Source organism: Rattus norvegicus, chromosome 5 (genome assembly GCF_036323735.1).
Source record: "Rattus norvegicus strain BN/NHsdMcwi chromosome 5, GRCr8, whole genome shotgun sequence".
NCBI lineage: Eukaryota > Metazoa > Chordata > Mammalia > Rodentia > Muridae > Rattus > Rattus norvegicus.
Window position 1 is genome coordinate 168,631,152 of NC_086023.1, and position 71,441 is coordinate 168,702,592.

At 49.6% G+C, this 71,441-nt stretch overlaps 4 long non-coding RNA genes across 8 annotated transcripts; 2 read left to right on the plus strand and 2 right to left on the minus strand.

The window, feature by feature from the left end:
- Positions 1-20,131: 20,131 nt before the first annotated feature.
- On the minus strand, positions 20,132-22,530 carry LOC134479052 (uncharacterized). The gene is made up of 2 exons (XR_010052026.1): positions 20,854-22,530; positions 20,132-20,438 (listed from the first exon to the last, which is right to left on the minus strand). It is a non-coding gene; the product is annotated as an uncharacterized LOC134479052 (long non-coding RNA).
- Positions 20,895-36,867, plus strand: LOC134479051 (uncharacterized). The gene is made up of 2 exons (XR_010052025.1): positions 20,895-21,226; positions 36,625-36,867. It is a non-coding gene; the product is annotated as an uncharacterized LOC134479051 (long non-coding RNA).
- LOC102549463 (uncharacterized) lies at positions 25,051-36,758 on the minus strand. Of its 4 annotated transcripts, XR_010052022.1 has the most exons (8): positions 36,472-36,758; positions 28,396-28,617; positions 28,037-28,210; positions 27,162-27,486; positions 26,934-27,025; positions 25,882-26,689; positions 25,535-25,666; positions 25,051-25,270 (listed from the first exon to the last, which is right to left on the minus strand). It is a non-coding gene; the product is annotated as an uncharacterized LOC102549463 (long non-coding RNA). The 4 variants fall into 4 exon arrangements; XR_010052023.1 differs by having other exon boundaries at positions 27,162-28,210; positions 36,462-36,757; XR_010052024.1 differs by having other exon boundaries at positions 25,051-25,182; positions 27,162-28,210; positions 36,472-36,756.
- Positions 36,868-64,349: 27,482 nt separating the features above from the next.
- LOC120102800 (uncharacterized) lies at positions 64,350-68,287 on the plus strand. Of its 2 annotated transcripts, none has more exons than XR_005504547.2 (3): positions 64,350-64,695; positions 65,323-65,455; positions 67,436-68,287. It is a non-coding gene; the product is annotated as an uncharacterized LOC120102800 (long non-coding RNA). The 2 variants fall into 2 exon arrangements; XR_010066803.1 differs by having other exon boundaries at positions 68,171-68,287.
- Positions 68,288-71,441: the final 3,154 nt, after the last annotated feature.

A 71,441-nucleotide genomic window follows, 5' to 3' on the forward strand; every position in this document is an offset into this window, starting at 1 on the left:
ATACAATGTACAGTCCCTGTGCACAATGTGACGTAGGCAATGTGGTGCTGCCAGGGCAAAAGAAGGGGCCATCTGGCTGCAGGGTGGGGGCAGAATAGGAGGGAATGATGGGAGGGTAAGGGGTGTAAGAGTGTGTCTCAGTCAGAGTTCCTATTCCTGCACAAACCCCATGACCAAGAAGCAAGTCGGGGAGGAAAGGGTTTACTCAGCTTACACTTCCACATTGCTGTTCATCACCAAAGGAAGTCAGGGATGGAACTCAAGCAAGGCAGGAAGCAGGAGCTGATGCAGAGGCCATGAAGGGATGTTACTTACTGGCTTGCTCAGCTTGCTCTCTTATAGAACCCAGGACCACCAACCCAGGGATGGCACCACCCACCATGGGCTGGGTCCTCCCCCCTTGGTCACTAATTGAGAAAATGCCTTACAGCTGGGTCTCATGGAGGCATTTCCTCAAGGGAGGTTCCTTTCTCTGTGATAACTCCAGCTTGTGTCAAGTTGACATACAAAACCAGCCAGTACAGAGAGTGCCAGAAACATTGTTTCCAGAATAATTTACTTTCTTCCCTGAGTAGAACTCGGAAGTCTCTGGTCTGGATTCTGTCACCTCCAGAACCTTGCTATCTGGATTGAGATCTAAGGGTCTGTGAAGCCTCTGCTGGTTCTGGTACCTAAGCCCTTGGTCCTGGGCTGCAGTGTGACCTTAGGAATCAATTGCAAAGAACAAAGAAAGAAGATGATGCCACTGTTGTGGTGACACAGTGGAGGACCTGATGTCAGTTGAGACAAGCAGGCTGGTGGACAGCTACTTATGCAGACAGCACCTGAGATAGACCCACAGAAGCCGAGAACAGAATGGCAGCTGTGGGGCTAGGGGAGTTACTTTCCAGGGGACGGAGTTTCTGTTCATATAAAGTGAGCTCCAGAAGTCTACTCCAATTCAGGGCTTGATACCAGTGAAACCTTATTGGCCATTTTAATATGTGTTGAGAGATTAGGTGCTGTGAGTGCCCCCCCCCACAAAAACATGAACCCAGACACACAACACATGCAACACACAGGCACACACATGTATACACATGCATAACTGCATACACATATGCACAAGACACATACATATGCACACAGACATGCACATACACACACACAGAACCCCCCTTTATTGATGTGCAGACAAATACAGAGAGGCACAGACAGCAGACACATGTGCACATGTCTATGTACCCCATGTAAGTTTGGGGGTGATGGCTGCCTTCCTCACCCTGGACATGATGTCAGTAAAAGTTGTGAGACACAAAGCAGCATCACTTGTGTCAACCTCAACAAATAAAGAAAAACCCAGGGTGTATGGAACAAAGATTTTTGTTCTGAAACACCAGACCCAGCCCTCCTGTTGTGACACTAAACTTCACCCCATGGTGCCTTCACTCACCCAGTTTCCGTCACTAGACCTTGGTGATCTTTGGCACACAAACATTATCTGGAGAACTTCTCTGAAAGACGGGTTGATGGCGTCATGCAGCGCACATCGGTCTCTGGACCCCTCAAGATGTATATACGATATGCAACCCCCACCCCACACTTTTCAGTGCTTAGGGATCAAATCTAGGTCCCTTTGCCTGGGGAGTTAGCCCTCCGTGCCCCCAAGCTACAGCCTTGCACTGTTTGCTGAGTCAGGTCTCTCTGGGCAGGACTGAGCTCATGTCTGCCATCTTTGTGCTGAGTCACAGGCCAGGGCCATACCTGATGTGGCTGCAATAGCAGCTGTTATAGCACTGCATCTCAGGAACACAGAGGAGGTTTTCCCACAGCACCCTTGGCTAATGCCGGAGCCCTGTGCCGACTCACTCTCCCTGCTGAGAGTCAGGGTCCACACCAGGCCATCCGCCGTCTGGTGAAGTATGGTGGGCTCTCCAACTGAGGGATAGTTGACTTCACTCATGCTGCTCACAGCTGAGTCCGTGCTGGGAGATCTGGGGATCACGGAACAGCCTCCCTGCCCCTACCTCCTCTGTCCCGATTCCCCCCATGGTGTGACTGCAGCCAGCTCATGGGATCTCTCCAGCCGGGTGTAGATTCAAGTGTGTCTTAGGGTTTTACTACTGTGAACGACACCAGGACCAAGGCAAGTCTTATAAAGGACAACATTGAATTGGGGCTGGCTTACAGGTTCAGAGGTTCAGTCCATTATCATCAAAGCAGGGGCATGACAGCATCCGGGCAGGCATGGTGCAGGAGGAGCTGAGAGTTCTACATCTTCATCTGAAGGCTGCTAGGAGAAGACTGGCTTCCAGGCAGCTAGAATGAGGGTCTTATTAATAGCCCATACTTACAATGACCCACCTATTCCAACAGGGCCATACCTTCTAATCCTGCCACTCCCTGGGTAGAGCATATACAAACCATCACAGGGTGGGAGGGTGCTGTCACCTAGCCTGGCTACCTGGCCCAAACCACATGTACAAACTAAGGAGCAGGGACAGATTTCACAGAAGACCTCTGTGGTGTGATGGACTGCTACAGAGCGGGCATGAGCTCCCTGCAGTTGTAGCCTGTGGCCGATTACAACTGTGGAGAGCCATTCTCCTGAGACTCTGGAGGCCGGAGTCCATTAAAGTGTCGCAGGATGGGCTCCCTCTGGAGGCTCTGGGGGAGGCTCATCCTACTTCCACCAGATCCTGGTGGCTGTGGCTCCTAGATCCATCATTCCAGTATCTGCCTCTGTCTTCACCTGGCCTCTTCAACTGCCTTCGCCTGTGAGTCTCAAGCAGTCCCTGTTTACTGGGGCTGGGCTCTGAGGCCCACCAGGACAATCTAGATGACCAACAAGATCTTTGACTCAGTTAAAACCGAAATGGTTCTGAGTATTGGGAGCCACCATTGAGCGTACCTCAGAATGTGTGGAACCTTACAGCTGAGCCTGAGGCGGCTGCCTGTAGCAGATGGATTGTTCCTAGACATTGCATGCAGCCCTGAAAGTCATGACCTTCTTCCTGAAGGTCATGATTTTCCTCTTCTGTGGATCATACCCTTCACACTGAACCAATAGCTGCTGAGTGAGAAGGAACTCTTGGGAAGCAGGGTCTAAGCCTACAGAGAGGCTGGTGCACTCACAGAACATGCTTGGTCTACAGCCTTGTGGTGGAGCAAACTGAGTGGCTCAGAGGCTGGACAGCCGCTGCTGGCCCTGGGGCTGGTTTTCTGACCTAGAGAGGTTCACCTTACTGTGTGGGTCTGAAGGTGCAGGACAGAGAGTTGGCTTGGGGACCAGTCTGGGCTAACAGATGGAGTCTGCCGCTGTACAGTGTAGTACAGGGTCTCACTAGCAGGATGGTAAGCCAGTGAATCTTGCGGGAACTCTCTCTGTCTCTGCAAACAGCTTGTGTGTCCACCGTGCCCCTTCAGTTTCCTCTTCCCGAATAGGGACAAACCTGTGTGGTGTCTCGACTACCAACCGAGGGGTTTAGGAAGGCAAGTAGCCTCTCTGTGGGTTCCGGATGGAGTGAAAGTTTTTACCAGGATGTGCGGTGGGGAGGGCAGGGTGGCTTCCAGCTGGACATGTCTGTGCCCGCTTTGGTTCCATTTTCCATCTCATTTTCGGGATTTAATGCTGGTTATCAGAGAGGTATGGCAGAAGGAAGAGAATCACTTTCTGTGCAGCAGGAGGCTAGAGCCTCCAGCGGCTGCCCCTTGGTATCTCCACTGCTGGGGAAAAAGGAACCAGGGACCTCTGGCTGGCAGGAGCTTTGTCCACAGTTGGATGGGCATGTGTTTCTAGCTCTTCCTCAGAGGGATTTTGTTGGCTTTTTCCCTCAGAGCAAAGAGGGAGAGACAGCTTCAGAGCTGGAGTTTCCAGGCCGCTTCCCTGTGTGTGGCACTCAGGCCTGTCTGTCCGTCTGTCTGTCCTTCCTTCCCTCCATCTTCCTCCTCTTTCCCCTCTTCTGAGGATTCTCATCTTCTCTTCCCTCATTTCTCCTTTTTCTTCCCCAGCTGGCTACTTTCTACCACAAGATACTCTGTATCCTGTGTTTTGTTTCTAAGTCCAGTCCGCAAAGCTCTCTAGCACGGGGGCCCACCAGAGCTATTTATCAGTGTGTGGTCCATGACTGCTGGCTCTCTCAGGGCAACGTGAATCCAGCCATTCCAGGAAGGAAGGAAGGACTTGGGGCTAAGTTAGATCAGGTCTGGGTCTGAACTTGCTACAGGCCTACGCCAAGCTGGGGCCAATTTTCAGCCCCCCCGAGAGGCTTCTTTTCTCCTGCCTGCCCAGCACCAGCTCATGATCTCTGTGCTCCTTCACACAGGAGCTCCTTCAAGGTTCAGCACAATGCCCACCCTGCCGAGCACAGAACACACAGCTTTCCTCCGTTATGTAATAAGCCCGATTTGGGATCTCCACGGGAGTCTCTTTTCTTGAGAGCCATTATGTCTTTAGGGGTCAAAATGCCCTCTACCCGGGATGTCCTGTCACCTGCCCTGTGCTCAAATTTAGCTTCAGTGCTCTGTGAAGCCGCTGCCGGTTACCAGCCTGCAAACGCCATTGCTGAAAAGCCTCCCTCAAGGGCAGAGTTCAGGGGACAGTGGGCACTCCATGAGCCCGGGGAGATGAAGAAAAGGACATGTTCAGAGTGAATTCAGCTTTTGAGAACCTGGTCACCTGAGCTCCCTCATGACTGCACACCTCCGTGGGGAGGCAAGACCCTGTAGAACCGAACAGCACTCAGTAGGCCGTGCCCTCTAGAATCTCCTGTGCGAGGCAGGGTGCGAGGCGTGGGTGCGGGGCGGGGAGAAGGGGGAGTCAGGTCAGGGGCGGGGCCAGTGGCTGTTTAATGAGCAGCACGGTGATGCAGCTGGGTGAAGGATGGATCCTCAGAGTCTAGAGGAAAATCAAGCAGGCCGCGGGAGCTCTTGATAGAGTGCTCACTTCCTGCCTTCATGATTGATGTTTGAGCGACTGTAGAGTTAAGAGGCTTCCTGCTCCCAGGGAGCAGGTGGTGGTAAGTGGTTGTTATGGGGGAAAGGGGATGGTTAGAACTTTCTAGAAAGATGGCTGCGAGAGGGAGCTTTGAGACAGCAGTGGAGGAAAAGGAAGTTACATACTCAACTTTGAAGTTGCTGGGTGCTTACTTGACTGGCTGTCACCGGGTCCAAAGGACTGGAAACACCTCTTACTCCTCGCCAGCTCCGTCCTCCTCCAGCATACCTTGGACTCCCCCTTATGACAGATCTCAGCCGTAGATGTAAGACTGCACACGGCCTGGCGTGACCTAGGCGAGGGAACGCCGAGTCTTCCAGAAGTTTGTTCTCAGATGCTGTCTCTAAATTTTTCCAGAGAACTTTCCTTCCCTTTTTGCTTCTGGTCCGGTGTTCTCATAGGGCAGTCGCTTTTTTAAAAACCCCTCTTTTATGAAGATGTTTGTTTGTTTGTTTATAGAGAGTATTTAGAAACCAGCAGATGGTATTGGATCCATTGGAATTGGAGTTACAGATGTTTGTGAGCTGCAGCGTGGGTGCTGAGAACCAAACTTGGGTCTTCTGCAAAAGCGGCAGGCAAGTGCGCTTAACCCTAGAGCCACCTCTCCCACCCCGGAAACCCTCTTCTGAACCACCTCTGCCCCAGGCAGTCAGGAACCCTGGAATGCTCTGTTGACTCCTGTGATCCTTTGATGGATTGGAGGCTGAGCAGCTCTCTGCTGGAGGAGCAGCAGGCCTGCAGGTGGCAGAGGCTGGGGATTTAGCAGGAAGAAATATAACTGTTCTAATTTCATTCCAACAGCTGGGGAAACGGAAGTCATTTTTTTCTTCTTTTTATCACTTGCTGCAGCTATTAAACAGCTCCATTTTCCAGTGTGGAGGTACTCAATAAACTTTGTATAAAAGTGAGCAGATGAGCAATAAATAGAGTTTGTGGGGACGTGAGTGGGTGGGAGTGGGGCCTGGGAGTGAGTGGGGCTGGGGCCTAAGAGTGGTGGGTGGGGCTAGGAGTGGGTGGGGCGGGGCTCCGGAGTGAGGGTGGGTTCCGGAAGTGGGCGGGGATGGGGCCTAGAAGTGGGTGGGACCTAGAAGTTAGTGGGTGGAGTCTGGAAGTGGGGGGAACCCGGGATTTGGGGAGTGGGGCCAGGGAGGCATGTGAGTCAGCAGGGGTAGCTGGGGCCTCCTTAATTCACCTCACCTGAGTCGAGATGCCTGGGGTCTGGGTGTCTCACCAGCCACCCTGTTGTCCTCAGGGCATTTTTCATCTGGGAAGAGACACTCTTATAGCTGTTTTCACAAAGCACCCTGACGCGTAGCCAAAGAAACTCCAGTCTAGCTTAGTGACCCAGTGGATTTATTGGGAGTCGTTGTTACTGGAGTGTTGGTGAAGGGCTTTGGAAATCCATCCCATCATGGGAGGTGGTTATACCCGCTGATTGTTTCTGGAGCTCTGGGGAGGATCCAGCAAGATGTCTCAGTGGGTAAAGGTTTTGCTGACAAGCCTGACTGTCTGAGTTCGGTTCTCAGGACCTAAATGCTGGAAGGAGAGGACGAACTCCTACAAATTGTCTCTGGCATCCGCACGCACAATTTAGTACACACATGTCCTTGTCCATGCACAGGAAGTTAAACAGAAAAAAAGAAAGAACACCCCCGCCCCCCAAACAGGAACCCTGTCACATGTGAGGGCAGAGTGGATCAGCCTGGGAAGCCAGACACATGCATGTTTTCATGTGGTGCTGTGGTCATGCGTGGGCTGCCTCGGAATGCCTGTGTTTTTCCCTGGGGCCACTTCTTGCTGTTTCTCCCAAACATCCTGTCTTGGCTCCTTGCTAACGATCCCTGAGGATGTGGGACGCAGCACTGTCAATAACAGGCGGCTGGGCTAGACTGGACTGGCATTTAACATGATTCTAATTGATTGTCAGGATGCACAATCAGCAAGTCCCTCCCTGGTGGCTCCAGGAATTCCATGACCGACCCAGAGGGCTGGTTTCAGGGTCTGCTGGCTGAAAAACAGTCTCCGACTTTTGTTTTTGAGTTGTAAAAAAAAAATCTGAATAAAAATATCTCTCCATTATTGTCTGATGGGAGGCCCGTCGTGTTGTTACACTGTTTCCTTTGGGGCTGTATCAAGTGTGAAGAACGAACCGTTAAGCAGGCAGCTTGTGATGAGGCTGCAGCAGGCAGGGGAGGAGTGGCGCGTTTGCAGAGGAGAGGGCTGGGCTCTTGGAGACCAGGGTGGCGTTGATCTCCCCTGGCAGCTTTGTAGAAGGGTTCATGTCGGAGACATGATATTTGTGTGGCTCTCTCCATGTTGGTTAATTAAGGCTCAAAGGATAGGACGATACATGACCTTAAGCTGTAAACAGTTTCTCTAAGCTGCTGTCTGCTTCGACATGACACTTGACAGGTGAGTGTGCTGGGAGCCACAGTGGGGACAGGCAGAGGAAGGGACAGGAATTATCCCAGACACCCATTCGTGGTGCCTGGGAGCTTCTCCTTCAGCCCTTAGGGACACTTCCTCCTGCAGAATCCTAACTCCAAGTGTGGTGCTTTCGTTTGTTTGCTTGGTTGGTTGCACAAAGACACCAAAGGCTCCTGCCTTAAAGGATTGGCACTCAGTGTGGGCCATGAAAAGCTTCAGACATTTTGAGAGATGGGACCTCTTGTGAAGTCCTCAACCTCAAAGACAATTGCAGAACACTCTTCTGTTTCCCTTCCTGGCCATGAAATGAGCAGTTTTACCACATACTCCCTCCACGATGTAACACCACAGGCCCAAAGCAAGAATGACAGTGGATCATCACCACCTGAGACCTCTGAAACGGTGAGACAAGAGAAAGCACGATTTTCTTTTCACAGGTTGATCCCTTCGAACCTGCCAGTGGCTTTTAAGGAAATCTGGCTGACACATGCAATGTGTTCACTTACAGGACACCTACGGGGTGCTGATCTTGAGCTAGGTACCTCGGAGGGTACCAGAGGAGAAGGCCGCAGTCCCGGTTCACAACCAGGCTTCAGCAGGACAAAGGCCAAGTTCAATCTTGCTCTGTAAAGCGGTTGCCATACTCCACTCTTCTGCAGAGGCCTTATAGGAAACGGAGTCCCTAGAGGTTGGGAGGACATCTGGAAGGGAGTGGTGGCCACACATAGCCCTCCCCTAGGTCTGCCAGTGGTCTCAGAGGCAGGAGTGAAGTTTGGAGTCTTGTTACTCAGCATGAGGTAACTGGTCGGGTCCGGTGCTCAGAGTTAAAAGCCAAGTGGATGCTAAATTCTTAGGCAGTAAGGGGCAAGATGGAAGCCCCTGGGGCCAGCCTCGGAGCTAGAGGAAGAAGAGGAGACAGGGAAAAGAAGCAGGAACGTCCACATTGTTGACCAGAAGGGACTAGGGGTAGGAAACAGACCACAGGGAGACACAGGTTTGGAGGGAGAAGGGACTGATCCAAAGATCTGCCGAGAGGCCTGAGTAGAGCTGAGAGGCAGGTCATGTGACTTGTTTGTGTCACTTCCTGGTTCCATCCCTAGCATTAGAGACAGTGACTCCTGGTTTTGAAGGACCCTCCTTGGGGCAAGGCTAGGCCAGGTTCCAGCTTCCTGTCTCAGGTTGAGGCTAGGCTGAGTTCCATTCTCCACCCACAGGAACATTCTTGAGTAGAAAATTCTCAGAATGTACCGACTGATGCTTGATAGCCAATAGATTTACAGGTTAATATGTTTAGCCAATACGTTTAAACCGTAACCTTGCTGAGGTAACCTGTGCCCCTAAAAATTATAAAAACTGCTTGTAATAGCCAATCGGGGTCACCTTCTAGTCACTTGTCTTGAGGGGCTGATTGAGGGGTGACCCCAACGCACTGGAAAATCAACCTCTTGCTTTTGCATCGATCTGCGTCTTGGTGTCTCCTTTGGGGGCATCTCGAAGTAAGTATTACTGACCGAGGGTCAGGGTCTTACAGTTTGTCCCTTTAGGGTCAGCATGGGAGAAGGTCACCCGTGTTCTTCCTGGCTCTGGTTTCTGCTCTGACCTCCGCAGCCCCAGGAAAAATGGCTGCGCCCAGACAGAGATGGTCTCCACCACTGTGGTATCTCAGCCTCTGGAACTAGGCTTTCTTCCTCCATTCAGAAACCGGGTGGGAGGAAACAGACTCTGTCCCCCATGTGTCAAACACTCAGCCTGTCTTCCTGGACGCTCCTCCTCCGGGTCTTCCTTCTCACCACTGTTAGAATGGTCTCTTCACTTTCCTTTCTCTCCAGCTTTTCTCTTCGCTCTTCCTCTTTCTTCAGTTCAGCCTCCCAACAGAAAGGCCAGGTCTCGTCTTTGCTTTCTTCCGTGGTTGCACACGGTCACATTGATCTCCCGTATCTTCCCACACCCCTGCGCCGTGACAGCTGCCCTTTATGGTTGTTATGGTCCCTGCTTGCTCCCCCTTGGGGTGACCCTATAGCAGCACTCACACCTCCAGTTGGATTCACCTGTGTGTCCGTCCACAAAGCACACAGGCCTGATACCCCAGCTCTGCAATTCCTGCCCCTTTGACCTCCAATCTCATTGGTACGGGGACCCCTTACCGGGATCCCACTGGAGAGGACCACTAAGACATACTCTACAGCCAATTCAGAGTCTTTATCCTGTAGTATCTTGTATCCAGATGAGACCACACATGGGTATTCAGGACCTACCCATACTGCTGAGTCTTTAGAGCAAGGGGATTTCAAAGCCACATCCTGGTGTCTCATCCACAGCTACCGGGGGAGGTTTTCACAAGCTGACAGTGTAATGGAAGCTAAGGTCAGTTAGCTGGGGCATCTCGACCTTCGGCTCCTAAGAGTACAGCTGGGTAATGTTCAACGGGATCCTCCATCAAGGAGATCAAATTCTAGTTAAACCTGAAATGGCCTCAGCAAGAAAACAAGATGAAGGACCCTCTGCATGGTCTCGCCCCGCCACCACACCATCTCTGTTCCTTCTTCACACCGTTGTGAGGACGCTTGGGGATGCAGGCTTCTTAGGCTCTTACTGCTTTGTTGGTATTTCTCGGGGTTGGGGAGGGGGGTGTGGGTTCTGCCCTCAAGCTACCACCCAGGGAGAGCTATGGTTCGGCTTTCTTCCTTTGGGTCCTGTTCCTTCCTCTCAGTGACAATTTGAATTTCTCTTCCACTCTCCCTCCTCCTCTGCTTCTCTGCGCCTCCCCCAACCTCTCCTCTCATCCTTCCCAGCGTCTTCTTCTGTCCTTCTGTCCTGGCTCGCTTCAGCTGTTGGTTTGACTCGGCCTAGAGTCATCTCTCTGAAGGAGTCTGGATTGAGAGATTGCTAAGATAAGATTGGCCTGAGGCGGCAATGTTTGTGAGAGACTCTCTTGACCAACGATTGATGTGGGAGAGCCCAGCAAATTGTGGGGGGGCACCATCCATTAGCTAAGAAAGCTAGTGAGCAGGTTGGGGATTTAGCTCAGTGGTAGAGCACTTGCCTAGCAAGCACAAGGCCCTGGGTTTGGTCCCCAGCTCCGGAAAAAAGAAAGAAAGAAAGAAAGAAAGAAAGAAAGAAAGAAAGAAAGAAAGAAAGCAAGCTACTGAGCACAAGTCCAGCGAACCTGTAGGCAGCCTTCGTCCGTGGTTTCTGCTTAAAGTTCCTGCTTGAGGTTTCTCCTGGACTTCCCTCAGTGGTGGGATGAGATCTGGAAGTGTAAGCCAAATAAGCCTTTTCCTCCCCAGGGTGTTTTGTTCATGGTGTTCATTGCAAGAACAGAACAAACCAAGAGCATCGTCCCTTTCTTCCCTCTTCCTTCCTTGCCCTTTGTCCTGTCCATCCCCCTTCCCCTCCCCCTCTCCACCCCCACCTTGCTCTCCTTCCTTCTCTTGCTCACCCCCACCCCAGTGCTGAGAACAGGAGGCACACAGATGGACCCACAGCTCTTCAGGGTTGAGGGAGGGAGGCCAGGAGCTGCCCACCCTCTACTATGGCCTGGCTGGCGCTGCCCCTGTGCAGAACTCCATTGTGACATGTGGAGGAACAGGTTCCTCACGAAGCCTTGAGATTAGGATGGTTATTATCTTGCAAATGACTATAACTGTCTTTCATAACGGCAGCAGCGGCAGCTGCGGCGTTGGGAGATGTGACTAGCTGTAGTCTGCAGGGTAATGGTCTTAATAAATGATGCCTCTGGCATATGGTTGGAGACACCAGAGCCTATTAGTTTGGGACAGGACAATGCTGTAATTTCAGTGAGATACAGCCCATTCTTCTCCTGGATGCACCCCGCCCCAAGAGTGTATGCTTGTCATATTTTTCTTAATAGGACATTTTCCCTTACGATCATTTACACATTTGTTAATCTGTTTTTTTTAAAATTGTACCTCCCCTTTTCCTCTTTGAAAGCTTTCTTTTTCTGCTTGTCACAAGGCAGAGCTGGAAATCCAGCAGGCAGAGACAGAAGCTCGCCTTTCTGACAGGTATGCATGGCTGGTGCTAACACACCCACGGGCACAGGTGGGTGCTGGGCTGCCACAGAGCCAGTGTCCTCGCTCAGCGTGTCCAGTAGACAAAGGGGGCCCCTCCCTCCTCCAGCAGACAAAGTGGCTGTCCTCAACTATCTGTTTTCTGTCAGGGTTGAAGAGACTTCTAAATAAAGAGGCTGGAGCCCACCCTGCCCAGGAGTCAGGTAGACGTGGTCTTCTGAGAAAGCAGAGAGACAGGAAGCTCAGGAGGCAGAGGCTGAGAGAGCTGAAGTAAGGCAGGGCACCCAGCCCTGAGGTGAGGGCAGAGGTGGGAGGGTGGGCTTGAAGTGTTGGCTATTGTGGTCACATGTAGCTCACAGACAGAGGGGTTGCCACTCTCTCTGCCAATGGTTTCTTTTCTATGTGAACCTGGGTGTCTCTCCATGTCCCACTCGCCCCTGTTAGGAAAAACCTTCATTGTGTGCTAGACCCAAGGTGGCAGAAGAGGGAGGAGATGTTGTCAGCCAACACATGGAGAGGGCCAGGATCCCAAACCTGCACAGGATCTTCCAGAAGTTAGATTTGCATATAACTCTGTAATCCCACTTCTGGGCATTTACCAAAGCAGGAGACGAGCATTTGCGGGACGCACATATTCAAAGCAGGGTTATTCACAGCGGCCAAAGGGTGGAAGCAATCCAGGGCCCATAAATGGATGGATGAATAAACAAAATGCACTCGATCCACACAATTGGATGTTTCTCAACCGTAAAAAGGAAATGTAGGCTGGTTTGCGCCACGATGTGGATGGAGCTTGACCACATTGTGCTGACTGAAAGAAGTCAGAGAGGAGAAAGCACAAACTGATTTTCCATCTGTACTGAGCCAGAAAAGGGGAAACCGTGGGACCCAGTCCTGCCAGCACTTGCTGGCTGAATGGGCGCGCTCCTTCCTGAGATAATGCAAGTGTGCCGGAATATTACTGGGTGATGTGTCCACAGCACCGTGAAACCACTAAATGCTGCTCAATTGTACATTTAAAGATGGTTCCATGTTAACTCGAAGGCTCAGCGTAAAGACCGAATGGAATGAATCCTGCAGCTGAAGATAAAGTGTCCGTAAGGAAGACTGGCTTTGGGCCCAGCTGCCTGGCGAGCATAGACGCCTTGAGAGCTGTGAATGAGAAAACTCTGACCAGAGTCTAATCCTGAACTCGACTGCAAAGGGCATGGCCCCTGCCCGTGCTCTGACCTGGAGAAGGTTGAGCCTGGGAGGAGAGACCTGCTGTGAGAGGGGAAAGCGATTCTCCAGGTAGGCGAGGGCCGAGCTGCAAAGCCATATCCCATTAGAGTTCCAGTGGGGAGGTTTCCGGTGTGACTCATTTCACAGGACAGAAGCCACATTTAGGTCCCACACCCCCAGGGGTGGACGAAGGAGAAGCTGGAGCGCAGGAGGGGTGGGGAGGACTCTATGGCAGTCCTAGCTCATCCCCATCTGTCACCTCCTCGCCCCCTGCGGTGTGAGGGTTCCTGCTGGCTCGCTTTGTGTGCTGAAATCCGGAGTGGAAGGTCTTCTTTTGGAGAGAGCTATTCAGCCCGGAGATGCTTTGATGTTCTTTGTAATCCTTTGTGCCCCCGAATCAAATGGAGCTCTTTGCTTGAAACGCCCTCCCTCGCTCCTGTTTCCTCTCACTAAAGGGCTTCTCCCCTGTGTGATTAGCACAAATCACTTCTGAATGGCACTTTACCCATCCAAGGCCTGGGCACTCATTATGAAGACGCACACGTGCAGACCCATTTACAGGCGGCCGGTCTTTAACCGCCCCGACGCGCGTCTGAGGACGTTTATACGCATGCGTACGGTATTCGCCGGCCCCCACGTCGTCCCCACTCTTTCCATTAATGAAATTATCCTCACAGAATTATTATTGTCACTAAACACTTGCCCGTCCAGCACCCCGTGACTCATTGCGGTTTCTGTTGTTTTCCGTCGCCGTAGTGACTTTGGGCAGTCACTCAAGCTCGATGATTCAGTGCTGGGCTCCTGCCTAAGGAGAGTGCTAGAATAAGTTGCATTTTTTTTTTATAGCTGGGAGAATGTTAATGGGTGTCAATAGGTTGCAGGAAGAAGCAGCCATGCGGATCTCTATCTGTCCCCGCAGCCCTTGCAAGAAAAGCTTTCTCAACGGCTCTGCTGCTTGAGCGGCAATTACTGAGACACTCTGCTGGGGAAGAATGCATTAATTAAATGCTTTCTAGAGATTTTTCAGGTTTATCAACCAAAAATGTCTGTATAGGCTCTCGGGGGAGGGGATGGATAAAAAACCGCTTACGGAGAGCAAATCTCAGGTTTTTAGCCAGACGCAGGCTCCCTCTGCATCTTGGGCTGGCCTCAGCCTCAGTCCTGACCCTGGGAAGGGAAGAGACCTCTCTGTGCCGCCGACCCCAGCAAGGAAGAAGTGACCACTCCCTCACTGCAGTAGAACGCCCAGCACAGACCTTTGGAGGCCTGGATCTGGAGGGCCCTCTCTGGCACGTTCTCCCATCGAGATGCATCAAGCTGCCACAGGCCTTAAGCACTGGAGCTGGAGCAACCACGACCCTGAGCTAGAATGAACCGTCCCTCCCTGTGAGCTGCCATAGCAACTGCCTGTCTCACACACCAGTACAGGCTCCAAAGAGTACAGGTGTGAGAAGGCCTGGCTGACTCCATGACAGGCTTCAAATGGGCAGTTCAAGAGATGAGGCCTAAATTTCTGTTTCCAAGAACTGGGCAAGTCCAGGCGAGGCCTGTCCCCAGAAGCTGCCCCACCCCCACTTCACCCTGCCACCTGGGCCTGAGGCAAGGACAAAGGGTCAGCAGCAGTTTCCAGACTTCCTCAGCAACCTCCATGCCCCAGTAATGAAATGTCCCTAGAGATGGAGTACATAAAGGTTGCCTACCCAGGAATCCTCTAATGTGCTTTAAATCAGGCCTGCAAGCCCATCTGGTTGTCTCTCGGTCTTGGTAATGGGAGACCCCAGCATGCTAGACTTCTGCAGAATAAAACACCCTTTGCGTTTATACACTAATCGAGTCTGAGGTATCTTTCTTCTGCGAACCATGAACCCTTACAGATGGTGCTGGGTGGTAGTGACAGAAACCTAATTAAGGCTCCGCACTGTCCCTTCCAGCAGCTCTGACTCCCATACCTGTCAGTTGGTGACAGACTTGAAGCAGTCACACAAGATCATGCGACCCAACACACAATAGGTGCTCTACTCAGAGAATGAGTAAGATGATTTCTGCTGGCAGATTCCTTGGCTTTGAGAGATCAGGAAGTGTGCAAGCCTCACCCATCCCTGCCTGGTGTCTCGGGGACTATTGCATTAGAACCTTGGGCAGTGTTGTTGATGGGGTGCACATCGCTATTACCGTCTTGATATCTATTGCTCGTGGCCTAAATGGTGGGTTTGAGGAGGGTCATAGGTCAGAGATAGCCAGGGTGAGGAGCACTGTCCTGGGTGGGTGTGGCTGGCAGAAATAAAGGATGGGTTCACATGGGATGTGCCCCAGCTGACTTGAGGGTAAGGTTTGATGCTGTACAAGGTCATGTTTACAAGTGCTTGTTACACGGTTGGTGTGGTTTTAATGTTTCCATGGTAAATGTGTTTCTGCCTCCTCACCTTCCCCCACTCAATAGGTAGCTGACTGCCTATAAAATCAGGAGGATTAACAGCTGGGATCTCTGTTCCTGCTGGTGTCCTTTAATCCTTTGTCCTGACTTAACCCTAGCCCTGCCTCAATAGAGGACTTTATGGCCACGGTTGATCCCTACCCGAGCTGGGCAAAGCCTTCTTGAAGAGCAACGAGTTTCCAATACTAACTCTCGACTTCTTTTCGCCGCTTGTTGAACCATCAGATCACTTCAGAGATGGGCAACCACATTCGTGGTACTGTGGTTTGTGACCCGCAGCAAAACCCCACTCAAGCCAGGCAGCCTCTTATAGCAAGATGAAAGCCACCCTGGAGAGGCCGCTGGCCTACACACACACACACACACACACACACACACACACACACACACACACACACACGTCAGAGATAATTACCATGAAGTGCGGTCTAAGCAGTTTGCAAGGGAAGTGGGTGAGCTTACAGGAGTCAGCAGCTTCCTCCCAGGGCTGGGAGGCAGCCTGTCTCTCTCCATGCCAGATACAGAGTGGATGGATGGGCTGGGCTGAGGCCTTAGCATGAATTCTGAGCTCTGCCCTTTGGTATGCAGTCCTTCCCCGAGCCCTGTGGCTAAACTTGCCTTTGTCCTAGACACTCCACTCTACGTGGCTGGGGAACTGCACAGAGGGCCCAGGTTTGGGAGGGGCAGGGGCAGGTGGTGAAGGGGCTGCAGCTCCTACGTCACAGAGAACCTGGCTGCTCTTCAGGCTGTGAAATGAATCACAAGACCTCAAATCAGGATTGGGCTCCAGTCCTGACCGTGGACCTCAGTGGACAGAGGCTACCATCTCTGAGGGTGGTTGACATGGCCCTGGGCTTAGAGGACAATGGTTTGCCTCCGGTGTGTTGGGGTCATCTAGCAAAGTGGCCGGACTGATAGTTGATTGCTCACGGCTCAGGAGGCCGTAAGTCCAAGGTAGAGCTCTGGAGGAGTTCGTTCCTTCAGACACTGAAGCAGGCATCTGCCTCCTGCCTCGCTCTAGCTGTGGGTAGCTGTTGCTGTCTTTGGAGTTCCTTGGGTTGTGTGGTACACAGCCCACTCTCCCTTGTCATGGCTACACAAGAAGTTGAGGGCCCTTTCCACACAATCGGCTGATGAAGGTGACAGCAGTTAAGTTTGTAAGACTCTTACAGTCCAATGGGATGTTGGTCTCACTGACCCGTGCCCCTCAGTTCCTCCAACAGCTGTTTACCCCCAAATCTCCATAACCAAACCTGCCTCCCAGAGCACCTGGAATAGCTTCTGTCTTCCTGACAAAATCTGGTGCTAACTGTCTCAGTCACTACGTGGGACATCATGACATATTTGTAAAGACAGCACGCCGCATCCTCACAGCGCAGGCTTATGGGAAGTGTGACAGGATTCCTAACATCGTGATTTCTACTGTGTCAAAAGGAGTTACACGGAGTGGAAGATGAAAGTGTAGTCTACAGCGCTGATGTCATGTATGACAACAAAGTAAGGATGGAGCTGTGGTGAGTACGGGTTTCCACTTTCCCACCGTCTTGTCTGCCTTTTAAAAATATTATTCAATAGGTAAGTGTTGCTTAAATCATGGAAACATAACTTGTTAGAAAAAGAGAAGAATTTGTGTGGCAAGTCCCCAGCCAATAGACTCATGTTAGTCACGGGTCTCTCACTTTTGACCCAGCCAGCGATTTCTGTCATAAAGATTTGGGGGGCGAGAAGAACTGGAGATGGGAGCTACGAACACACGGAGCTTCTCCTGCTGATAAAACAATGAAGTGGGGATCTGCTTGGCAGGAGAGCCTTTCTATGATGGTTGACACGCTCAACATTTGAGGAAATGTAAGGGAAGGGCTGGAGAGGCAGGGCTAGAAGGATGGCTGGGTGGGTAAGAGAGCTCGTTGCACAGTCACAAGTTTGGATCCTGGCGTCCACGCGACAAGCTGGGCATCCAGCACATGCCTGTTAACCATAGTTCAGGGTGGGGCAGAGACAGGAGGATGAGTGGGGCTTGCTGGTCTCCAGCCTTGTCAAGAAAATATGAGGCTCATGTTCAGGGAGAGACCTACATCAAAGGAATAGACAATAGAGAGTGATACCCAACACCCTCGTCTGCGTACTGCAGGTGACATATGCCACTGCTAGATACAGACATAACCACAAAGATAGATAGATGATAGATGAATAGATAGCTAGATATATGGATGGATTGATAGATAGATATGGATAGATTTTTGATGGATGGATGGGTAGATAGAATAGGATAGATTATTGATGAACAGATAGATAATAGATAGATAGATGATAGGTGATAGATGGATAGATAGATTGATAGATGATAGATGAACAGATGATAGATGGATAGATAGGTAGATGATAGGTAGATAGATAATAGATGATAGATAGATGATAGATGAACAGATGATAGATGGATAGATAGGTAGATGATAGGTAGATAGATAATAGATGATAGATAGATGATAGATGAACAGATGATAGATGGATAGATAGGTAGATGATAGGTAGATAGATAATAGATAGATGATAGATGATAGATGAACAGATGATAGATGGATAGATAGGTAGATGATAGGTAGATAGATAATAGATGATAGATAGATAGATGATAGATAGATAGATAGATAGATGATAGATAGACAGACAGATGGATAGAGAGATGATAGATGGACAGACGGACAGACAGATGGATGGACAGACAGGTAGGCAGGCAGACAGACAGATAGATGATAGATAGAGACAAGAAAGATAAGGAAGCCATGCCGGTTAGTTTTCCTGTCAACTTGACACAAGCTAGGGCCACCTGGGAAGAAGTAACCTCAGTTATGAAAGTGCTTCCTTCAGACTGATCTGCTCACAAGCCCGTGGTGTATTGTCTTGATCGACAATTGATACAGGAGAGTGCGGCCCTCTGTGGGCCATGCACTCCCTGTGGGAGTGGCTCTGGGTTGTATAAAAAAGCAAGCTCAGTGAACCAGGAGCCCAATCCACTGAGCGGCTTCCTCCTAGACCTCTGCTCTAGTTCCTGCCTCCAGGTTCCTGCCTTGAGTTCTATCCCTGACCTCCCCTTAGGATGAGTGCGCTCCTTCCTCCCCATGGTGCTTTGGGTCATGGTGCTTACGACAGAAGTAGACATCAAACTAGGACAGAGGTTGATAAGGAATAAGGAAGTGGGGGTGGGGAGTTAGGGGGTGGGGTGGAGAAGCCAGCCTAGACCATTGCATGATTGTTGGACCTTTATGATGTCATGAACTTTCTTCTACTCAGGAATTTTGAGCTGGGACTCGGAGGCTCTCTCTGGTCCAGACCTCTCTCTGTCTGGTTACAGACCTTGAGTGGGTGGGTCCAGCATGTTGGCTTTGGCTATGGTCTAGCCCAGTGCCAGGTAAACAAGAGTGGCAGACAGATTATCAACACAGGGCCCAGTGAACCAACTACAAAGTACATATCAGTCATTCAGACAGGAGATCTGCTCCAGACAACTCTCTAGCCAGTGGGCTATATGGGGCTCCTGTGTATGGGCAAGTCAAAAGCACCAGGAAATCCTGGTCGCAGCCTTACTTAGGACTGTAAGCAAGATTCGTGGGAAATTCTCTGTGGAGATGACCCTAGAAAATGTGTGCCTATTTAAATTGTCTCTAAGACATCGTCCATGGTCTGAAGACATGGGACCCCAAGTCCTTCTCCTTGCTGAAGCAATGGACTAGATTTTACCAGCTCACCCAGAATGGGAGTGTCTGTCTTTTCCTGTGCAGGCCTTTGCTGGCTGCCAGTGGCCCTTCCCTTCTTTTCTCTGCCTCAGAGAAGGGGTTCAAGGTCCATGGGGTAATGGAGCCACAGGAAGAAAGGGTCTTGGGCTGCCCACCACCAGCAGGGAGAGCTGGACAGGACAGTGGGTTTTCAAATGCACAAGAAAGACAAACCTCCACTCTGGGGCCCCACTGGTTTGGACAAGGACTTCTCTCGTGAGTTTTAGTTCAAACCATTCTCCAGAACTACAGTTCTAAGGCTCATGTGTTTTAAATCCAGAAGTTAAACTTGGAGAATGTGATGTACCGGCAGACACGCAAGTGGCAGCACCATCTTGGTTACATGTGCGGTTCCTTGGTAGGGTGCATATGTGGGGGGTGGAGTATGAGGGAAAAGGAGCTGTGAAGGAAAGACCACAGGGGGGCCCTTTCCCGCTGGGGATCACCACCGTGCAACAATGCGTGTGACAGTTGGGAATGGAAGGGAGCTAGGTACCTGTATAAGGCTCAAAGTGAGTCTTAACTACTAGGAAACCCTCCAAGTTGAGACAAAAGAATGGAGTTCAATGCAAACGAATGAGGTTTACCTTTCCAACATGTCAAGGTTGACCCTCAATCAGCCCCTCATGGTGAGTGGCTAGAAGGTGACCCCAAATGACTATAACAAGCAGTTGTAATACTTTTTAGGGATGCAGGTTATATCAGTAAGGTTATAGTTAAAACTTATTGGCTAAGCATGTTGACCTTTGAATCTATTGGCTAGCAACCACATGACATGCATTCAAACTCTGTCTGGGACCAGAGGGTCAAGTGACTATCAGTCAGTACATTCTGTGGGTTTTCAAGAATGTCCCTGCTCCTCCGGAGAACTGTGGGTGGAGAATGGAACTTGGTCTGGCCTTGATCCAAGGTGGGAAGCTGGTACTCACTTAGTCTTGACCTGGGGCAGTGGGTGTAAGGCTGGCGTGGGTCCTTCACCTCCCAGGGAGTGGTCACCACAGAGAAGACTAGATGACAGCAGGAGAGACAGCAGCCATGTTGTGGAAAGTGGTGCACATATCATGTAGCATGGACTCCTGGAACTCTGACCGGGATGGCCTGCTGTAACATAGGCTGACAGGTCATGGGGCAGAGGGAATAGAAGCTTGGAGATCCCCTGCTCACCCTGAGTTGTCTGACAGAGGGAATGGAGTCACAGAAAACTGGGGAGAAGGGTGAAGGCATAAAGATGGGACCCATGTAACAAACCGAACACCCAAGAATTCCTCTCTTTCTTTCTTTCTTTCTTTCTTTCTTTCTTTCTTTCTTTCTTTTTTTTTTTAGATTTATTTATTTTATGTATGTGAGTACACTGTCGCTGTCTTCAGACACACCAGAAGAGGGCATCGGATCCCATTACAGATGGTTGTGAGCCGCCATGTGGTTGCTGGGATTTGAACTCAGGAACTCTGGAAGAGCAGTCTGTGCTCTTAACCACTGAGCCACCTCTCTAGCCCGCAGCACATTCCTGTAACAATGATGGCTGGAGGATTCTCAGGGAGAAGTACTACATCTGCCTCCCATGAAGATGCCAGTGCCTATGAGTGTTGGGGTAGAAATCTCAGCTTGCATCTGGACAAACCACACCAGGCCAATGAAAGAATGAGACAAGGGAGAGGGGAGAGGGGGGGAGGGGGAGAGAGGGAGGGGGAGAGAAGGAGGGAGGGAGGACAGGACAGGGGAGGGGAGGGGAGGAGAGGGGAGAGGTGAGGAGAGGAGAGGAGAGAGAAGAGAAAGAGAAGAGGAGAAGAGAAGAGAAGAGAAGAGAAGAGAAGAGAAGAGAAGAGAAGAGAAGAGAAGAGAAGAGAAGAGAAGAGAAGAGAAGAGTAGAGGCCGGCCATGAGCATGTGGAGTGAAGCGGGTAGGGGAATGGGGAAGAAGGGGAGAGCAAGAGAGCATGAGCAAGAGAGGGAGGAAGGGGGCAAGCAGCCCCTTTTATAATGTCAGGCATACCTGTGGGGTGGAGCATGCCTGGCTGTTGCCAGGTAACTGTGGGGCGGAGCATACCTGGCTGTTGCCAGGTAACTGTGGGGGTGGAGCTTAGACAGAATGCTAACAATGAGTCTTTGTATCCCAGGTGCTTTATCCGAATCTGCCCTGGTCCTGGCTCTGTTCCACCTCTTCCTCTTTTTTCCTTGGTGATCTATGCAGTCTGGGGTGTCTCAACCCCATGCCGAGGTACTCAGTCTACCTGAATAGAACCTGGATCTCCCTATAGTCTGGGAAGGCAGTGGTCCGTCGTCGCAAAAGCAACCAGGGCGAGCTGTTGCCTACCGAGGATGCCAGCACCAGAGGCAGGGCCGTGGACCCAGCGATGCCATTTCAGGTACAGATTCGGTTACAGACTCAAGATCTTCCATCCCTCTGGGCCACAGTGCCCTTGAGCGGAAGGGAGGGGGTTGGATCAGTCTCTCGAGCTCTACTATGGAGAATTCAGAACAGGAAGGGTTAAGAGAGGGGCCTAGCCTGTGTGACCATTAGGCCATTGTCAGTCATGGGACCCTGAAAATTCCAGACCAAGTTGAGGAGCATGAGCTATGAAGACATGATTTGATCTTAACATCTGAGCCTCGTATTCCTCAGTGAAATGAAGGATCAACAGTACCTGCCCAGGAGCATTGTGGGTATGAAACATTTCGGGGCATGATGGATGCGCACAGGGGACTCATAGAGGGTGCCCTGGCCTCTGCTGTCTCTACAGAAAGCAAAGCTCTGGTCACCCCTGTGAGCCATTTCCCAAGTACCCTGTCAGGTTCTGAGTCAACCTGCAGAAGCGTGGCGCTGTCCCGAACGTGGTGGAAAGAGAAATGTGGCTCCAGACAAGGTCCCCATTCCTCAGCCCTGATTCTTTCCTGGGGCAGAAATGGAAGGGATCCATGACTGGTGACTGTGGGGCGGAACATATATGGCTGTTGCCAGGTAACTGTGAGGGTGGAGCTTAGACAGAAGGCTAACAATGAAACTCTGTACCCGAGTCCAACATGCTTTATCTGCATCTGCCCCGGCTCCTGGCTCTGTTCCACCTCTTCCTCTTTTTTCCTTGGTGATCTATGCAGTCTGGGGTCTCTCAACCCCATGCCGAGGTACTCAGTCTACTTGAGCAGAACCTGGCTCTCCCTGTAGCCTGGGAAGGAGCAATAACACTGGATCGGAAGCAAGCAGGGTAGCGCCTGTGTTGTCCTCTGGATGCTGTGGCTCCGAGGAGACTCAGAGCCACGTTTCCCACACCCAGGTATAAGAGGCTGGATCCATCAATTTCCTAGTCTCTGTGACCACGATACTGAGGGGACAGTTTAAGGAAGGAAATAGATCTTTGCTCATGGTTTTAGGGGCATCAGTTCATTGTGGCCGAGGGGGATCCGCAGCATGGAACAGCTTACGTCATTGTGGCAAAGAAGAGGAGGAGGAGGCAGGGAAGCCATACTCTCACCAGGGACCTACTTCCTGGGCCCAGCTATCTCTTCCCTTCTAAACTTTCTAAAACCTCCCAAAATAGCACAAGCAACTGGTGACCAAAAATTGAAAACACAAGCCAGTAGGGGACATTTAGCTTCCAAAGGACAGTAAAATCTGTCCCTTGAACATTCTGGTTTCATTGCATTGCCTGCCAACAACCTTTCTCCTGAAATGTATGCACACACACTGTGCAGGATTGTCTGAACCTGTAGGAATGGCCAGCACCAGAGCGTCTGTGGAAAGGGCTCTCACGCCGATGCCCAGGTTGTCAGAAGTGAATGGCGCTTCAAAGCGGCCCCAGGGTGCTCTTCTCTTTGACCCGTGGCATTCTGATGTCCTCCATGGATGCTTTCTGCTCCGTTCAATATCAATCCATCTGCGGAGGTTGGATCATTACAGGGTGGCTGTGCTGGACGCTGGGAAGGAACCGGGGGTAGACGTTGGTATTGGAAGCTGGACTGGCCTGCAGAGTGGGGAGGGCGTAGGATGCAGGCTCCGTCCCTTCCCGCTGAGGATGGAGAAAGGATACCCTTTCCTGCTAGGAAAACAAACTTCAGTCTGACACTTTCCAGCCAGCCAGTCACCAAGGAGAGGGTAGTCAGGTGGCACGAGAAGGGGAGGAGACTCTGGGACAAACAGGAAGACCAAATGCTGGGCAGTGACACAGACAGTGTCCGTCGGGTCAAGAACATACTGCTTTTATCTTGTGCTGTGGACCCTCAGCTGAGTGCAGTTGGGAGCGGCTCCCCTTTGTGGTTGCTGTGAGTCAGAGGCAACTGGGTCTGTGCTGGGTGCTGGGCTCATGGCTGAAGTACTCATGCACATCTGAGTCTGAGCACACATAGGCATGCCTTGTACACGGTATGTTCCTACAATTGTGTGAATCTCAGATAGCTGGGATGAACTTAGGGACCGTAGGCAGGTCCCAGTGGGCACTGCCCCATCTTACTCTCTCACTAACCCAGGACACTGTCCCAAGCCTTGGCTTTATTTCACAGAGGGAACAGTGAAGTGGGAGAAAGGTCACATGATTCACCCAGAGTCCTTTGGGTTTCTATTGCTGTAGTAAAACACCATGGCCAAAAGCACGTTGGGAAAGGAAGGGTTTATTCAGCTTACACTTGCATATTGTGGTCCATTATTAAAGGAAGTCAGGGCAGGAACTCAAATAGCGCAGGAACCTGGAGGCAGGAGCTGATGCAGAGGCCATGGAGGGACGCTGCTTATTGGCTTGCTCTTCATGGCTTGCTCAGACTGCTTTCTTATAGAACCCAGGGTCACCAGCCTACAATGACACCATCCGCAATGGGTTGGGCCCTCCTTCATCAACAATCAGTTGTTTATATTAATTGTTCATTAATTAATCACAATATAATTATTACATTAATTAACAATTGATTAATTATTAAGAAAGTGTCCTACCACCAGATATTATGACTGCATTTTCTCTCAGTTGAGGTCCCCTCCTCTCCAATGTCACTGGCTCGTGTTGAATCGACATAAAGCTATCCAGCACAAGGGTAGGTGGCAGAAGGTAGACTTGAACTCAGGGTAGCTTGAGTCCAAAATCCTAAACCCTCAGCTGCTGTGTGTCCCAACTCCAAGTGGTCAAGTCTCCATCAAAGAAAGATTGTCCTGCTTTGCAGGTGTGTTTCTAATTTACCTCTGCAAAAATCAGGACAGACTTTTAGGAGTGACAAAGGGAGTGAGGGCGAGGCCTTGAGAGTGCCTGGTGCTGTGTGTTAGTTGACATCTGTGGGATGATGTCATACAGGTGAGGCGGGTACAAGACAGAATGAGACCTGTCATTGGACGAGAAGGAAGGATGGGCAGGAGAAAAGTTTGAGGGAAGAGGAGGAGACTGGAATGGAAAGGAGGAAGAGACAGGAGGAGACTGCAAAGTAACTGCAGGGAGAACATGGAGGCAGATGTTAAGATTCCACACTGTGCCTTTACAGGTTGTTATGAATGTTCTTAAGGGATGGATGTGTACAGGGCTTTGTATGTTTAGGTGGGCAATTATATCTTATCAATTCGATTAGAGGTTATTGGGTTGTGCATTCTTTCTTGTGGCAATTTGACTTTGGGAGAATGTGTGTCAGCAGAGACACTGGGCTGCCATGGAGTTGGGATGTGTGTTTCTGGCAAGATATCTACCAGGTATCTCGGGGCACTGCGGTGCCAGATCTAGAGGGGGGGTAAAAGAAAACCACTTTTTATAATTTTACAACAACAGACATCAATATCTCCAGAAGATGAGACATTCTGGGACCTTTCATGAAAATTGTTATTTTTTTTTAAGCTGTCCATTTAGTTTAGATGTGGAAAAGTCTTGAGGCTCCACTCTAAATGCGCCCCCAAACTTTCAAGCAACAATAGGAACATCTTGGCACAGATGTTGAGACTGAGGGTGCGCGTTCCACAATTATCTAACCAATTTGAATTGGTCAAGCATTGGGCCTCCCCGTGTGCACCTTCACCTGCTGTGAACGGGCAGGGTCCTAGGCATTGGTGATACAGAGGTAAACACTTATGGTTTCTCTTGTTATTGAGTTCACAGTCCAGGGACACAAATCCAGGGTTAAAAAGAAGTGATACGGATTCCCTAGATGTTTAGGGTATTCCCACACCGTAATGGTACTGAGAACCGGGCGTGGGCCTGTGGGATTTAAGGAAAAACACATACTCGGGTCATTCGTGTTACGAGAATGCCAAAGCTTTACTGAGGTTCACAGAATATATAATACCCCACGTTCGGGGTTGGGGATTTAGCTCAGCGGTAGAGAGCTTTCCTAGCAAGCACAAGGCCCTGGGTTCGGTCCCCAGCTCCGGAAAAAAAGAAAAGAAAAAAAAATACCCCAAGTTCACCAGGTGGAGATTTCCAGGAAGCACAGCGGAAAAACAAGTTCATGCCCTCAGGAGAAAAACAGGAATGGAAAAACAGGAACTGACTTAATGGTGTTACCACCCAGGTGTTAGCTCCCAGGTGCCACCTCCCAGGTGCCACTGCCCAGGTGCCAAACAGAAAGGTCCTAGATGTTCCTTTGTTAAGAACAAAAGCTTCCACATGCATCAGCAAGGCTCAGCAGGGGGCAAACACTGAGGGGGGGGGGTCCCACAGGGTATGTGTCACCATAGATGCTGGAGATGCTAGGGCACCACACATCATCACAGATACCTGAGATTCTTCAGCATCACTGAATGCATAGATGCTCAGGTGCTGGGTCAGCACTAAGCATTAGAGACATCTGAGATTCTGGGGTACCACTCTTCACTGCTGACGCCTGGAGTGCTGGAGTTTTGCTCAACACTAAAAATAACATGAGATGCTGGGGTTGCACACAGCCCTCCCCTTACCTGAGACACTGTGTACAGTGTTCAGCATCCTGGATGCCTCATGCTGGGATGGTGCACAGCATCTTGGATGTCAGGAAGCTGGGACTTTTGGATGGAGAACCGCAGGACCCTCTTGAACCATGAACCTTTCTCATGGAGCCTAGCTTGAATAACTGGGCTGGAACTAACCTCGTCTGATATCTTGCTACTCAGAGACAGAGGTGGTGGGATCACGGCCTACCACCTGGCGGCTGGATGATTGACTATGTGGGCTGTGACCCAGACAGGCTGACTTGCCCGTGGCTCACGTCCAGCCTGCCAGTCAGAGCAGGACCCAGCCTGTGATCTTGAACGGCTCACATCCACGGCCATGACAGGGTTCTGTGCAGGAATGAAGGGTGAGCAGCTTGCAGACAGCTCTGCTGAACTGCATGCTGGGGGCACTGAGCCGCGGGCCGGCTGCAGAGTTCATGGTCAAGATTTCAGACAAATAGCTGGTTAGCTCTCCCGTGGCCCTGTGGGGATGAGGGAGGCACCAAGCTTGACAGTATAAAAGATCCAGGTGCGGGCAAGCACAGGGCTGTGAGAAGGTGTCACTTTCTATATATGTAAAGAAGAGTAATTGGGGACAGGGGTGTCTTGGGATAACTCTGCCTTTTAAGGTCAGCCTTGCAACAGTGACCTCAGCTTTACAAGACAAGGAGGGGATGGCTAGTTACCTTTTCCCAGAGACCATTTGTAGGAAGAAGCCTCTACAGGTCAGAGTCTAGGAGAAAGGAGTGATGGGGTGGGGGAGGGGCTGCAGAAAGCCCCGAGGGAGAACAATGCAGGTAGAGTTAAATGAATTGGTGGTACATGGACACCCCCATCTTAGACGTGGCTTAGGGATCTGGCCTTGATTTTTCCTGTATTATCCGTCAGTGACAGCTGTGCTGTGGCCGAGAAGCTCCGTTCCGTCCCGCAGAGGGATGCTTTAGCCAGTGCTGGTGAATCCTCACTATGGGGTTGCCTGGATTTAGGCACACCACAGAAACACAGGGAAGCACACCCCACCCCGTGTGTCTGTGAGGGAGTTTCCAGAGAGGTTTAACTGAGAAGGAAAGACTGCCCCCGAGTTTGGGTGACACCATTTTTATGGTGTCTAGAATCAATTCAGTCAAGGACAACATTCATTGCCCTCTGCTTCCTGACAATGGGCACCATGGGATCAGTTGCAGCGTGTTCTCGCCTCCATGACTTACCATGACGAACGTGCTCTTGGGCCGTGAACCTGTTTAAATCTTAGGAAAACAGCCAACACAGCAGTCTTCCTCTACCGGCTTCCTGGTCTCGGCTGTCAAGGAAATGGCGTATTGGCAGACACACACACACTTCGTGAGGCCTTTCTGCTCCCGTGGACTTCCCTGGAGAAGTGGCCTCTTTCTCCGTGCGTTTTATTCGACAAATATTTACATTTCTGGTTCCTGTACCTGGGCCATGTTCCAGAAGCCGGGGAAGCCGAGAAGCTGCCAGCGACATCCCTGGTTTATGTTGCTTCTTTCTTTCGGGGGGTGGTGCAGTCTCCTCACAGACAGGGAGACAGATGTTTATGTGAAAATGAAACAGGGTGCCTCGGTGGTGAGTAGAAGCCAGGGGCTGCTCCTCGAGGTGGGGAGAATTGAGTTGTTCCGTGGATAGCAAGGGGAAGAAAAACCCCTTAATAACTGGATGAGGACGATCAGGTTGGGAGTATGCCAGGTAGAGAGGAGTCCTTGGAAGTACTGACTCAGAGCTGACCATGGTGTAGATCTTTCCCTACGAGGACAGAGAAGCAGAATACAGAGCCCAGGAAAGAGGCAGGGCCAGTCCTGTGGGCACTTGAGTCAGCTGAGGAACTTAAAACTCAGGACAGAGAAAGCTCTGGAGGGCAGAATCCACCCCCACGGGAAAGGGGAGCTGGCTTCCTGGGATCGAGGTGGACTCTGGAATGATATGGAACCAGGATCCACCCTCTGCGCATACCCTACCATCTGATGGTTTCATCCCGAACTCCACCTTTGACCTTACTTTGACTGTGTCTGACTAGAAAACAATTTGAGAAAGGATTTGTCTTGTTTTATGATATTGGTCTTGGGTTGAGCCAGGAAGGCAGAGAGGCTCTGCCTGTAGTAGCTGGGAGTTGGAGTGGGGGTGGGGGTATTGACGTGACAGGGTGCGGAAGTGTTTGGCTTCTCAAGACGACAGGCCAGAAAGCAAAGTACAGAGCCATGCCAAACAGGGCAGGTACCAATCACCTTTGAAGGCCCTCCCCTACCTATGAAAGTTTCTATGACCTCCAAAAACCCAGGAGGAAAAGGATCCAAACCATAGTCTGTGGGACATTTTGGATCCAAACCATACTGCTGTCTTCTGTTTCTCGTCTCTCCCTGGCCACACTGTTGGCTTTTCACGTCTTGGATACTAGTTGCAACAGTGTAGCCAGACAATATCCATCTTGTCTCAGAACCTTCCCGTAGCTTCCATCAAGTCTTTCAGTAGCCTGCAGGGATAGTGTTGCGGGTCCCCTATACAGTCCCTCTACCCTTCAATCCCCATGGCCATCCAGGGGGTGGGTAGAACACTGGTTCAGTCTACTTTCCTCATACTCCCACCCTTGACCCCCGCCCCCAGGATTTCCCCGTAGCTGCTATTCTTCATAGCTATTTTCTTCATAGCTGTTACCACCTTTTTAATGGCCTGTGCTGAAGTACAGTAGGGTAGCCTCTATTCAGGGCCTTCAGTGGGCGAGCCATGATGGGGTCTTGTAGGGAGAATCAAGACTGAGCTGGACTCTAGTCATAGCTCATGCAGTGAGAATTCCCACCAGAGCTGTAGGATTGGTGTATAGGGTCGCCAAGAGGAGGTGCCAGGGCCACTAAGCCCACAGGGTTCCTGCTGAAGGCAGATCTAGGGGTGAAGAGAAAGAGGCACTCCATTAGATAGAATAATATGCTCCAGTTTACGCCCACCTCATAAGTCACTCTTTGGGGGGGCCCATGATGAAGTGGCTATGAAAAGGGGTGAAGGTCCCCTCTGCTGGGCCCAGGGCAGGTAGGAATTGCTGCTCAGATGGCATCAGGCCAGGGAGCCCAGAGACAGGCAGAGTGGGTGATAATTAATTGTCTTGCTATGGTTGGCTGGAAAGGCCTGGTCCTCATAGAGATGTGTCTGGGGGCAAAGTATCTGACCAGCCATCTGAAGACTGTTAGCCACAAATCCTATGCTTCAGGGAGTCTCCATGTTGTGAGCCATGTTGAAGGCGTCCTCTGTGCATGAATGAGGCCCAGAGTTGAGCTGGGGGAGTTTCATCGTGTTTCCTGCGGAACGGACTATGGCTCCCTTCCACACTCAATTCGCAGCTATCTTTCGATTTTCTTCTATAGACTGCATTTTCACTGTGATTTCTCCCTGGTCCTCCTGACCTAATTTCAATTTACTTTGCGGGATTTTCTTATTTTCTCCAGTCTCTGACTCTGATACATGAGGCTGTTTTATCACAGGGCGATTTTAATCTTCATGCAGAGACTTTCCGTGAATTCCCATTTTCTGGGTTTCCTTTGAGTTTCAGCCAGGGCCTGTGTGAGGCGCCTGGACTCCACTGGCTCTTTGTTGAATTATTCAAGCTTCTTCTTTGGTATTCTCTTTGTGTTGGTTCATGAGCTTTCTTGCCAGAGGGAAAACTTGTGTGGTGAGATGACGGCCTACTGAGTGTCAGGTACAGATGGCATTGTGGGAAGAAGCTGAGTGTGTACAGGTTTGCCCAAGGGGAGCCACTGTCAGCAGGGCTGCAGAACACTCAGAGGATCTAAGACACAGATACAAACACCGTAGGCAATAGTTGCCTGGATGTATTGAAGGGAGAGTCCTAAACAGACAGGCAGCAGTGAGCCCATGGATTTCTCAGTGTAGTGGAGACTCCAACAGTATTGACACTCCATTCACCAAGCCAACAAGATTTTGCTAGATACTGTTCTCTGTACTGGGAAAATGGCGAGGGAGCCAAACAGTGATCCATATACCTTCTATCCATTAATCCACTCTTCCATATGTCTACCCATGGTTCCTCTATCCTACTATGTAAATATGTATGTATGTATGTATGTATGTATCTGTATCTATGTATGTATCTATATATCTATGCACCCATGTATGTATGTATCTATATATCTATGTATGAATCTATATGTATCTATGTACTAGGTATGCATGTATGTATCTGTATCTATGTATGTATCTATATGTGTCTATGTATCTAGCTGTGCATGTATGTATCTGTATCTATGTATGTATCTATATGTATCTATCTATGTATCTATGCACCTATGTATGTATCTGTGTGTATCTATGTATATATGTACCTATATGTGTCTATGTATCTAGCTGTGCATGTATGTATTTGTATCTATGTATGTATCTATGTATCTATGCACCTATGTATGTATCTATATGTATGTATCTATGTATGTATCTATGTATGTATCTATGCACCTATGTATGTATGTATCTGTATCTATGTATGTATCTATATGTATCGATGCACCTATGTATGTATGTATCTGAGTATCTATGTATATATGTATGTATCTATATGTATCTATCTATGTATCTATCTATGCTATGCATATATGTATGTATCTGTATCTATGTATGTATCTATATGTACCTGTGCACCTATGTATGTATGTATCTGTGTATCTATGTATATATGTATGTATGTATCTATATGTATCTATCTATGTATCTATCTATGCACTTATGTATGTATGTATGTATGTATGTATGTATCCATCTATCTACCCATTCATCTATCCACCTATCTACCACAGTCTTAGTTACATTTATGTTAACACAACAAAATACCATGTCTAAGGCAATTTATAGAGAAAGTATTTAATTTGGGGGCTAACAGTTCCAGAGGGTTAGTTCACGACTGTCATGCCAAAGAACATAGCATCAGGCGAGTAGGCATGGTGCTAAGGCAGGAGCTAAGTGCATATGTTCCTACTCACAAGTTGGATGCAGAAAAGGAGAGAGAGGGAAGGAGGAAAATAGAGAGAAGGAGGGAGAGACTGAGGTACTGAAATGGCATGGGCTTTTGAAACCTCTGAGCCCATCCCCATCGACACATCAACTACAACAAGGCCACATCCCCTGATTCTTTCCAAATAATTCCACTAGGTAGGAGCCAAGCATCCCCATCTATGAGCCTCTGAAGGTCATTTTCATTCGGACCTTGACAGCCACTCATCATTCACCTACCTACTTACTCATCCACACAGCTTCCACATACCAACTTTTCATCCATCTATCCAATAGACCATTCCATCCATCCATCCATCCATCCATCCATCCATCCATCCATCCACCTGTTAATCCATCAATTCACCCATCTATCCAACTGACCCATCTGTCCATCCATCCTTCCTTCATCCATCCATCCATCCATTAGTCCACCCACCTTTCAGTTCATCCACCCATCATCCACCCACCTTTCAGTTCATCCACCCATCATCCACCCACCTTTCAGTTCATCCACCCATCATCCACCCACCTTTCAGTTCATCCACCCATCATACACTCATCTACTCATCCACACTGTACCTTCACACCACATACCTATCTACCAATCTATCATTCACCATCAATACTCTCCTTCATTCATCCACTTAACTACCAAGTAGGCCATCCGACCTCCCCATCTGTCCATTTACCATGTACTTATCACCTACTCATCCCCCATCCATTTACCCACCCCCATCCATTTACCCACCCACATAACCCATCCACCCATGCACCGTTTAGTATACATTTATCCATCAACCCATCCATCCACCTTTCCATCTAGTCACCCATCCATCCATCTCTCCATTTATCTACTATCCCATCCACACACTACCCATCCATCTATACACCCTATTCATGCATGCATTTATCTATCCATGTCTATCTACTTCTCTTCTCTCCATCCTTCTACACGTCATTATCCATCCATCTGTCCAGTCATCCATCTACTACCTTAATGCTATACATTCTTCCAAGAGACCTGGTTGCAGTTGGAAAATAAAAGAGCCTGAATTTTTATGAGTGATATAGGCGAGATTAGCTTGAAACAAACAAATGAACAGTCAAACAAACAAAACCCAGTATGATGTCCAAAGGACTGGGGGTCTCCCCCAAAAAACGAAAGTGGTTATAAATGGCGATGACAGCTATAGGAAGTAAAATAGAATTATGGAATGTAGAGGTATAGGATGTAGAGTAGGATGGCAGATGGTTTCCCCAATAAAATCCCTACCTTCACCCGGAGTATGTAGGGTCTTTAAGTGCATGCAGGGGACAGAACTCATCCCATGGGGATGTGTGCTATGCATGGGTTTGGGCGCTTAAGGACGAGCACTGATGTCTGTCACTCAAAAGCAGGGGACTCACCAGCTGGTGTTTTCCGTCCTCTAGGACAAAGACTGCATGACTCAGAGTGCTGGCCAGCAGTCAGCTAGCCTGAAGGACAATCTAAGCCAGCCTCCATTTTCCTTTTCTTGGCTGTGCAAATCGATAAAGGATTAGACTCAGCTCTTGTCGTTGACATTGATTGATTTTAGAATTTCAAAGGATGTTAATTTTAAGATGGCAGCATTTGGGGACATTTCATTATCTCCCATTAGAACATGGAGAGCATCAAGTATTTTAATCTGGGGGACTGAATTATTTAGGGTCTGGCGTTGACGTGCCTAATAAAATACGCTTCCTCTTTCTTTGGGGGTTCCATATCTGGCTATGGAAATTATTCATTAACACAGAGCGAGAGAGAGTGCCCTTCTATTAGGGCCATTAAAGTGTTCTATTACTGATGATCTATAAAGGGAAAAAACACCGATCAGATTCTACCAGGCACATAGGAACACTGGGAATATCATTAATTTTAATGATCTGGTTCAAAATCGCAAAGCCATTAAAATAAAACTTCAAGTTTGGGGGAGGGGTGCAAAGGAAATTATACTCTAAATGATTGGTAACGAGTGGGAAATATTTAAATCATGCTAAATTGACCTTAAAGTCTTGCCTAATACTCTCATCAGGCACACATTATTTTGGTTCATTTCATGTTGTCCCAGCCTGGCCAGGCCTCTTTCCTCTGTGAGAATCAAACTCCTTAGAACAGGACATGGTTGATTTGTTTTCATTTTGGCTCATGCTCTGTGGTCTGCTGGCTCACAGAGACCTGGGAATGTGCAAGGTGGAGGGACTGTCTTAGGGTTTCTATTGCTATAAAGAGACACCCTGACCAAGGCAACTCTTACAAAGGACAGCATTAATTGGGCTGGCTCACTGGTTCTGAGATCCAGTCCATTATCATCAGGGCAGCAAGCATGACAGCATCTATGCAGACATGAACTGAGAGCCCTATGTCTTACTCCAAAGTCAAACAGGAGAAAACTGGCTCCCACATGGCTAGGAGGGTCTCAAAGCCCACCCACACAGTAGCACACCTACTCCAACAAGGCCACACCTCCTAATAGTGCCACTCCTTGAGCCAAGCATATTGAAACCACCACACTCCACTCCTTGGTCCCCATAGGCTTGTTCAAACACACAAGTCTATGGGGGGGCATACCTAAACATAGCATAATGCAAAATACATTTAGTTCAATTTCCAAAGTCCCCCATAATCTATAACAGTCTCAACAATGTTAAAAGTCCAACCTTCAAAGTCTTTTCTGAGATTGATTCATTCACATATCTGTACTCTCCTATAAAGTCAAAATCAAAAAGCAGATCACATACCTTAAACATCATAGGATATACATCACCATTCCAAAACATCATACTGAGGAAATTCTAAACCAAATAAGACCAAAACCCAGCTGGGCAGACTCCAAACTCTGTATCTCCACGTCTGATGTCAAAGCGGCCTTCAGATCTCCAACTCCTTTCGTCTTTGTTGACTACAACAAACTTCTTTCTCCTGGGCTGGTTCCACTCCCTGTTAGCAGCCTTCCTTAGCTGCTATGGCTCTGGCATATCTAACATCTTGGGGTCTGCAAGGCAACTTCAGCATTACAACTTCTTGTTCCAATGTCTGTGATCCACACACAATCTTCTGGGCTTGGGTCACTTCTCCAGCTCTGCCCATTGTAGGACTGCAGGCTCTGGTTGACTCCATTCCACTGTTACTGCTGCTCTTGGTGATCATCTCCAATATGCTGGGGTCTTCTGCTGCAACTAGGCTCCACCAAGAGCCTCTCATAGGCTCTCTTCTTGGTGTCAGGCCTCAACTTCTTTGTATGACCCCTTCAGTCCTGGGTCATCAACTGTAACTAAGGCTGCACCTTCCCCAATGGTCTTCCATGGCCTCTCACAGTGCCAAGCCTCAGCTGTTCTCTGTGATCCTTTCATACCTTCAAAGTCACCTGGGTGACTCTTACACATTACTAAGGACAGCTGCAGTATGAGGTACGACCTTGGCCGTCTCTGGAACACAGCTTCTTTGTGCTCTCAGAAAACACTTCCCAGAAGATTTCACCTCAGTGATGCTGGTCTCTTCTTAATCGCCGCTAATTTCTTAGCTCCACCTAACCAGCATCAATTGTCCCAGTCGTCCCTTCTATTCTTGACTCTCAAGCCAGAGTTACATGGTGAGGCTGCCGAGTTTTGCTGCTTGCAGGGGCTGGAAATGGCCACCTTGTTCTCCAGCTTTCTGTTTTCCAACTCCTTCACTGCCTAAGCTTGGCTGTCCTGGAATTCGCTTTGTAGATTGACCTCAAACTCAGATCTGCATGGCTCTGTCTCCTGAATGCTGGGATTAAAGGTGTGAATCACCATGCCTAGATTTGAGCTTTTCCTTTACCTGGAACTTGCTCTGTATCAGGCTGGCCTTGAACTCAGAGGTCTGCTTGTCTCTGTCTCCCGGGACTAAAGGCATGTGCCACCATGCCTGGTCCTAAGCTTTTCATGGCCACTGTGCCTCAAGAGACTGTGTCCTCCATTTCCAAAATGTAAGTCATTCCAGATTAAAAGTCCAAGTGAAAAAAAATAACCAGATAACAATGCCTAGATAAAACTATTGCTTGGTCAACTGGAAACCCAAACAATAATCTTAGCTGGGTGGGATCTTGCACCGAGGTCACTGTTCTCTTAGTCTGTTTATCTCTTTGAACCAAGGTTTCAGCTCCATTCTACTTCTTGGTGACCCTTTATTCTTAGAAACATACATTTTGTACTTTTCCTTTCTAAGCTCGCTACGCTTGATCAAAGTCCCCTTCATGAGACTGAACCAGAAAACAACGTCTCTGCTGGGCTTTTATGAGACCTCCTTTGTCAGGGCAATTAATAAAAATCTCTGTGCCTTAGCCTCAGGTAGACTCTTCAGGCAAGGGCCAAAAGCAGCCACACTGTTCATCCACATACCGCAAAACAGTCTCTAGGCCGCACACTGGAATTCATCTCCACTGAAACCTCTTGGGCCATGTCTACACCGTTTAAATCACCCTCAGCAACAAAGTTTTCCACATTGCAACTAGGATGGCCCACTGAGTCCCGCTTAAAGCATTCCACTGCTTTCCAAAGTCTCAAAGTCCACATTCCTCCAAACAAAAGCAGGATCAGGCAATACCTCACAGCCATACCTCAGTGCGTGGTAGAGTTTTCATTGCTTATAAAGAGACACCATGATCAAGACAACTCTTATAAGGAGAACATTTCGTTGGGGCTGGCTTACAGGTTCAGAGGTTCAGTCCATTATCATCAAGGCAGGAACATGGCAGCATCCAGGCAGGCATGGTGCAGGAGGAGCTGAGAGTTCTCCATCTTCTTCCAAAGTCAAACAGGAGAAGACTGGCTCCTACATGGCTAGGAGGGTGTCAAAGCCCACCCACACAGTGACACACCCAACAAGGTGTGCCCCCTTCACAAGGCCACACCCCCTAATAGTGACACTCCTTGGGCCAAGCATATTCAAACCACCACAGGACCCCCAGCTTTTCACTAATTTAGAGACCTGTTCATAGAATAGCTTGACTCTGACTACTGCAGAGAGGGCTTGTGGAAGCCATAGTTTATATGACTCAGAATTTGAATGCTCCAGGCTACCTGGTATAGGGACACGTGGCTTCTCCTCCTTGGGCTCTGTGGTCAGGGAGATAGAAGGGCTGGAGAGTATATGGGGTGAGTTGTAATGACTCTTATGGAACAGAGGAGTCACCAAATTGTGGCTAAATGGATCAATCAAAGGGTGCAGGGATGGGAAATTAGAGGGGCCTGTGGCCTATGACCAATGTCACGGTGTCCAGAGCCCATCTTCTGGCCTCTAAAGGCATACGGATTGAGTAAAGAATAAACCAGACATCAAAGTCTGATGTGTTTCCAGCATGTGACCTTGGGTAGCCAGCTTTGTGGCTGAGCCTCTGTGCTTACTCCCTTTGTACCCTTTGGGACCGAGCTTAAATGTCATCTCCTCCAGGGGGCTCCTTTGTTTGCAGGAAGGAACTCTTCTCTCTTCCCCATCTACCTCTGTGGTCCTGCCCTGTAACTCAGGGGTAATTGTAACCATGGCTCATCCCTGACGTATCATCTGCCCCATGGTTAGCAGCTTCCTGTGAACAAAGGCTTCCCATTTTATATTTTTAAATTTCCTGGTCCCTAGTGTTCACCAACTTGTGTGGTTTCTAGTGTGTGTTCACCAGTGCTGAGGATACGGTAGGCACCTAAAACCACACTATGAGTGAACGCAGGTCGGGGAATGGGTGTGAGCACACCTTTGCTCACCTGTGGGGTCCTGAGCAGTCCCTGTCAAGGCTGATGTCCCGGCTGCCCTAGAATCCCAGGCAGCAGAGTTCCCAGCAGTGTTGACCTTGGATGCTCTCTCTGTTTCTATGATGCCATTCCTTCCTCTTAGAATTGTATTTGTCCTGTTGGCAGGTCACCATGGCAACCGCTCCTAAGTAAGCAGAGGATTCCCACTTAAACTGTGGCTAAGACACGGAGAAGTCAAGAGGCACAACGAGAGCCACCACAGCACATGTATGCATCCCACATGCAGTCACCAGACCCAGTCACTATTGTGGATGCCAAGAGGTGCAAGCTGACAGGAGCCTAATATAGCTGTCTTCTAAGAGGCTCTGCCAGAGCATGACAAATACAGAGGTGGATGCTCACAGCCAACCATTGGACTGAGAATGAGGTCACCAATGGAGGAGTTAGAGAAAGAACTGAAGGAACTGAGGGGGTTTGCAACCCCATAGAAAGAACAGTAATATCAACCAACCAGACCCCCAGAGCTCCCAGGGACTAAACCACCAACCCAAGAGTACACATGGAGGGACCCATGGCTCCAGCCACATATGTAGCAGAGGATGGCATTGTTGGGTATCAATGGGAGGAGAGGTCCTTGGTCCTGTGAAGGCTCCATGCCCCAATGTAGGGTAATGCTGGGGCAGGGAGGCAGGAGGGTAGGTAGGGAGGGAGTGGATGGGTGGGTGGGTGGGTAGGGGAGCACTCTCATGGAGGCAGGGCGTGGGAAGATGGGATAGGGGGTTTCTGGAGGGGAAACTGAGAAGGGAAATAACATTTGAAATGTAAATAAAGAAAATATCCAATAAAGGAAAAGAAAAAATATTAAAAAAAAAAAAGAACTGGAGTGTCAAGCTTTTCTCCAGCTACTCTGCCTTGCAGCCCAACGCACATGCTCCTCCAGTACTGGGGATTTTCCGTACACTTAAAATGGGCTAGCAACAATGAGAGGGATCAGGCAGACAGCTGGGAATGAAGATCTGGTTCAGACTGGCTTCATCGACCTGGATCCAACTTGGGGGCTTCTCATGCCAGGGTGCGGGGGTGGGGCAGGGCGGGGCGGGGCGGGGCGGGTGGGGGACTGTCATTGTCAGCATGTTTAAAACACAGTGTGTTGTTACGTTGTGGGAAAAGATTTCCAGGCAGCCATTATTCCAGTTCCAGGTGCACAATAAAGCTTTAGGTGCGATCCCATAAAGACTCCTATACAAAGAACCCATGAGGGCGGGTTCTATAGCGAAAGAACCTAGTGTGGTCTCTGACCAATAGCATAGAGGTCAGCAGAGAGTAGAATATGTATGGCATCTCCCCTAAGGGTAGGTTTAATTGGGAGTTTAAGATTAAGGTCTAGGGAGGGAGGAATCTGGAATGATCATTCTGGGTCATTGGGTGAGGTCAGCCTCCATGGCTAAAGGTGGATGAAGTCTTCCTCCAAAGATAGCAGAAAGGTCACCAGGTCACTAAGTACATCCACTCCCAGCCTTCTGGGAGGGAAAACAGGTCTGTTAGCTCTTCCTATGAGAAGAGGCCCCTTTGTCATGTCCGTGGGCACAAGAACCTTGGTGCCCCTCACACAGTAAGTTTCACAATCCGCTGTTTGGATTCAGCACATGGTCACTCTGTGTGGGATGATTTTTCTATGGGCTCTGAGGTTCCTCTCTGTGCTGCCTCTTGTGCATGGGTGCTATGCGTGTGACCCATGGCTTCTGGTGGAGGTATGTAGACTCTGTCAGTGTCCAGGGTACATGATCAGGGGTTAAGATTAGCAGTGTGTGGGGTGACATGTCTCTGTGTGACTCCAGCAGGGTTCCAGGCCACTCTAGCTCCATGCTGGGTGTCTCCCATGGTACCCCCATGGCAGTGAACATATAAAAACCCCAAGGCCTCTGGACCACCCTTAGCCAAGAACTAGTCAGTGCAAGCTATTGCAAGGGGGCAGGGCTTAGAACAGGTAAGTCTCCTAATGTGAGAACTGGCTTCAGTCAACCTGCTTGGACCTGGTGTTATTGGGAGGTGCTTTTAGATGGCCATTCTTGATCACCCGGCCTCTCGTTAACCCAGCTACTGGCCACCAATCTGTGAATAAGACCAGGGAACTCACCAAGCCCTCTCAGGATGGAAAGCACTTCCAGGCTTACCCATGAAGTAATGTTGGTACAAGCTAGCATACTCTGGGATGGTTTTATTATGCAGAACAACTGACTGATATATACCAGTTAGCTGAGCATGTACCAGGGGCCTAAAGAAGTCTGCCATCAGTGTAGGGCACATGATCTGCTGTGGTTTGAAGATGGCTTGGTCATTGTTATCAGTGTGTGGGACCAGCCCTTCTCCACTCTGGGTTTTCTTCTTCTTCTTTTCTTTCTTAAGATTCATTTATTTATTTCATGTATGCGAGTCGATCGCCGTCTTCAGACACACCAGAAGGGGGCATCGGATCCCATTCCAGATGGTTGCGAGCTACCGTGTGGTTGCTGGGAATAGAACTCAGGACCTCTGGAAGAGCAGCTGGTGCTCCTAACTGCTGACCCATCACTCCAGCCCCTGGGTTTGCATCTTATCACATGATCTCTGCTTGTATAAAGAGCTTCTGCCACTATGCCCTTCACTGTGGCAGGAATAGCAGGGGGAGACTTGACTGTGCTGTGCAGACATTAAGCCTCTACAACGGTGAGCTACACATAAACCTTTCTCTATAAACCATCCAGCCACCAGCGTTCTGCTACGACACCAGGAAATGGACTAACACGGAGGCCCAGGTGTAGTGTAAATCAATCCGGGACTCAACTGTGTCTGAGATTAACCCAGGTCACTAGATGTCTGCGTGAATTTCCTGAGGAGGAAAGAATAAAATTGGAGTCGAGACTTGGGAAGCCCCTTAGGAACAGCATTCTGGTGTCTCGGCTCAGCCTCGAGGATGGGGTGGGTCCAGCGGAAGTGAAAGTCATGGACGTTCTCTCAGCCCTTCACTCTGTTCCACCTCCAGGAGGTGGAAGACAGGAAGGCACAAGCCTTCCCTCAGACCTTTCAGCCAGACATGAATGATTCTTTAGAGAGACCTTGGTCATTATTGACTATAATTGTAACCGGATGAACTAGTTAACTGGACTTAAAACCAGATTTGAAAGACTGTGGTCGAGGGCGGTTAATTAAAAGATGGGCTGCGTCTCGTTCAGTAATTGACATGGAGAGCTATTTGCGGAAGGAAAATCAGTGATTTTCAATTAGTGTGGAATAAGAAATGGCTCATGTCAATTAATATTATATAATTACGAGTGTAGAGAGTGTGCTCAGTGGGGGGAGGGGCATGGAAGAGCCTTCTGCTACCCAGTGAGGGGCTCCCAAGAGTTGGGAGTCCCCATCACTCCGTCCATCAGGCTTGTCTGGGAACCTTGGACACTTCCAGATAACGCCAGAACACGGTGGTAGTTGGGGCAGGCTAGGCATGGAGCAGAGTGGCTGGGTCCCCTTTGGGGAGAGTTGAGGAGCCCTCTCATGAACACTGTCTGGGTGGGGCCCCGCAGCAGCCTAGATCAAATCTGGACGCCGTGAGATCGTTGCAACTTCCCTGGTAGGAAGCACGATGCTCAGAGCTTGATCTAGAGATGGATTGTGGCCCCCAGGAGCACAAGGTACAGAGGTAGCACCCAGAAACCTCAGTGGTTTGGAAGTTGGGAGTGACCTGATATTATTCACTCTGAATATATGTATGAGTATTTGTCTGTCTCTATCATCCATCTATCTATCTACATATCTCTACCTATCTATCTACCTGTCTGTCTGTCTATCTATCATCTATCTATCTATCTATCTATCTATCTATCTATCTATCTATCTATCTATCATCTATTATCCATTATCTATCTATTATCTATCTATCTATCTGGCTATCTAATCATCTGTCTGTCTATCTATCTATATCTATTTATCTATTATATCTGTCTATCATTTATCTGTCTACATATAATCTATCTATCATCTATTTATCTATCAATCATCTATCTATCTATTATCCATTATCTAGCTATCTGTCTATCTATTATCTATCTATCTATCTATCTACTATCTATCATCTATCTGGCTATCTATATCATCTGTCTATATCTATTTATTATATCTATCTATCACCTATCTGTCTATCTATCATCTGTCTATCTATCTACCTATCTATCATCTGTCTATCTATCATCTATCTATGTATCTATATCTATTTATCTATTATATCTATCTATCATCTATCTATCTATCATCTATCTGGCTAGCTATCATCTGTCTGTCTATCTATCTATCAATCATCTGTCTGTCTGTCTATGTACCTATCATCTGTCTGTCTGTCTGAATGTTTAGGTTATTATTTGGGCACTCACTTGTGTTTCTTTTCCCACTGACTAACACAGAAAAGCCTCTTACGAAGTCTGTGTTCAGTGGAGAGGTCCGTGTCTTGGAGCGTACAGAGCTGGGCTCTGGGGCCTCTTGCTTAGGGGTTTGCAGTCTTCCCAACCTCTAGACATAGCACCCAGGAACATTTCTGTGCCAGCATCCCTGCAGAGGATGGCAGGCCCAGACTGGACAGATGTGGAGTGGTGCTGGTATCCTCAGGAAAGTGATGGAGGCTTCACACGGGTGGGAGAAACATCTGAGCTTGCTGGAATCCTTCACGTGAAAAATGCCCCAGCTAGTGTTTCCAAAACACGCACACATCCTGGGACTGGTGAAGGGCTCCGGGGTCCTGGCTGGCTCATTCTCAAAGCCCTGCATCCCCAGGCCAGAGTGGCTCTACTCGGCAGGAACTGGGGATTGTAAACCCCTCCCACGACCCCACCCCCGCACAGTCACCTGCATTGTGTCTTTCCACACAACTCTCTTCTTCTTGGCACAGTAGGTGCCAGAATCGTAGTGGGGGGGGGGGGTGTCTCCGCAGTTCAGAACTGACTTGGTGAGATCCCTTAGACCACAGCACCCCCGCTGGGGGTGGCGAGGAGCGATGGGTACCCAGTTTCTCTGGCGGAGCACCCCGCTTCCTGGCTGGAGCTGGCCAGGTGCACGCATCCTGCTGAGCCTCTGTCAAACGCCCTTCATGCATCCCACTGTTCTGCGGATCCGTTTCACCAGGCAGATTGCCTGAAACCAGGGCTGTTCACAATAAGGGGCTTTTATTTATTTTGGGGAGAAATACTGACATTTCCTAAAATAGTGGTCTTTTATTCAATTGGCAGTAAATTCGGGAGCTGTTAAACACGATTTGTGCCCAGTGGGTGGCAGCTAGGGACAGAGCTTTTTGTCTGCCTGCGTGCTGAGGGGCGGGGTGGGGGCGGGGGAGGGGGTGGGAGGTGGGGGAAGTGAGGGGGAGGGGGGCCTCTTTTCCACAAGTATTTTGGTCCTGAGCCCTCCTGTGGCTCAGGGGATGCTGGCTGCAGTGTTCCTCCGTCAGGCTGGGACTCACCGCTCTGCCACCGCACGTCTCGGTTTAATTTCCTTTTCTTTGAAAAGAAATATTCTCCGCTCATTTATCCACTTTTTCTTTTTTTTGGCAAGACGGGAGTCGCAGATGAAAGCAAACAAACAAAAGAGAGGGGGGGGGGGAACCCCAACCGAAAGCTGGGCTTCCTGTTTCTCAGGCAGAGCAGAGGACGCGAATCGGCTCAAACAGCAGGCAATGAATCAGGTTCCGCGGAGAGACTGTGTCTGAGCGGCTGTGGCGTTGGAAACCGCTAGAAAGTTCTTGGGAGAGAGGCGAGGAAGAAAATAACGCAGGATGGGGACTCTGCCTATATGTGAGCATGTGTGCTTATGTGCAACGTGGGCGTGTGCACGGGCGTGAATGTGTGTGCTTGTGCTGGGGGCCAAAGGTCAACTTGGATGTCTGCCTGGACTCTCCTCCAGACAGGGTTGTTCACTATTAACTAGGCTGGTTGGTCAGAAAAAGAAAACTCTGGGGGGATCCCCTGTCTCTTCCACTCTGGGCTAGGGTTACACATGCACTACCACGTGCATATTCATACATGTGCACAAACAGGCCTGCCCACCTCCCCATTTTTGTCCTCAGCAGGAGCTGAGAATCTGAACTCAGATTCCACTTTTACACCTGAACCACCTCCCTCACCCCCTGGAAAGGATGTCCTAAGGGAGGTCCACAGCACGCCTTCTGCAGTTGTTTCTGTTAAGTGGCTGCAGGGCAGGGTCAGCTCCATTCCTGTGATGACCCTCTTCCTGCACTGCCCCTCCCCGCAGCTGCAGAAGGGTGCATATGTCCAGTTGAAATACATGGCAATGACCAGAAGGGGACAGCACTTCCTTGTCACTCCCAAAGACCCTCTAGGGGTAGGAGGCTATGGTGTCTGCCAGCATCTCTGACCTGGTCTGCAGCAATCGCGTGGAAACCTTTACGGGAGACAAAATGAGCAGATACCTCTCTGTACAAAGCCACCTTTTAGCAGATGGCTAATTCTTTGTCTTGATGGCTCCTTTCTCAAGGCTCCATTAAATCCTTTGAAAAGGATAGAAGGAGGTAGTGTGGTCCTTCTGTTGATCTGTGTAACTGCAGCAGTGCTCTGGGGAGCATTGAGCTCTGGGGAGCACTAGGCTCTGGGGAGCACTGAGCTCTGGGGAGCACTGGGTTCTGGGGAGCACTGAGCTCTGGGAAGCACTGAGCTCTGGGGAACACTGAACTCTGGGGATACTCAGTAAGGAGAAGGCCATGGAAGGCAGTGGGCAGAGACAAGAAAACCAGTACAGAGGACTGATTTCCCTTCAGAGCCTGGCCAAGGTAGAGAGGGTCCTAGATTACGGCCTCCAGAGGAATGGCGAGCCTGCTGACACCTGATCCAATATTCTGCTGTTTCGGGTACCCAATGTAGTGTGTGTGTGTGTGTGTGTGTGTGTGTGTGTGTGTGTGTGTGTATGTGTGTGTGTGGTATGTGTGTGTGTATGGTGTGTGTATGTGTGTGTATGGTATGTGTATGTGTATGGTGTGTGTGTATGGTATGTGTGTGTGTGTGTATGATGTGTGTATTGTGTGTGTATGTGTGTGTGTACGGTGTGTGTGTATGGTGTGTATGTATGGTGTGTGTGTATGGTGTGTGGTGTGTGTGTGTGTATGTGTGTGTGTATGGTGTGTGTATGTGTGTGTATGTGTGTGTGTACGGTGTGTGTGTATGGTGTGTATGTATGGTGTGTGTATGTGTATTGTATGTGTATTGTGTGTGTACGGTGTGTGTGTATGGTGTGTATGTACGGTGTGTGTGTATGGTGTGTATGTACGGTGTGTGTGTATGGTGTGTATGTATGGTGTGTGTGTATGGTGTGTGTGTGTGTGTGTGTGTGTGTGTGTGTGTGTTTCTGTCTTTGTTAGAGCAGATGGAGGAATTTCATCCAGTGTCCACAACAAGCTTCTTATTCCATCCAGGTCTCTCCCATTCTCTTGCTCAGGGTTGAGGGAGAGACTTGAGGGAACAGTGTTCTTTGCCCTTCAGCTCCCAGCTCTCCAGCAGAGCCGAAAAGCCCTGCTCCAAAAGTTGCCCAGGCAGAGGTGTGTTCATCTCCCTGAGCCTTATTTAAGTCCTCCATCACCAGTGAACTAACTGTACAAGAGCTTCCAGCCGGCCCCCAAGCTCCCCATAGAGACCCTGAGCATGCTCACCATAACATCTGGCAGAGTCCTCCCAACTGGGATCCCAGTAGGATCTGTCCTCCCTGTTGACCCTGTGCTCCAGCCACGAAAGCCAGTTTTTTCTCTTTATGTTATGAATTCAAGACGCCTTCAAAAAGCCTAATACAATCATCCTGTTGGATTAGTACACGTGACTGATGCCGGTACCTGCTCTCCATCTCTGTGTCCACTTCCCAAAGGTTGCTGCCCCAGCCTCCTATCCCCATCCCCCTACCTCCACCCCTCCCATCTTGACCTTGATACTCAAAAGTACACACTTTTCTAAATACTACTTTTTGTTTGTTTTCCACTACTGTATGTATGTGTATCTATGTTATACATGTATGATGTATGACATTTGCATCTGTGGTATACATGTATTGTATGTGTCATGTGTATCTGTGGTATGTGATATACACATATGGTATATGTCATATATATCTGTGGGATATATGTATGGTGTATGACATGTATATCTGTGTTACATAAATATGGTATATAATGTGTATCTGTGGTATACATGTATATAATGCATGGCATGTGTATCTGTGGTATAGAAGTATGACATATGGCATATGTATTTGGTATATGTGCATGTATATGTCATGTATATCTGTGGTATACATGTATGGTACATGTCATGTGTGTCTGTGGTATACATGTATGGTGTATGACATGTGTATCTGTGGTATGCATGTATGGTATATGTACAGAGCTGAGTGGGTGATTTCGTCATGCATGCTCATGTGGAAGTAAAAGGAGGCTGTCAGGTGACTTGTTTTATCACCATCTGCTGCATTCCCCCAAGACAGGGTCTCTCACAGAACTTGGAGCACTTGGCCAGCAAGCCTCAGTGATACCCCTGACTCCACTTCTGGAATTACAGACACCAGACTTTCAACATGGTTCCTGATGATTTGAATTCAGACCCTCCTGTTTGTGCAGTGAGTGCTCTGGCCCTGGCCTCTGCTTCTCCTTTCTAATTTCAGTTCACTCCCCTGGATCCTCCCCTGGAAGATGCGGATTCTACTACATGCCCTGTTTCTCTCGCCTGTCTATCCGGTGAACATATGCTCAGACTCACACAGACACAGACACACACAGACACACACACAGAGAACCCCTGCCCCTCCTTCCAGGAGTATAATTTGTGGTTAGATCAATATCCATCATTTGCATAATTATGTAATTATTATTCACAGCTGAGCCTCGGAGTAGCGCCATGATTACATTTCCGTTCCTGATGTACTCCGTGCTTCCCCAGAATGAATAACGACCAGGGCTGTCACCTGCTCTGTGGGCACGTGCCACCAGACTGAGCACTTTGTGCTGTTTGACCAAAACTCTCACGTGGTCAGTCAGCGCCTGTGTTATTTTTCTGGACTGCAGCCCTCCCTCCTTCCTCCCACATAGGGTTTTGATGGCTCCTGAGATCAGTTGCACCAACTGTGACTCCTGGCACGACCTCCTGTTCTCTGGAGCCCAGGTCTTTCCTCACAGGATTCTACTGCACCTGTGGGGCAGAAGCGGTTGTGATCTCTCTGGTGTGAGGAACACCTAGCACCCTGCCTGTGACTCATCTAGTGACTAAGTTAAGAAACCAAAAACAATGACTTTATGAAATTTGTAGGCAAATGGTTGGAACTGGAAAATATCATCCTGAGTGAGGTAACCCAATCACAGAAAAACACACATGGTATGCACTCATTGATAAGTGGCTATTAGCCCAAATGCTTGAATTACCCTAGATGCCTAGAACAAATGAAACTCAAGACGGATGATCAAAATGTGAATGCTTCACTCCTTCTTTAAAAGGGGAACAAGAATACCCTTGGCAGGGAATAGAGAGGCAAAGATTAAAACAGACACAGAAGGAACACACATTCAGAGCCTGCCCCACATGTGGCCCATGCATATACAGTCATCCAATTAGACAAGATGGATGAAGCAAAGAAGTGCAGACTGACAGGAGCCGGATGTAGATCTTTCCTGAGAGACACAGACAGAATACAGCAAACACAGAGGCGAATGCCAGCAGCAAACCGCTGAACTGAGAATAGGACCCCCGTTGAAGGAATCAGAGAAAGAACTAGAAGAGCTTGAAGGGGCTCGAGACCCCATATGTACAACAATGCCAAGCAACCAGAGCTTCCAGGGACTAAGCCACTACCTAAAGACTATACATGGACTGACCCTGGACTCTAACCTCATAGGTAGCAATGAATATCCTAGTAAGAGCACCAGTGGAAGGGGAAGCCCTGGGTTCTGCTAAGACTGAACCCCCAGTGAACTAGATTGTTGGGGGGAGGGCGGCAATGGGGGGAGGATGGGGAGGGGAGCACCCATAAAGAAGGGGAGGAGGGAGGGGGATGTTTGCCCGGAAACCGGGAAAGGGAATAACACTGGAAATGTATATAAGAAATACTCAAGTTAATAATAATAATAAAAAAAAAGAAGCCAAGGCTGGCGGTTTTTCCTTCGGAACTCTGAAGTCGTTCTTGCCAACGTTATTTCAATGACTGCTGTTTGAACAGCTCCTTTGTCTTCCGGAAAATTCTATCCTCCCATCTCTTCATCCCCACTGTTCTGCAATTCCACCTGTCTCGAGTGCTGCTTGGCTAGCTGCTTTCCTCTTCGCTGCAAAAAAACACCCAGGAAAAGCAGCAAAGCAACTCGATGGAGGAAGAATTTATTTGGCTCACATTTGAGAGGACAGTCCATCATGGTGGGGAAGGCGAAGCGGGAGGAGCATGGTCAGCTTTCTCCTTTGTATTCCATCTGGGATGTCAGCCGGTGGGATGGTGCTGCCTACATGCAGAGTGGGCGGGGCTCCAGTTTGTGGGAGGGTTCAGCCCACATCCAGAGTGGGCGAGACTCCCGCCCATGCAATGGTGCAGTCCAATCCAGCATGGGCAGGACTCCAGACTGAGGGATGATGCGGCCCACATCCAGCGTGGGCGGGACTTCGGCCCACGGGATGGTGCAGCCCACATCCAGAGTGGGTCTTCCCTGCTCAGTTTAAGCCTTTCCAGATGCTCCCTTATAGGCATGCCCACAGGGTTTTTCCATCTGAGTCTAAATCCAGCCAAGTCGGCGATGAAGATTCATCATCACAGGTAGGGTCTGTTTTGTTAGGTTTTTCTGGGCCTTTGATAAGAGACTTCACAGAAACCCCCAAATGTCCGGTATCTCTTCTGAAAAAACTATCGTTCCTCTTGGTCCCCTGTGCTCGCGTTCTAGAACCTCCATGGTACGTTTGGCTCCCAGAGTGACACTGTAATTTCCCTCTGTGAGTATTTGCTTCTTAGTGCTTCTGACTTTCTTTCTAAGTGCATGCCTCAGTTTGGTGTTCCTGCATGTTTTTTTGCATGGTTAGCTTCATGACTTCCCACATGGCTTCCTGTGTGACTTCCTGCATGGTTTCCTGTGTGGCTCCCTGCATGGCTTCCTGTGTGACTTCTTGAATGGCTTCCTGTGTGACTTCCTGCATGGTTTCCTGTGTGGCTCCCTGCATGGCTTCCTGTGTGACTTCTTGAATGGCTTCCTGTGTGACTTCCTGCATGGCTTCCTGTATGGTTTCCTGCATGGCTTCCTGTGTGACTTCCTGCATGGTTTCCTGTGTGACTTCCTGCATGGCTTCCTGTGTGACTTCCTGCATGGCTTCCTGTGTGACTTCCTGCATGGCTCCCAGCATAGCTCCCTGTATGGCTTCCTGCATGGTTACCTGCATGGTTTCCTGCATGGCCCTCTGTATGGTTTCCTGTGTGGCTTTCTGCATGGTTTCCTGTGTGACTTCCTGCATGGTTTCCTGCATGGCCCCCTGCATGGCTTCCTGCATGGTTATCTGCATGGTTTCCTGCATGGCCCCCTGCATGGTTTCCTGTGTGGCTTTCTGCAAGACTTCCTATGTGGCTTCCTACATACCTTGCCTTCCTTAGTGTGTTTCTTGTTCTGTAAATGTGCCGTTTCTTAGAGAGAACATTCTGTCCTTTGAGGGATAAAACACAGTCCCTGATATCCTCCAGTCATCAATTTTACACATGGATCGCTCTCCTCGGCTTACTGTATTATTCTCTGCCCTCTGAGGTCCTCACTGGTATTTCCTTACATTGCTGTCTTCCTTGTATGTCACAGTCCTGTTCAGTTGGTTATGATAAACACCATGACCAGATACAGCCTATCCCTGTAGCCAGTCAGGGCAAGAACTCCAGGCTCCCTCTTAGGAGTTGGAAGCAGGAACAGCAGCAGAGCCAGGGAGGAGTGCTGCTCCCTGACTAACCCACAGACCACATTCAGTTCTGCTTCTGTTTACCCAGCCCAGGCCCCCCTGCCTGCCTAGGGATGACTCTGCCCACTCTGGGTTGGGCTCTCCTTCATCAGTGAGCAATCAAGAAAATTCCAATCTGATGGAGACAATGGTTCGCCTGAGGCGCCCTTCTCAGATGTGTGAAATTAACAACCAAGATTCATCATCACACGGTCTTTCTACAATATGGGTGTGTTTATATTTAAGAGTGAGATAAAATTTGAAGCAATTGTGTCCCATAGTTCCCTGGGCCACCTGTGCTTACCAGAGAGCCTGTTATAGTTGAGATCTTTCATCTTGAGAAGGCAAGCGGGGCCCTAAGGTAGGCGAACTTCTGGGAATCCTCGGTTATCTGGGATCCAGAGGGCCTCCATGAAGCAGAGAAGAGGTGGTGCAGGGAGGGGAGTGGGCTGTTGGGGGGGGGGAGAGTCAGTCCACTGTGAGGTTTTTTGTTTTGGTTCTTTTTTTTCCAGAGCTGGGGACTGAACCCAGGGCCTTGCGCTTCCTAGGCAAGTGCTCTACCACTGAGCTAAATCCCCAACCCCCACTGTGAGGTTTTTGTCTTTTGCTGTCTACTGTACTGCTAAGTGTTGGGGAGGGGAGGCAAGACCTGGAGTCTACTCTACACATAGGGTTATGGGTCAGAGAGACAGAAGGGAGAGAGAAAGCTGACATGGAGCAAGATGAAACATAGTAACTAGTAAGTAGTAATTCAGTGTTCTAACAACATGAAGGGTAAGACAGTTGCTCCAGCTCCGCACCTTCCTGCCTGCTGCCACACCCTCTGCCATGAAGGCCTTGCACTCTAACCCTCTGGGACTGTAAGCCTCCAATAAACCTTCTATACCTTTCCTTGATCACACCGTCTTATCACAGCAACAGAAGTAACTAAAACTGTCGACAGCCATCTCTCGTGACCAGCCAGGACCTCAGGATAAAGAGATTCCTGGAGACGGGTCAGGAATCCTTTTCTATCTCTGGAGTTCCAGGTACTGAAGACGTGAGAAGCAGGAGCAATGGAGTTCTTGGAAGTTCCGACACGTTCCTGGAAATTTGGTCCATTGAAGTCCCTTGTCTTAATGGTCCCATTCCCCTGGAGTTTTTCCTATCTGGTGAGTATTTTCACAGGCAGAAAGCCTGGATTCTGAGCACCTTCAGATGCTGGTGACTGACCTGCCGGAGAGTGGGGCCTTGCTGCTTGCTGTCTGAGAACAGTTTCCACCAGCTCCTGCCAGCCAAGGAGTGGGAGTCGGTGATTCACGCCCTGCTCAAGTGGCTTTTCCTTTCCAAAGTGCTGAGAAGAGCTAATTAACCTGCAGTAATTAGAGGATTGTGTACATTCTGTTCTCTGTGCTCTAGACTACGACCAGCATTCCGCTTAGAAAGATGCAGCGCAGCTCCTCTCTGGAGCCTGGGATTCTTCGTGCCCTGCTCGCAATGACCATTCCCTCCCGGATGACCCTCTGTGCTGGAAGGTGTTGGGAGTGATTGGCAGAGCAGCCACGATGCATGGCTGACGAAGCTGTCCCACCTACAGTTCTGCCACACTGATGAGACTGTCCTCAGACTCCTAAAGTCCTAACGCCCAGCACCCTGGGGTGTGACCATTTAGAGACAGGGTCCTTAAAGAGGCCACTGGGTGGAATGACGTCATCAGTTTGTTCCTCATCCAATCGATGGCTGTCAGAAGAAAAAGAGGTGAGGACCCAGGAGAGAGGAGAGGCTATTCATCACTTTTACACAAACTGGAGTCACTCGAGAAGAGGGACCCTCAATAAGAGTTGTCTCCAACAGATTACTTTGTAGGCACAACTGTAAGGCATTTTCTTAATTAATGATTGATGGGTGGGGGTGGGGCTCCGACCTCTGTGGGCAGTGCCACCCACGAGCAGGCAGTTCTGTATAAAACAGACCGAGTGAGCCGTCTGTGAGGAGCAAGCCAATAAGTAGCATCCCTCCATGGCCTCTGCTTCAGTCCCGGACTCCAGGTTCCTGCCTGGAACTCCTGTCCCAACTTCCCTGGATGATGGGCCATGATTAGGGCATTTAGCCAGATAAACCTATTGCTGTCACAGCTGCAGAAAACAAATTATGACAGATGAGTGTTTGCAGGGAGAAGAAAGCAATCCAGTTCGAGGAAGAGGAGGAGGAGGATGAAGAAGAGGAGGAGGGGGAAGGGAGAAGGAGGGAGAGGAGGAGGATGAGGGGGAAGAGGAGGAAAGGGAGGAGGAGGGGGAGGGGGAAGAGGAAGAAAGGGAGGAGGAGGGGGAAGGAGGAAGAAGAAGAGGAGGAAGAGGGGGAAAGAGGAGGAGGAGGGGGAAAGAGGAATAAGAAGAGGAGGAAGAGGGAGAAAGAGGAGGAAGAGGGGGAAGGGGGAAGGAGGGGGAGGAGGAGGGGGAGGAGGAGGGGGAAAAGGAGGAGGAGGAAGAAGAGGAGGAGGAGGAGGGGGGAGGAGGGGGAGGAGGGGGAGGAGGAGAGGGGTGGCGGAGGCCGCAGTGGCAGTTGGGGCGAGATTCAAGGTGAAGCAGTCCCTTCTGCATCATGACCTAGAACTTCAGCCTCCTGGGCTGTGGGGAACACATTCATGTTCTTTAAACTGCCCAGCCTGGGGCACTTGTTTTGCAGCTTGAACAGACGAATCCACAATTCTGCCAGGCAGAGTGTGGCTGGAGCCTGATCCTTACCATGCCCGGGACAACTCAGCAACAGACTCTTGCCACCATGTGCAGTTTCGTGGTACCCTGTGCTCAGAATGTGCCTCTGTGGTGCACACCATGGACACAGACAAGCCAGGGGCTCCTTCTTCATACCCAGAGACATGCTTCCACCAGAGAGAAGCATGTGCTACCTCAGCTGTTCAGTTGAAGCTCCAACACTATTGTTTCACTGAGGACATCCGTTTGAGGCTCTGGGTCGGTTTTCAGGGGTCTCCTGATTTGCTGTGGTTTTGGTTCAGGGTGTGGTCTCTGAGATGCTGAGTTCTCAGGAATGTGGGGGGTTCAGGAGCCCTTTCAACATGCTGTGATCTTTGAAAATAAAAAAAATGTGTTTATTGTGCTCCCTCCCCTATCCCCCACAACCTCCTCCTTCTCTCTCTCTCTCTCTCTCTCTCTCTCTCTCTGTGTGTGTGTGTGTGTGTGTGTGTGTGTATAGATGTCTTCAAACCACAGCATACACGTAAGTTCTAGAAGACAATGTTTGGTAGTCAATGCCCACTTTCTGCTTTGCTGAAGCAGGGTCTCTTTTTTTTTTCTTCTTCTTTCTTTTTTTTCGGAGCTGGGGACTGAACCCAGGGCCTTGCGCTCACTAGGCAAGCGCTCTACGGCTGAGCTAAATCCCCAACCCCTGAAGCAGGGTCTCTTGTTTCTGCTGCACAATGTACTCCAGTATACTCTGGACAACTCTCCTGTCTCTACTTTCCATCAGACCATAGGAGTGTTGAGTTTCCAGATCTACATTCCCACGTGTGTGTGTGTGTGTGTGTGTGTGTGTGTGTGTGTGTGTGTGTGAACCAGGGATCATACTTGAATCCCTGCGCTTGCATAACTAGCACCTTTACCCCTGAGCCATCTCCCTGGCCCACAGTGGGATTTTAGTCAGCTGCAGTCAGCAATAAGGAGCTCCTTCCTTCATGCCCTGGAGGTCACCTTGTGCTGAAGGTGTGGGGCTGCCTCTGTGCTTGCTGCTGTCCTCTCTGCTTGTACATCGAGTAGAGGACCACCCTCTCTCTGCACTGTGCCCTTGGAGGACACAGAACGGAGCAAAATGTGAGACCTGAGGGCTCTGGGTAGCACTGGTACCAGCATCATCTCCCTGTCTATCAGAAAGAGCCCTGGAGCACAGCATTTGTGTCCTTACCAAGCATGAGCCAGGGCCCTTCTGAGATTCTAGTCACTGTATTTACACGTTATTTTTTACAGTCATAATTTTTTGTGTTCACTGGGTGATGGGTGGTTAATGACAACCCCATTGTTAAGAGACGAAGCAAAGGAAATGGTAATGCCGAATTAATTGGTGGCTCTCCCCACTCTAAAGGAAAGAGCCCAGCGGACTTGTCAGACCTAAGGCATGACCGCCCATCTTTCTCACCTTGGCAGGTGATTTGGTTCCAAGCTCAGCACCAGCACCATAAGTCACCTTTGCAATGTTAATTTGGATTTTATTGGCTTTCTAGTTTTGCCTGTATTTGAATTGTAAATTTATTTTGTTTCTACGGATGCCTAACACCCATAAGCAGAAGCCGTTCGTATACCTAGCTTTATGCTTATTTAAGTGACATCATTATGAAAATAATTTGAGTTAAATTGCTCAAGCTGTCTAAACAATATAATACCATTCTGGCAGCTAAAGCAAATCCCAGAAGGAATAAATTAGGACGCGTAAACAAATGACAGGCCAGGTAGAAGTTGTTTACCGACTGTACGTGGTACAGGTGGATGTGTGTAGATGTAAGCAATGTCTGTACATACGTTCTGCATGAGTAGTACATGCAAGACAGGTGCTTGCTCTTGCAGACACACAAACATTAACATGACAAGTGCATACATGCATGGATCTATGCCGCCGATGCAAAACAGGTTTTTAAATAACAATGGGGATAAAACAGACTTGATTCTAAATCAAATATGAATAACATGGAAATGTGATAAATGTGTTTCCACTTGAATGAATTCATGCAAACTTGTTGTTGTTAGTATTTCCTAAGCCCAGTTAGAACTTCTATGAGCATGGGTGTTGGGCCATCTACTGGGGGATGAGCTGTCTGTCATGAGGTCCCAAAGGAGGTGACTCTCCCTCCCAAAGTAGCCATGGACTACCAATAATAGCTCCTCGGCCAAGGATGGTAAAGGAGTACTGTGTTTGAATTTTGACTGACTTGATCATATGCAAGTGTGATGGTTTGTATATGCTCAGCCAAGGGAGTGGCACTACTAGAAAGTGTGGCCTTGTTGAAGTGGGTGTGTCACTGTGGGTGTGACCTTGTTGGAATGGGCATGACCTTGTAGGAGGAGGAAGAAGAGGTGTGTCTCGGTGGGCGTGGGCTTTAAGACACTCATCCTAGCTGCCTGGAAGCCAGTCTTCTCCTAGCAGCCTTCAGATGAAGATGTAGAACTCTCAGCTCCTCCTGCACCATGCCTGCCTGGATGCTGTCATGCTCCTGCCTTAATGATAATAAACTGAACCTCTGAACCTGTAAGCTATCCCCAATTAAATGTGCTTTTTAAATAAGACTTGCCTTGGTCACAGTGTCTTCACAGCAGTAAAACCCTAACTGAGACAGCAGGTAAGCACACATGTGTGGGTAATTGCACAGCAGCCATGTCATGTCCTAAGGCAGCATCTCATAGCTCTTCTCCCAGCAGCCTCTGCTCTTCTGTCATGTTCCCTGGAGGAGGTTAAGCTAGGTTATTCATAGCTGAGAAAGCACAGCTACTTGCACTCAGTGGTTTGGTGTACCTGGTACCCATAGAGACCAGAAAATGGAGTATTTCTAGTTCTAGGGATCACCTAGAGCTAACTTTTCGGGAGTTGGGAGCCACCGTGTGGGTTCTGGGAACCTAACCCAAGTCCTCTGAAAGAGCAGCCAGTTTTCTTAACTGCTGAGCCGTCTCTCCAGCCTAATACATGACACTTGTATAGTCAGAACAAAAAGAAGTCACAAATCAAGGCATTTTCCAAGTGTCCTGATTGGGAAGATCAAGTAGGTGGGCCATAGTCAATCAGGAAAACTCCACTGTGGGCCTCAGATGATAGTTGAGGACATTCTTAGTGTTTGGTTGATGGAAGCGAGCGGCCCTCATTTCAAAGGTCATTGCCTGGTAGTTGAGAGGTTGCTAGGCCATCCTGAGAGGTGTTCAGTGAATGTCTGTTTAGTGGGCTGAAGACGGCCTCGGATATTTAGTTCCATGTCTCACTTCCTAACCCTCCTAGTCCACAACGCTGTAACCTATCAATCAGCCTTGGTGACTCATCCTCGATGCAGGGATGGCCTTTTCTAGGAATTTCCTATAATTCATATATTCACCAGACATATAATTCAAAGATGGGGACATGGTTCAGCAGTTAAGAGTGCTGGCTGCTCTTTCAGAGGACCTGGATTCAATTCTCAAGACCCACATGGCAGCCTGCAACCATCTGGAATCCCCAGTTCCAGGGCATTCAACCCTTTCTTTTGACCCCCATTGGTGCTCCATGCATTCAACACACAGCATACATGCAGGCAAAACACTCATATGCATAAAATACTCTTTAACAAGCAAACACATGTTTCACTTTAAGGAAATACATATATTGCTATGTTTTGCCAAGAACATGTATCTGCTATAAGAAATGAGTAGCTTCTGTGAGTCACACTGTCCCTTGACATCTCTGGGACTCAATCTCCTCAAGCATTAGATAAAAACCAAATCATAAAATAAAACAGCATTGGCTCACTTACCTTACAGCATTGCCACAAGGTACAAGCTTGTGATCTGAGCTCACGATGAATCCTGAGGGTTTTAGGCCCTACTCTGCCCTCTGACAGCTCTTGTCCACGTGGCTTCTGCACCCAGGCCATGAAGGCCTTTGAAAATAAAATGGGACAGCCATGGTCCTGGAGCAAGTACAACTTCATGTCCTCAAATCACTGGGACAGGGAAACAGTCCAGGTCAGTGGAACACTCCATTTCCGATATGAAGGAGCCAGATCCAGGTTGCCTGCTGATCTGCACGGGCTGTGTCTTTGGACAGGATGCAGACGATAAGATACAAACTGCCTATACGTATGTCTCCAGCCCCCACTGTCCCATGATGAAAGGTTGATGTGACCCTAGGGGTGCTGGTGCCTTGCCCTCCCCCTTCTCTCTGCAGACTTCTGCAGGGCATCCTGGAACTGTGTCCAGCTCAGGACAGCCTCTCATCCCTGGTGACCTTGTCCCTATACTTTGAAGATGTCAAGAAGAGCTGTGATGGAGGCTGGAGGATTATGGATTTTCTCCTGGAGCTGCCTGACCTTGGCTCTATTCACCATCCTCTCGTCCTGTCCCTTCTAAATGGCCACTTTAACGCACCAGCCTCTGTATGCTTGGAGGGCAGAATTGAGGTCTGAACCAACATGAGCAAACAGCGGTTAGGTAGTAGGGTCTGTTTGAGGACAGCCTGTCGCCATAGAGCCAGGCACAGTGGCCAGGTGGCTGGTGTTCTCTCCTGCTCTTTCTCTGCAGAGGAGAAAACCCATCCCCATGAAGGGTCTGTTCCCAGAGTCATACATTCCAATAACTTTGTTCTCCCTGCCTCTGTGATGTCCATGCCTGTGGGGTGTTGGGTCAATCCTCTTGACTCTGTGTGTGGCAGCCTAACCTCCTTCTCCCCCAGGGGAGGGGTGAGCATGCTTCCCCCTGCATCTCCCGAGCCATTCATTCATCTTCACAGGGGAAGGAAGGAAGACCAAGAAGCCATGGATCAGAGAGCTTGATAATTAACTGAAGACTGTGAAGCAGAGTCCCACCGGCCTTCATTGGAGTTTAACCCTTCGAGGGTTGTTTTAAACACGGATGCTGATGTGGGAGTTACCGTTCCCTGCAGTGTTTCTCTCTGTCATATCAAAGACATTTGAATCCTGGGACGAAACGCGCTGAAGTCTGGTGGGCTTTACTGGACAAGAGCTGGAGGCATGCGTGAGGATGGAGGATTGAGTCTGTGAGGCTGAGCTTTGGTGAGGAACGGCCACCCCAGGTCCAAAAGAACTGTCCCAGGCCTCCCTCTAAGGTCTGTACATTCCATTCCTCTTATTCAATTATTCATGCTAAGGGAAAGTGTTGCCAAGAAGCCCAAATGAATGCTCTCCCATAACATGTCTTATGTGTTTTCCTTTGTGTGCTACATCTTAGTGCCCCAGGAGAAGGGGCTAAGCCATTCCACTCTCTGTCTGGGGAGAGGCAGCTGCCTGCCTGCAGTGACCCACCAGGCCAGCAGTCTCATTGGTTAGATTTCTTTACAGCTCTGTTAGCAACCTTCTGCCTCTTTCTGTACATTAAACTCCCTCCATCCAAAGACGTGACACGAGTTCAGTTTCCTGGCCACGCCACGGCTGGCCCAGATGTTACACTCCCCTGAGAGGTAAAGGCTGTCATGGCTTGCCACCTGTACATGGGCTTGAGGGAGAGGACGCCTGCAAGCCAGCTCCTTCAGTTCTCTTCCTTCATTTAACAGTTCAACACACACACACTTTCTTCTTAGGCAGGGAGAAATGAAATCACGTAGTCTGGGATGTTTTCCGGCCGTGACCCCGTGGAAGAGGCTGTTAGTTTGAGGGATTCAGTTGGGAGGCACTGCCAGGGTGACTGCATCTTGGGATGCCACCCTGTAAACTCAGAAGATCAGCTACCAAATTGACACACCTCACCCATGTCTCTGGACTTTGATCCCCTCCTCAGCCATCTTGGTAGGGTGTGGATGTACATAGGTGAGATGTTGCCAATCTGGGGCCTCCAGCTTTGCAAACAAGCATGGGGACGCACGAGCCTTCTTCAGCTATTTGATGTACCTGTCTGGGTCCCAGGAGAGCAGGCTAGCATGGGGAAGTCTTGCTGCAGTGTCACTCAGATGGCAATGACGTATGACTAAACTGTGGGAAGAACATCTTTCAGGTGGCCCAGAACCATTCCTTGAAGATGGTCGTCCACTGACGCCAGCCTGTTCATCTCAGGGTCTGATGTGTGTTCACCCCTCACACACACAAAGCTCCCTCATTCTTCTGAGACACAAGCAAGATGGAGGGACATAGTTGTTCTTCAAGACCGGTCTCCTTTGGCTCTTTGTTGCTGATCTGGACTCCAGAGACAGGTCTGGGGCTCATAGCTAGAACTTAGGGAGCTATGACATCCCTCTCTTGCTCAGTCCAGTGAATCCGATCCTTTCACCACCATCTGGACTTCCCATCACTGTCACTAGCTTATCCAGAGGCAGTACCGGGTCACGTGACTCCCACTTCCCAGGCTGCCCTTGATGCTCTCTGGTTCCAGTGCACCTCCCACAAGGACACCTCTGAGATAGGAAAGCTTCTTTCTAAAGTGTCCTCTCGCCCCAGTGGTCTAGAGCTTGTGCACAAGGTTCAGAAGGAATTTGTAGAATAGAGAGACCAGCTCAAAACCAACCAAAAAAACAAGAGAGACTGTTACTGCCTACCACCTCTAAGCCCGGTAATGACAATGTAAGTGTTTTTAGCATGCTTTTTAGCATGCGTCTTCTTGTAAAAAAAAAATCTATTTACATGAGGCTGGGAGATGTGTGCGTTTTCTGTAATATTTAACTTTTTTTTTTTTTTTTTTGACACGGAGCATTAAATGCAAAGCTTACGGCTCATGGTGTCTATTACCTTGGGGCAGGAACGGCCATCCGCCAGCAGCTCCTGGAGAGTCTCGTCACGACTCAGTGTTGAGTTTGATTGTATATTTTTAGCAGCGCAGAAAGTGAACAGATGGCTTTTTAAACAATTTGACCTATCAACGGAGTCTTTACCGCCAGCTGCTTCTCTGTGTCTCCTCCCCAGAAAGAAGCATGGGGGCCGTTAAAATCCGTTCAATACATGTTTGCTGAGTGAATGGACATTGGCAGAAGGAAGATTCTTCTCTTTTTGAGGAGTTAGGGGTGACAACCCTTGTCCTTTCCTCTTTCTGGCGGTTAAGGGCTTTGGGGAGCTTAGGCTGGAGAATGCGATGACTTGACTCCCGAGGAGCACCCCAAGGCCACCGTTCCCCCTTGACTTCAGGCTCACTCAGGTTGCCTTTAATTCTATCCTGGACAACACTTCCCAGGAGGCCCCAGGGAACAGGTGCTTTTGCAACTCATCATCCTCATGGGGATGGTGTGAGAAAGCACATTGTTGGGCTTCCAATGGGGACAGCCATGTGTCCTTGTCAGCAGAGATAAAACAAATGAGCTTCCCCAGTGTCCAGGACAGGCAAGAGGCCAGAGGAAGCCAAGCTGAAGGCACCTGGAGGCATTTCTATGGTTGGAGGGTGTCCCCTGGTTTCATGCATTAGGGTGAGTCTGATTTGAATATGGTAAATCCTAGGTGTTAAATATATGCTGCTCAAGTCCCATTGGGGTTCGATATATGCTGCTCAGGGTGGCCCTGCTGGGCTGCTCCTTGGATCTCTGGGACAGACTGCAGGCAGGAAGTCCAAGGGCCCCTTAGCCTTCCTGAAGGGATGGTGGGGACTCCACATTTTGTTTTTCTGTCTTGATTCCTGGCCACAAGGTTAACTCTCTGACCTGCCATATACTCCCTGCTCCTTTCTCTCTGACCTACTACATGTTTCTGCTACTTCAGATACATGTTTATTATGGGCAGGAATATCTTCCCATGTTGAGTCTGGGAGAGCTTTACCATGGCTGAATGCTGAGCTGTACAGTGTGGATTTTAGAAGCTGTGAACTCACGAAGGCGGCATCTTCAACAATTACACCCACTGGGAGGTGCGCAGATGCTCAAAGCAGCAGACAGCTTTCCTGATTGTGTACTCCAGCACTGTAAGCCATGAGGACCTTTTCTCTCCTTAGCCAATTATCTTGGGACCAGAGAAACGGCTCAGCAGTTAAGAGTACTGGCTGCTCTTCCAGAGGACCTGGGTTCAATTCCCAGCACCCTTGGTCCACAACCATCTGTAACTCTAGTTCCAGAGGGACCCGATGTGTTCCCATGGCCATTGTAGGCACTGCATGCATGCAATGCACAGGCACACAGCACACAGTGCACAGACACACACGCACACAGGCACACAGGCAAACAGGCACACAGTGCACAAGCATGCATGCAAACAGTGCATAGGTACCCATGCATACAGTGCACAAGCATACATGCACACCGTACACATCACATAGCACACAGTGCATAGGCACACATGCACACAGTGCACAAGCATGCATACAAACAGTGCTCAGGCACACATGCACACAGGCATACATGCACACAGTGCACAGGCACACATGCACACAGTACACAGCACACAGCACACAGTGCACAGGCACACATATATACAGTACAAAGGCATGCATGTAGTCAAAACACCTATATACATAAAATGAAATCATTAAACTTTAAAGATAAGTTAACTCTCCTGGTAATTTTGTTACGATGACATCTAACAGAAACTTGGCGCCAAGAGGTAGACTCTTTCTGCGGCTGCAGCAGAGAGCGTGCAAGGACCTTTGCGGTGGGAAGTGGGGTGAATCTGAGCACTTGGAGGAGCCGGTTAGAGGCAGCTTAGAATGCTATGAGAAGAATTTAGAAAGATCTCATTTGACTTTTAATTATGTGTGTAACTGTGTGTGTGTGAACGCAACACCTTCAGGGGCCAGAAGAACTCATGTCCTCTGGATCTGGAATTATGGGTAGTCATGAGCTGCCCAAAATGAACGTCAGTAACCAAGCTGGGATGCTTGGCAAGAACAGTAAATGTCCTCACCCACTAAGACATCAGTCTTAGTCACTGTTCTGTTGCCGTGAAGAGATGCCATGGCCATGGAAACTCTTATAAAAGAAAGCATTTGACTGGGGCACATTATGATAGGTAGCACAGGCAGACAGACGTGGTACTGGAATTGTAGCTGAGAGTCTATGATCAGCAGGCAGCAGGGAGAGAGAGAGAGACTCTAGGCTGGAAATGAGCTTTTTGAAACCTCCAAGCCCATTCCCAGTGACACACTTCCTTCAACAAGGTCACATCTCCCAATCCTTCTAATCCTTTCAAATAGTGCCACTCCATGATGACTCAGCATTCAATACTCCATGATGACTCAGCATTCAATACTCCATGATGACTCAGCATTCACTCCATGATGACTCAGCATTCACTCCATGATGACTCAGAATTCACTCCATGATGACTCAGCATTCAATACTCCATGATGACTCAGCATTCACTCCATGATGACTCAGCATTCACTCCATGATGACTCAGAATTCACTCCATGATGACTCAGCATTCACTCCATGATGACTCAGCATTCACTCCATGATGACTAAGCATTCACCACATGATGACTAATCATTCAAATATATGAGCCTATGGGGGCCATTCTTATTCAAGCCACCATGCCGTCTCTCCAGCCTTCTATTCTGATAAGGGTCACAGAGCAAAATATTGATAAAGGTGTGGCACAGGGACTAAGCTGTTCAAGGATGTAAGGTCTCATCTGGGAACTGCATTGAGGGTTTCCTTTGTTACAGTGAGGTAAAGGATCGAATGCATTTTGTCCTGTACTCAGGACTTTGTGCAAGGGCCAGGACTACTTTATCTAGCAGAAGACATTTCATTTATTATGCGTACCAGTGTTTAGCCTGCATGCGTGTATATGTGCCCAATGTGTGCAGTGCCTGAGGAGGCCAGCAGAAGGCATACGATCCTCTGAAATTACAGTTACAGATGGTTTTGAGCTACTCTGTGAGTGCTGAGAACTGAACCTGGATCCTCAGCTAGTACTCTTAACTGAAGAGCTATCTCTCCAGCCATTGGCAAACACACTAAGGTAAACAAGTCACTTTAGGCTGTTGAATAATGGTTCTCTGGTTTTCAGAAACGTTACAGTTCAAACTGAGATTAAAACAAGAGAGCAAGGAAGAAGTTGAAACGTTTTATCATTTGGCTAGAAAAGGATCATGGGTAAAATTCCACACGAAGAGGGTTCAATTACCAAGGCTGATACACTTGGCACTAAAACAAAAGGCCTCCAGGGCATCTCAGAAATCTGCAGACTTCACCTCTTCCCTAGCTCTCAAAGGTATTTCCTTAGCTAGCATTAACTGTCAACTTGACACGGACTAGAATCACCACCTGGGAAAAAAGGTTTATCAATTTGGTTTGAAATGTGTCCATGGGGGATTGTCAACTGTTCTTATCAATGCCCACTGTGGGCAGTGCCATCCTCTGTGCATGTGGTCCTGGGCTACATAAGAAAGCTAACTAAGCATGAGCCCACCATGAGATCTAGTCAGCAAGCAGAATTCCTCTGTTGTTTCTGCCTTCAATCCCTACCCTGACTTCCCTCACAGACAGACTGAGACCTGGAATTATAAGCCCTTTCTTCCCATAAGTTGCTTTTGGTCAGTGTTCAGTGCTCACAGCAACAGAATCTAGAAGAGGTACAGGAATCCAAAACATTTTTCAGATCCTTTTCAGAGTGGAACTCCTCCCCTGGCATTCAGACACCCCGGTGTTCTACAGCTGTGGTTCCAGTAGGTCCAGTGGGTGACCCTGGTGGCAGAGCTTGGCGGTATCTATATGGTGTTGATTTCTGAAGACATGATACAGCTTCTGCTGAGATGTCAAAGGAAAGTCTGAGAGACAGGCAGTGCGCTGGGGCAGGGGATCGGTGTCCTCTATAGGCATCTCCTGGACAGGCAGTGCATGAGGCTGGGTGTGATGCTGCAGCTTTCATGGGGACCCAGGAAAAGAGCACAACACCCACAGTGAACAATGCTTCTTCTGTGAAGCTTCAGGGCAGAGTTAGCCTGAAAGATGGACCAGCAAGGCTCTAGACCTGAGAGGTAGCAAGAATCTCTGTGAACGGAACAGAAACATCAGCTCTCGAGAGAAAGCCGTTAGCTGAGGCAGGAAATAGGAGGTGGGGGTTCCAGTAGAGAGAGAGAGAGAGAGAGAGAGAGAGAGAGAGAGAGAGAGAGAGAGAGAGAGAGAGAGGAACTCTGGGATAGAGTCTGGCATGGGAAGAGATTCGTTCTGAACTCTGAGGAAGATTTGTGAAACCGAGGAGAGATAACAAACCCTATGGCAGACGTAGACCAGATGATATGGGATAATTGAGTTATGAGCTAGCAAGAGTGAGCCAAAGCTTGTGGCCTAGGCATTTATTCATAAATAATAAGTCTCAGAGTCACTATTTTGGGAACTGGGGCACGGATAGAAAAGGCCACAGTTACACTCAGGAACGTGCGTTCTATCACAGAATGCCTCATGTGCTGGAAACAGTTGGGACTTACCGCCTGCCCGCCTGGGCTCAGGTCTTGCTTTGGACCGGCCCCTCTTTTTATTTCTGAATCTCTTATTTTGAGATGTAAATGTTCACTCCGTGTCTGTTCTCCCCTTGCATGTGGATGAATAGAAATTCCCTTTTCATTTCTGCAGAGTTGATTTGCCTTAAATCTCTGTGGAGTCTTCAGATGAGGGCCTTTGAGCACTGTGGGACCCTAACACTCTGGAGACTCTTAGGGAGGGATGGACTGCATGCAGCTGACATTGGGAGATGGACTTGAGTCTTTGGGGCCAGGGGTGAGTCCTGTGGAGTATGGATAGTGCCCTCAAACATCCACAGGTTGAAGCCTTCTTCACAGGACAGCGCTGTCAGAAGGCTCTATGTACCATTAGGAAGTGCAGGCTCACTGAGGGCCTTGGATCATTCCAGTGTGCCTTGAAGAGGATTGTGGAAATTCTCTCTTTCTCTTGCTTTCTACCCATTAAGTGAAGAGTTTGCAGTGTCCTGTCCAGTGTCCCAGCAGGGCCCCAAATTGGTGAGGGTCCACCTATTCTCAAGTGGAATTCTGTGCGCTAAATGCACCAAGTTGATTATCTCAGGCGCTCTGTTTCAGAGACAAAAGCCTGACTAACAGGAGACTTGATTCCCAAGGTCATATGCTAATGACATTCGGAGACAGGAGTTGGGGGGGGTAATTGAGTTATGGTGGCTGATACTTCATGAGTGGGTCTGTAGGATCCTGGATCGGTAGGTTAATGGATTATGACGGGAGTGGGTTTGTTATAAACGTGAGCTCTAAAGTCTCATGATTCCCTCTGCCCTGTCACGCTGCATCTTGTGGGCCCTCACTGGAAGCTTGGCAGGCGCTGGCACAGTGGTCTTGGACTCCCGGCTTCCAGAATCATGATCTAAACAAGCCTCTGTCCTTCATGGATTTCCCAGCCTGCGGTTTCAGTTGTAACAGGAGAAAATGGACTAAGACAGAACTCAAGGGAGCCAGTGCGGTCTCACAAAAGACAGCCTCTCAAAGGCCAGGGTATGCTTAGGAGAGCCCATTGGTCCAAAGACCTTGATGGTATCATCATGGCGAGGCCTCTAGGAAGAGTTTGGAACACAGGAGCTAAGCTCACTCCAGGAGAACTGGACCTGGTGGGCTGAGGGGGTGATTCTTGCTTTATTTAAAGCTCCAGTCTTAGTCCTCAGAAAGCACCTGTGAGCATTAGCAGCTGAGGGAGCATGCCCAGAGAGCCCATCCCACTCAGGACTAGGCAAGGAGGGTGGAGCCTGGCTGCACCCTGGCTGGCCGTGCTAAAGGTATGCTTTGTCTGGTTCACAGGCTCAGTTTCCTCCCCAGTATAACACAGACAAGATTAGACATGTTTCATGCTGTCTTGAGGTGTGTGGGTGGGGGGACAGTGATGATGTGGGCTGCGTCCCTGTGGGTATGCGTTTCTCCCAGGAATCTACTTAGAAAGTCTTCCTTTGAAAAAGCTCCTTGTGACCACGCCTTTCAAACGCCAGTCCGCCTCCTGGGAAACCGGGATCCAGTAGAGTGGGAAGCTTGTGTATGGTACAAGGGCGAGAAAAATCAGGACAGGCTGTACTCTCACCTCAACTGTATGGCTACTAACAGGCTTGCTTGCACAGGAAGGCTGGTAAGGCTCCATGAGGAACACAGGCGCACTCCTCAAAGGATGGTGAGACCAAGCGTCTATCTTCTTCCCGTCTCCCATAGGCCATGCATGCTGTCTATCTTCCTCCTTCCCTTAAGCCAAGCCTTCTATCTTCTTCCTGCCTCCTATAGGCCATACTCTTGTCTATCTTCTCCACATCTCCAATAGGCCACGCCCCCGTCCGTCTTCTACCCCCCCTCCCATAGGCCACAATCCCTGTCTATCTTCTTCTCCTTCCCTTAAGCCATGCCTTCTGTTTATCTTCTTCCTGCCTCCCACCGGCCACACCCTGTTGGGCATTTCCCGGCCTTCTATAGGCTACTCACCCTGTCTATCTTCTTCCCCTTCCCTTAAGTCAAGCCCTCTATCTTCTTCCAGCCTCCCATAGGTCACGCCCTTGTCTAATCTCCCTGCCTCCCATAGGCCACACCCCTGTTTGTCTGTTCCCCCTCCTCCCATCTTCTCCGGACCTTCCATAGGCCATGCTCCTGGTGGTTTCCTGCTGCAGGGTAGGCTCCCGAAGAGTCCTAGCATGTCAAAGTCATCCTGTCTACGATAAGGTTGGAACCACAGTGTTCCTGGACTGCAGGCTTCAAAGTGGTGAGCTTTTCTGGTCAGGTGGTTTAGTGGCAAGCCCAGATGTCGAGATCTAGACCAACCGACCCAAGACTCTCAGAAGCGGTCATAAAAGGACAAAGGAACTTCAGTTCTGTGTCCTTGCCCAGGAGAGGGCTTGGCAAGGCTAGTCAGAAGCTGGGGCCAGTTCCCCAATGGAGCCAAAGTTGGGGTTTCTGAGGACCCAACTCTTCACTCTGGGTTGTGGTGATCAATCCTAAAGCAGCTGTATCTGGGGATCTCTTTGCCAACATCGTCTGACTTAGCTTTCTGCTGACCTTGGCCATTTCCTCCCCCAGATAATGGCTTAAAAGGATGTTATAGTTTTTAATCGACTTGCTTTGACTAAGTCATCAGCGTATGCGGGACCTCTTGGCCCTAGCTATTGCTTCTGTCTTTTTCTCACCGCGATCCTTGACACTCCCATGCCTCGACACCCCCGTATCCAGGATGCTTATTCCCGCGGGTTTGGTCATGCAGGTGTCCCTTGCAATGGGGGGTGGGAAGAAGCAAATGTCCCTGCTGGTGAACCACACGAGTCCAGGACAGGTTTTCCCATCAGTACTGCATAGGAATGTGCAACCTGTTAGCTTCCTTGTTTTATGTCCACAGGGCTGGGGAGAGCAACATGTCTTCTGATATATAGAAAATGAGTCAAAACACACGTACGTTTCCAAGTTCCTAAACTCTAGCAATTATTTCTGCAGTGCCGGGGAGTGGACTGAGCCTGTAACAGTGAGAAATGGTAAGAAGGGGGATGAAGCCTTTGGCCGTGTGCTAATCCAACCGGCCCCATCCGTTCACCCACACCCATTTGCAGAGCCTTTCCCCTGGGACAGCCGGGCTCTGACTTTTGCCTTCTGCTTGCCCCTATGGTGAGGTTCCCATGGGGTAATGGCTCCAGAATGTGGTTCTCTGGGAATTGTATAAGCACCATCAGCCTGCCCCCTAAGCCATTTGGTCCCCAACGTCCACATTTTGTTGATCAATATTACCCATACATCAGCTTAAAGTTCTTAAGGGTGCCTTCCGCGCGCACACCGCTTCCCTGGTGCCTTTTCAAGTCCATTTAATTCTGTTTATGATCTCACCACCAGCAGTGTATAAATTAAAGGGTGGATAGATGGACGGATGAGGGGACGTGCCTTCGTAATCTGCCAGCCCTGTTCCGAGGCCTCCAGATGCAAGGATATAATTTTTTAGGCTAATAAATGAAAAGCAGCAGCTTCCCCTCCCGCACAAATGCTGCCTCAGCAGCCAGGGTTCAGCGAACGGCACATCCGTCTCTCCGGGGGACGCGGTGCCAAGGATAATATTTTGGCAGGTTATCTCCACGGCTACTCAGTACATCGCTGCCAGTCAGAGGTCAGTTTATAAAGCAGGGATTTATAAAGTGAAGTTGGACCAGAGCTCCGCAGAGTCTACCTCAAGTAGCAGATCTGTCTTATCTCTGACAGATTCTGATGGGTGGTTGACTCGGAGCCCAACATGATGTCCAGGCCCTGGGGCTGCCCTGCTCCAGTCAGCAGCAGCTGTCTGTCAGTCCGAGTTGACTTCGTGTAGGTTCTTTTGACAGAAGAGGAGGGGTCACAGAAACAGACAGACCAAGGGTCACAGTTCCAGACTTCATACTGATGGGTGTGGACAGAGGTGGTGAGGCAGAGGAGGCCGGTGCCTGAGTGGCAATCCCAGAGCTGTAATTCCTCACCATTTACAAAGAAGAAAACTATCTCTGTGAGCACGCCTACGCAGTCACGTGTGCATTTGCTGTGCCTATGAGAAACAGGCAGCCACATATACATGCATACATATACAACTCTAAATGTAAGTTTGTGCACAAGCATGTGAGTTTTGAGTACCCATGCACATATGTTCGTGTGCTGTGTGCACACAGAAATATTGATATGTATGTGCAAGCTGACGTATCTACTTCTGCAGTTGTGTGTATATACAGACGTACAGACACATACAAATGTAAGTGTATATAGCTTCATGCACGCTTGTATGTATATACATGTGAGTGTGCATGCTTGTGTGTACATATGCAACCATGTGCTCGTGTACATGTGTGCACCTATTCACACATTTGTGCATGTATATGTTTGTAACTGTCTTCTACAGGAAGGCCTTTCTTTTTTTTACCTTACGGGTCTTGTCTGGTTCTGGAGCTCCACAGTTAGCCACTGGTAGGCTGTGCTATTGAGTTTTTGCCAGCCTAACATAAGCCTAGACTTGTATGGAAAGAGAAAAATCTCAGTTAAGGAATTACTTCCATCGTTTGGCCTCTAAGGAAGTTTGTAGGCACACTTTCTTCATTAGTGATAGATGTGGCAGGGCCCAGCCTGTTATGGGTGGTGCCCCACCTGGGCAGATGGCCCTGGCTAACACAAGAGAGCAGGAGGAGCAGCCATAGGGAGCAAGAGAGTAAGTACTGTCCTTACAGTGGCCTCTGCTTCAGTTCCTGCCCTCAGGTTCCTATGTGAGCATCTGCCCCGACTTCCCTCAATGGCGGAGTATATAAACTGTGGTCTAAATAGCCTCTTCCCCCACCTAAGTGTCTTTTGTTCATGGAGTTCATCACTGTAAAGAAGCAAGCCAGGACAAGGCTAGTTACGGGGATCAAAGAACCATGGAGTTTTTCTAGGACCCCTCCTGTCCATCGGACACCCTTCCTCAACAGTGACAACTTCTGGCGGAGGAAGAGTAAAACTGTTTATTTCAAAAGACAGGAGGAAAATTCCCACGGTGACCTTCAGGACGGACAGACAACGCTGCCTGTGGGAAGAGCCACCCGGGAGTGCCTCTGCTGTGGTGCCCTGCCCTTCTGAGGCACGCTGACTGGTTTTGATGTCTCTAGTTGCTCACCTTATAGTGAAACTCAATTGGTGGGGGGGGATGTGTGAGGAGGCAGGGGAGCCAGGGACGACCAAGCTTGCAGGACCCAGCTCTACCCACACTGGAATCCATTTGCATTTTGCCTCCTGAATGACAAATGCCTAAGCCTGTAATATCAATACAGACATGAACTGTGACTTGACACATGAGGATGTGTGAGGCCATTGACTCAGTGGGCAGTAGCCAGGGGCCAATGCCCTCACTTGTATTTGGTCAAGCAAGGTCTCTGGAGAAGGACAGCTTCGTGGTGGAGAAGGAGGCACCAGGTGATCCTGATTGAGGCTGCTCTCCTGCTGTGGTTTGAATGAGAATGGCCCTCATAGTCTCATATGTTTGAAAAATTGGTCGCCAGTTGGTTGGAACTGTTTGGGAAGGATTAGGAGGTGTGGCTATGTTAGAGGAGGTGTGTAACTGGGGGCTGGCCTTGAGGTTTCAAAAGCCATTCCCAGTGTTCATTGTCTCTCTGTCTCTCTCTCTCTGTCTCTCTACCTGTCTCTGTCTCTGTCTCTCTCCCTCCCTCCCACCTTCTTTCCCTCCATCCTTCCCCTTCCTCTCCTACTTGCAGATAGGATGTGAATTCTCAGTTACAGCTCCAGAGCCATGCCTGCCTTCCTGTTGCCGTGCTCCCTGCCATGCTTGTCATGAATTCTGTATGTCCCCCAATAAACTCTTTCTTGTATAAGCTGCTTTGGTCATGGTGTCTCATCACGGCAACAGAAAAGTAACTAAGGCATGGTAGCATCTGGGATTAGGAACACTAAGGTAGCTCCCCCAAGAGGGTCAGCCTCTGAGGTTGGGTCGCATGACATTTCTATCTGCTTTCTGTGCTTGGCTCTAAGTTGGGAGCAAGGACAAAACTCAGGACCACTGTTGGTGATGGATGAGGTCTTGGCCCCGGGAGTTGGTGGCTGCATGGGACTGTGATGGGATCTCCTGCGTGTTCTGCACAGGTCATTTTGGAAATCTCCCCAGCACCTGTAGACCCTGGGCTGGGAAGCCTCATTAGCTCTGAGGGACTGTTAGGGTGAATGACAGCCTGGAGGCTCTGCCAGGGAGTCTGAGGGGATGGATGTGGAGTCCATCTTGGAATGACTTCATTGGCCACTCCATCCTTCTCCGGCTGAAGGGGAAGGGCGAGGCTCCAAATGAGGGGTAGGCACATTAAGGAGGTAGCAGCAGCCAGATCCCTCGGGGTGGATTCAAATGGACGCTGAGCCCAAGTTTCAGGAAAAAGCTGTGTGCCTGCAGCAGAGATTCAGAAGGAGGGCTGTGGGGTTGAGGATCCCTGGAACTCGCAAAGCATCTGGCACAACGACTGCAAGAAGAGAGTTGGAGACAGGCGGATCCTCGCCAGCTGAAGGCCAGGCTGGCTCATGCAGCGGGTGGGACAGAGTGGTCCAGTCCTGCGACCCCAAATGATCTTTACCCACTCCTCCCTCCTCCGTGAGTCCCGCACCACGTGATCCTGCCCTCCGTTCGGTGGCTGTTTCCTCAGGGGTTGACTTTGTGTGGGTCTCTGTGTGAGACGATGACGTGGTGTTGGACTCATTTATTTTTTTCTGTGGCGACTTAAGGAGAAACGTACCCACAGGCTCGCCTGCTTGAACGCTCGGTCCTTGGCGGCTGGTACAATTTAGGAGCATCATAGAGCTTTTAGGGGTGGCGAAGCCTTGGTGGAAGCATATCACCAGAGGCACACTTGGAAAGCTAATAGACCAACCTCACTTCTCGGATCCTCTCAACGCCCCCACCCCTTGCTTCTGCTCCCTGTGTGTGGATAAAATGTGACCAGCTGGCCTCCCGCCCGTGCCACCATGACATGCCTCTCCGCGCTGTAACAGGCTCTATTCTTCTGGAACCTCAGGCTAAAACAAATCTCCTTCCCCGAGTGGCTCTTGGTATTTTGTCCCAGCACAGCGTCTGTGACTAATACACTTGGGAAGCTGTGCATGCTGGGTTCCGGGGTTGGTATTCCAGACTCTGCCCAGAGGCAGATCTGGGTGTGAGGAACGTCTCCCACAGCCCTTCACAAGGAACGCAGCTATTTCATTCTTGGGACCCACGAGCTCCGGACTCAGAGCCAGTTTCTGGTATGAACTCACTAGGCTTTCTGCAGACGGCTGCTTTCCTGTGGCACTGTTACTCCTTAAGCAAAGTTATTCGCAGGGTTTGGGGGTGACAAGGTGACCTCTGCCGTTGTGTAACTTCTCCTGAGGAGGGATGAACAAAGCCTATTCACCCTAGAGACAAACCCTGCAGACCAATGTAAGGGTTCTTGCCTTGGGTGGGGTGGGATGGGGCACTGTCCTTTACTGATGGTTAATGAGCAATTGGACCTTGGTTAGCAGGATTCGTTAGCATGGCCCTCAGGATTGTGAGCCAGCACTGGAGGGAGCTTTAAAGCCTGCTAATCAGGGCAGAGCATTAAAACCTGCTAGGTAGGGTGTAGGGTCTTGAGAGGCCCTGGTTCTCAACCCCTCACAGGCCAGAGTACGTCTGACGCCATAGACAGGGAGTCTCCTCTGAGAGGAGGGGGCAGCTAGGACGTGTGAGGCTCACTCAGGAATGGCAGGCAACTGTGACAGGTCTCTGACAGCCTCCGCCTAGACTTCTGGGAGTGGGAGCCGTGGAGGAGTAATCTCCAGGGCCCGCTTGGGACTGGGCACGTGGAGTTAGGGCTGCCAGAGGTGGGTGGCCCACCTCCCTGACTCACGTGAGCCTCACCCCGGTAGTCATGCGACAGAGTAGATTGTAGGTCAGGATGGTATCTAGGAAGCAGTGTCTGTACGCTTCAGAAGGGCAACCACCCCAGACCACCCACCCCAGACCACCCACCCAGACCACCCACCCCAGACCACCCACCCCAGATCACCCACCCCAGACCACCCACCCCAGATCACCCACCCCAGATCACCCACTCCAGACTACCCACTCCAGACCACCCACTCCAGATCACCCACCCCAGATCACCCGCCTGAGATCACCCATCCCAGACCACCCGCCCCAGATCACCCACTCCAGACCACCCACCCAGACCACGTACCCCAGACCACCCACCCCAGACCACCCACCCCAGACCACCCACTCCAGATCACCCATCCCAGACCACCCGCCCCAGATCACCCACCCCAGACCACCCACCCCAGATCACCCACCCCAGACCACCCACTCCAGACCACCCACCCCAGACCACCCACCCCAGATCACCCACCCCAGATCACCCGCCTGAGATCACCCACCCCAGACCACCCATCCCAGACCACCCACCCCAGACTACCCACCCCAGACCACCCACTCCAGACCACCCACTCCAGATCACCCACTCCAGATCATCCACCCCAGATCACCCACTCCAGATCACCCACTCCAGATCACCCACTTCAGATCATCCACCCCAGACCACCCACCCCAGATCACCCACTCCAGATCACCCACTCCAGATCACCTACCCCAGATCACCCACCCAAGATCATCCACCCCAGATCACCCACCCCAGATCACCCACCTCAGATCACCCACCCTAGATCACCTGCCCCAGATCACCCGCCCTAGATCACCTGCCCCACATCACACACCCCAGATCACCCACCCCAGACCACTCACTCTAGACCACCCACCCCAGATTACCTACCCCAGTCACCTACCCCCAACCCTGCTTCTGTGTTCTCTGTTTTACAGTCCCACACCTGAGGCTCAGGAGGCTGTCTGCCTCTCCTTCACTCTGGCTTTCTGTGGTGTCTGCAGCTTCTCCTCTCAGAGCTGTTTGTTCCCTACAGCACTTGCGGAAATAGCAACCCTGACTTCCCTTGGAGCTTAGGTTAGCCCAACACTCTCCA